This window comes from Oryza brachyantha, chromosome 11, assembly GCF_000231095.2.
Source record: "Oryza brachyantha chromosome 11, ObraRS2, whole genome shotgun sequence".
Taxonomy (NCBI): domain Eukaryota; kingdom Viridiplantae; phylum Streptophyta; class Magnoliopsida; order Poales; family Poaceae; genus Oryza; species Oryza brachyantha.
The window spans coordinates 12,481,345-12,535,046 of NC_023173.2; the positions used below are offsets into that span (position 1 = coordinate 12,481,345).

Below are 53,702 nucleotides of genomic sequence, written 5' to 3' on the forward strand. Positions count from 1 at the left end.
AAGATTGCTTCCCCGTGAGCTAGATTTGGTGCACATTACTTAATTTTCTCACCATTGAACTAAACTCTATTAGTTGATCAATGGAGTAGTATTCAGTAAATTTGGTGATCTTTTAATTTGGGTAGCGGCAATTTCTAAAACTGTTGTGTCAGACAACTAAGCGTCCTAGAATGTAGGCGACTAATCACTCTTGTTCAGTTCAGGAATCTATCGGGTTAGCAACATGTTCAGTTGGCCCGAACACCGAACATACCAAACCGATTTAGTTCGGTTTAATTAGATCAGTTTGTCAATTTATGTAACCATGTCCATTTGTTATTTTCAAGAAACCGTTCATTTTCAAAACTGAAAAAACCGAGCCAAAAAAACCAAATAAACCGAGCGCCCACCCCTACCTGTCACCACCTTGTTTGGATGGCAGGTGGGCCCCCACTGTCAACCTGCTAGAAACTCCCTCTCCTCTGGCCACGGGTTTCTGGTGTACGGATTGAGTCCGTCCCCTCCAAGAACATAGACCATGCACGCTGTACGTATTCGTACATACGCATGTCGTCACTCGACTCGCTCCGTACAGACAGTGGTGATGTACAAGGTCAGCGATTGCTTCTTTGCCTTAAGCACGCTTTAGCAACTAAACGTCAGTCATAAGCAATAAGGTAAAAGGTCCAGTCCTCGTCATTAGCCGCTAACCACCATTAAATATTAGTCCCAGAGCTTATCCCACCACTACATTCCCTCACATTCTATACGCATGTTGCTCGCTTTGATTGTCCCATTCTATACGCATGTTGCTCACTTTGAACGATGCAGCTCGTTTACGTATCTTTTTATCAAACACTTCTTTCGTTTCCAAAAAAAGGGTTAGCAGATCAGCTTTCTTGTCAGTTTCGTAAATAGTTAGTTTCCGATTTTTTTTTACCATCCTCCAAAAAAAAAGAAACAAATAAAAGCATTCCTCACCACCCCCAATTGTTCACCGATGCAGGTTAGTTTCCAACACGAGCTCCCTGTGAAACCCTCCATCGTACAGTTCAGCTTCAACCTAACCAACCACATCTTCCACGTTATTCTCTTCTGCCATCCATCGACTCAAGTTGGTAGCTGGCACACAAGAAAAACAGCAAGCAGGTGGCCCAACCAAACCAAGGAATTTCTCCCACTCCTGAAACACCATAAATCGAGCGCAGTAAACATTCCTTCTTCCCCCTTGCCATTCTCCTCTCACATCTCCTTTCTCATGTGTCCTTTTCCATGCATGTGGCTTTCAGATGGCACAAGAGGGAGGAATCAGCAGCTGCAGTCAGTTACAGCCACATGAATACACACAGAGAGACACTTTGAATGCGCCGTTCCAGTCCCAAGTAGAAGCTGCCTGCTGCTCTGCTCTTGCCAGTTGACAGTTTGCCACCCTCATCACCAGAATTGATATGTGGGGTGACTGCTACTACTGTGTGGCCAGTAGCAGGGTTGCAGCAAAGAGACGAGACCTAGGACTGTGACCAAAAAATGTAGTACCAGATTTTACATGTTACACAATGGGAGGTTGGTGAGCATTTGCCAATTTTGCTGCTGGCATGTTTCTTTGACGGTTCTCACCTGGAACCCTAATCAGGCAACTGCTCAGCACCTCAAGAAACAGTATGCCCTCTCTCTTTCAGGCTTTGAATGGGCGTTTCCATTACCTGCTTTGGCCTGCGATTCTTTTAGGGGGCTGGGCGTTTTCTTAGTATGGTCCGTTTTTTTTCACTTAAGTTGTTTTGTTTTTGTTGTCATATTAGGTTTTCCTTGACCGGATCTTGTCCCGGGAAGTTACGATTTTGGATGTCCCCAGATACTCACGACTTTGGATGGCAAACAGGGATTCATTGTTGTGTTATTTAACTGCAAAGTCGAGCTCACTGGCACGCCGGTATAATAGAGCTGAAGCTTCTACCCTGTTGATGGCAAATATGATGAGTAGTTGTGGTTAAGTGAAGGGTCATAACAGGGAGTAAGGATTTAGGGTCATGTGATGAAAAAGCATTCAATTAAATGAATTATCAATATTCCTCACCATCCTGGATGAACGACGAATCTGCCTGTTGATAGCGCCCAATTCACCTTGTCAGTCCCAAGGGAGTTGGCCACGACATGGGTGACCCGATCATCAATCTGGTTTGTGCAAACTGCACCAAATTGCTCAGCAGTCTGCCACAAAGGATGCATATGGGGATTGGCCTCTCCAACAGGGAAAATCCGGCTAAAGACAATACGGCAACCACCAAGTATCCTCTGCTGCTCCGATGCTAGTATGCTCCGCACATCAGCATCATTGAGGTTAGGATGGGTAAAGAAGTTTTGGTGAATACGCTCAATAACCTATTGCAAGAATTGGACATGTATCATAATCAAGTTTACAATACTAAAAGTACAGATGTACAAAACGAACCATCATACCGCCAGTGAAGAAGCAAGAGTGCCATCCTCTGGCCTTTCATCTCGATCAATTTCAAGAAGTGATGGCCCAGGAAGACCAAACTGGCGCCTGCTGCAGGGGAAATATGTGTATCTACAGAAAATAGGCACCCGGTAAGATGAACTTCATGTAGTACTGTTACCTCCTGTAGCAAGAAATATTAGACAGATTCATACCTCTCTACAACAATTAAATTGTGTTTGTTGTGGGGCCAGACTCTCACAGAGTCATCAATGATAACCACCGCAGATTCCATCCCTAATACCCCATCAAGATCTTTACTTTTTGGCACTCGCTCATCACTGTCAAGAGTATCACCATCATCACCTCTTGAGATGACACGCCCAGCAAACAAGGTTCCAGTAGGATCAAGAACCCTAGCCATTTCAGTAGCATAAATCTTATTCCCCATTGTGTACAGATGCAACTCATAAAGCTTGCTTGCCTACAGCATAAGTACCAAACAGGACAATATTCAACACAACAGTGGAAACATGCTTATGGTCATTTGAGAGATCCAAAGTAGCAAACCTTCTCAAGAAAGTTCCATATTCCCGGTCTCAGTTTAGTCCACATTCCCATATGATGAAAACAGAATAGATGACGATCTGCCCTCTCCCGATCCTGTTCCTCTTTCTTTCGTAAAATTTCCTCGTGAATAGGTTCCACTTCAGCGAACTGAATAGGAAGCATGTACTGTGTTAACAAAGTTCTCAAAAAGTTAAATTATAGGATATAAAACCAAATACCTTTGCAGAATTGAGAAGAGTGTGGTCCAAATCAAGCACCAAGCAAAGTTTTTGTGCCGCAAACATCTTTTGTTGTTCCATGATCCGCCTTGCCCTTTCCTTCTGAATGAGAGCCTTCTGCTGATCATCATAACCATCAAGGAGATGATCAACATCTCCCCATGGGCTAGCTGGCAGCACAGCATCAGGTGCTGTTAGAGGGCCAGTACTTGTTACAGCATCATCATTAGTTTCATTCTGCCCAGCAGTTAATCTTGGATCTGCCTTATTTACACTACTTGAAGTTTGTTGTGTGCTGCCATGAGGCATAAGTGCTGTAGCAGCTAACTGTGAATTGGAGACAGGATTTGCATTCATGGTGACTTGCCGTGCTGAAGGTGTAACAGGTTGAGAAGGCAATGCACTAGTCTGAAGTTGCTCTGCCTGTTGTTCATGGTTGAGCAAATGGTCCTTGCTACCCTGAGAGTCTGGCAGAGCAGTTCCATTGATTTTGGCTTGCTCCACTCCAACTGGAGGAACTGTATCATTCTTCTGTGCTATGTTACTATGGAGGATGCGACGAGGATCACGTGGTTTCATACGTATAACTCCAGCATCATTTTGTGAGTGCTACACATAAAGCAAAACACAATATTAGTACGAGATCCTAAATATTTTAACAAAACATGGGATTGGCAGCAATAAAATGATGATTAAACCAATTAACAATGGTGTATAAAAGACAGGCTAATTTGAGATAATAAAACCTCAGTTCTAAATCATTTCTCTCATTGATATGCATATATTTGTAGTTTTATAAAACAAGTTACTAGTATAATGCAATATGATTGCTGTCTCCAATCCCCACATGAAAAGTTCTGTTGATGGATTTTTGCATGTACACGTAGCTATCTCAAAAATTCTCCATGACCCATTGATGAGATGAAAACTGTGTATGATCTTTTTGCCCTAAATTTTGTGAAATATTTGTGGATGTAGATTGTCTAACCTTATGGCATTATTATTTGAGATCTGTTACAATCTTGCAAAATACATGCTATTAGCTTATTATGGTACAACAAATGGCATTGAAGCCATTATCAAGCAACTTGTAAATTGTCAATTATAAACAGAGAACACAGGTTCAACAGCAAGAGATTTACCACAGCAGCTGTCTGCATTGGAACTTGCGATCTAACAGAAGGAACTGGTGCAGCTTCTGTGGTCTTTGAAGCACAGCTAAGCGGTAAAACCATGCCAGCTGTTTCATTACTAGTCATGCCAACAGAAGCAGTTACCTTCTGTAGAGGTTCTGTTGCAGACATCTTCTGCTGTTCCATTTGAATCCACTGCATTAGCATTGTCGGATTCACAGCAATGTCTTTTAACATAGCAGGCAATGAAACAGAAGGAGCAGAACTGGTCTGTGGAGATGAATTAGTTTGGGGTGCTTGTACAACTCCAGTATTAATGCCACTACTATTTGTCATATTATTTGTGTTACTAACAAGTGTACTATCTGTCCTGACATTATGACTTCCAGTTGTACTGTTTCCAAGTCTTGTATTTTGATTTGGCTGAAACCCATCACTAGAATAAGAGCTAACATTAACTCCATCTTTAGCCCATCCACCTCGACCTGCAGGTGTCAGCACATCTCTTGGATTCCCATTGCCACCCCTAGACCTTTTTAACATGTTTTCATCCACCAGAGGTTCATCAACTGTTTTGTGCTTACGGCTATTGATTGGTACACCAACACCCATGGTCCTATCCTTAGAAGGATTTGGTTCGGCAAAATTCAAACGTCGATTTGCATCCGCAACAACACCAGCATCACGATTCAAAAACCTAAGCCTTGGATCTCTACTTTTAGCTGTAGCTTTTAGCATATGGTTGGATCCAGAAACAGGATTTTCAATCTGTTTAGCATAACCTGGTGGACCACCTGCAAAACTGTCACTACTGCTGCTAACTGTACTAGGTCGAGAGGGAGGCATCTGATTCACAACTGGCAACACAATCTTGTTTGAAGCAGGAAAGCTCGAGACTTCACCAAATATATCACCTCCTTTGTCTCCAGATTTATCCCCATCACCAGAAGGAGTTGGACTAGGTAGATCATCACTTGCAAAGGTAGACTTCTGCCCATACTTCTGCTGGTAAGAGGAAACAGCCTTCAGTGCATCATTTAAGGATGGATATGAAGAATTCTTCACAGGCTCAACTCTTTCCATAATCGATGGTCTGTCAGGTGCCATTAGAAATGTTCCAAATCCAATAGGCTTTGGCACAGGAAAAGGTGGTGTACTATCTCGAGTTGGTGAGGGCAAGCTGTTTTCATCATAATCTGCGTGAAGATCCAACAAGGGGCTAATCATTCTATTCTTTGATGGAATTTCAACCTTGAGCATACTGGTGCCACTAAATGTATTTCCTGCTCCTGATTCAAATGGTAGTCTCTCTGACAAAACCTGACCAGATGTAGCCGCAACATTACTTGTATTGGTGCCACAGGTGGCATTTGGACAATTTGCAGTGTCTTTGCCATCCTCAAACACTAGCTGCCTCACACGGCTATCCAGCTGACGCAAAAAAAAAAAGGAAAGAAAGAAAACTGAGTTTGCTACCACAGGCAAAATTGATAACATGGATGTTTAAAACCACAAACTACAAGAGCTACAAACCTCATTTCGCTGGTCAGGTGTCAGCATGTATGAATATCTGTTCTTTATGTGGAATAACAACCTACACATTCACACATTCAGATGAGTATTTAGTTTATGCTACAAAGAAAGCATGGCAGTTTAGTTCTGTGTGTGATTAGCAAAGGATGAACTTGTATACTTTAAAAGCATGTTCTTGGTCTGCTCCCTCTTTGGCATGTCATATGAATTTGCCACCTACAACAATGCAACAGCTGTGAGCCCACAGTTCATTTCCAGAACCAAGTCAGTAAATCGGTCTTACAGTGGTAATGGTATCGATTGCAATAAACGCCTGTTGCACAAGGGTATCAAGCATGGGCATCGGACTCCCAGTCTCTGGGAACAAGGGCTTCAGGTTCTCAAAGCTCGTGCGCAAACGAGTACATGCACCCTCAAATGACCTACAGCACAACAAAATCGACCCCTCAGCAACTAAACAAACACCAAGCAACATGGAACTCATGATCTTTGCCATGGAAACATCAGTCCATACTTCTCAGCTTCCTCAATGGAGATCGTCTCAAGCTCCTCAAGTATACTCCCCACACGCTGGTCAAAGTCCATGTCCTCCTCCTCAGCACCCGCCGGAATTGTGACCCCGTCCATGGCCGCCGACTCGGGCTTCTCCGGCACGTCAGAGTCCAGGACGATGGTCTCAGGCTGCGCACGTGGTGGGGACTCGGAGCTCTGCACTGCCTCCCCCTCCTCAATCTCGCCCTCCTCCTTCTCCTCGTCCGAGGTGTCCACGACGTGCTCCACCTCGTCCTCGTCAGCGGCGGCGCGGGGCACGAGCGGTTTGTTCTGCACGGCCTGCGCCCACGCGAAGCTGTGGAACGCCGGCGCGTAGCTCCGCGGCATGCTGTACCCCATCCAAACCCTAGATCTCTGCGCCGCCGCCACACCCCCACCCGTACCCGCACCCGCGCCCGCGCCGCCGCCTCCACCGGACGACTCCTTCTTAAAGTCATCCGCGCTGATCTCCTCCAGCGACCCCGACGAGTCCCCGTCGGACCCCTCCCCTCCGCCCCCGCCCCCGCCGCCGGCACTAACCAGGTCCCCGCCGGGAGCCACGACCGCCGACCGCGGCCGCTCCCGCGCCATGAGCACAACCAGCCTCTCCTCGTCCTTGGGCGTGACCGTCACACGCATATGCCACCCCCCTCCCTCTCCCTCTCCCTCCCTCTCACCTCCGGCAAACCGCACCGCCTCAAAACCGCACCCCCGAACTCTCCCGTTCCGCGCGGCCGAATCCGTCAACCCCGGAGCTCGATCCGCAGCTCCCCCCGCGCCGATGGCCGATCCCTCCCTCCCGACCAAATCGCCGGCCAACGCACCGCAACCCCCCGCCGGATTCCGCGGCCGGATCGGAGGCGCACGGGAGGAGAGATTTGGGGAAAAAAAAAACTGAGAAGAGGGGGAGGGGGGGAGGGCGTGTGCGGGTACTTATAGGGAGGCGGCAGGTCCGATCCGACCGTTGGTGTTTGATTTGAACGGCGGATGACGCGGCCACGTCGTGCGGGTTTTGTGGCGGAGCACGGGTGGGGTTAGTTAATGCGGTACACGGTGGTGTTCGTTTGTTTTTTGTTTTTTTTTTTTTTGCTTCTGTCGTGTGTCGCAGTACCTTCATTCCTTTTCTCTGACGTATGTTTTTTTGTGTGTGTGTGTCGTGGGTGTGGTTTTTACCCATGCTATCCATGTGTTGGATGCGGTATTCATGCTGGTTTTCGAGGAGTTTAATGTTTTTTTATATAGGTTGGGTTACCGTCGTTCTAAAAAAGATTTTAGCTGATACAATAATTTCTGATTGTATATATATAAATATGGAATTAACTACACCTCCTCCACTTGAGGTTACGAGATCTTTTGGTTTTTCTATATTTATCTATAAACTAATATATATATTGTACGAAGTATATATATAACATCTCATATATATATATATATGTCTAAATTTATAATTTCCCTATAAATTTATGAAAAGCTTAAACATATTATAATATAGAAAGAGAGGTAATACAAAGTTAAAAACCTATTTTAAAAATATGATATGGAAGCTTCTATATATAAACCATTTGCACAAAAAATACAATGTTTAATATTTTAGAATGTGTGGATGCAAAAAACCGAGGAAAACCTAAGGAAAAATTGAGAAAAGACCACAGCCTTTATTTTTGACTCAATAATTTGTCCCATGAAGATTTCAGTTTCTATCAATTATTTAATTCAAGTTTAGTAAACCATAGTACAAATATATCGGGATTTGAAAATTAAGGGAACAAATGTATTGGTATTTTAAAAAGTAAAATATATTTTAGTCTTTGTAGCTTACTTAGATATATACGAGTTAGACTAAGGACTTATTCGGCTGCGAGGAAAAACAAAGGATTTAGATTCCTAAGAGCATTCCAAGCAGCGTATTTAAATTTGATCATCTATATTAATATTTAGAAAATGATCTAAAATATATTCTTTCTTTATATCAGTTATCTAACAGAATATATATTATATCATCTATATATATTTCATTAATATTTTACTAACATCTTCTCTTATGTTGTTTTTGCTTTTTACTCTTGAGATTAAATGTTGAGATATGGAGTGAGAAGGGAGAAACTCCAAATATAGATTTTTTTCTTTTCAATATTCAGGATGCTCTATTTTTTTTAGGATGGATGGAATATCTGTTAGAGTAACTTTTTCGACATAATTTATTTTCATAATAGAGTATGAAATGAAGTATCTGTTGGAAATACTCTAAGAATTAATTCAACGAAAGTCATTTGTTTTATAAGGAGGAAATATTGAAAAACCAAATATTTTTTTCCTTTCCTGCCAATTGCAGAAAAACCATAGTAAACTCTTATCCAGTCAAACCTCTCAAAAAAACTTCATATAAACTAATGGGCATATATATCTATTTCTATGTATTAAAATTCTTTCCAAACCAAATAGTCCCTAAAAATGAAGTCATTTGAGGACGTTGGGATTATGATTTTGTTTTCCTTGCATTTTGTGAATGGATTTGTGCCTTTGCAAAATAAATGTGCTGTAAGTATTGTGTTAATAGATTTGAACTTCGTCCCAAAAAAATGGCTTTGAACCTCCTAGCGAATCGTCGGTAGAAGCAATTTGGCATGTCTTGCTCAGTATACTCTCTATCGTCAATATTGTTTGATGTTTCTAACAACAAAATCATAGTAAACTCACTAATTTTATGCTCTAAACGCCATATAAAAGTTACTGGAGGGACTAATAAGGATGAATCTTGATAGGAACTAATCAATTTGTGTAAAATTCGTATACAAAACCTATACAATAGTAGCCCGCTTGTTTTGATTGCTCTGGTGGGTGGGCCCGTCCATCCAGAATTTATTGAACAAACTATGGTCTGTTTAAAATAAAAAATAAGATGGTGTAGCCTGTAAATTCGGTGATTATTCTACGCATGTGACAATGTCAAGTGAGGATTTCAAATTGGTATTTTGTTTACATGTCAAAGCTGACCTAAACCACCCTGGTCAAAGAAACTTGTCCTAAAATCATCAAACCTCATTCCAGTTGCCCTTGCTAGGAAGATGCGGATAAATATCATGAAAGTTTGTGCGACATTCATAAAACGAGGGTTATATTTATATGTGGGGCTAATAAATTCCAATGTTGATACATAATTATTCATCAAACAGTTTAGTGCAAGAGCTGGTATCTGGCCTTCAGACCGATGACCAATTAATTATTGCGCATATGATTGGGTGATCGTTTGGCTTTTTGATGGAAAATACGAAACAACATATTTACAAACAAAAAATAATTGTGAATAAAATTTGTATATACTTATTCTTAACGATCTACTGAAAAATAAACTAGAATGAAAAACCACATATCAAGTTTAAATTAAAGATTGAATACTCAAATTTTAGCTTACAAGTATAAACGGAAGTGAAAGGATAAGGGCATATACATTTTATGGTACTCTGCTATTATATAGTAGATCTGAGAAGAGAAAATTTTCATTTTTTTTCTGTCTTTATTTCGTACCGTAGGATTTCCTAGTCCTATTTAGATTTATCTATTCAGCTTTGTTATACATACGATAATTTTTATATGATATTTATACAATGAAACATTTCTCTCGTAGTTGAGCTTTAGGTCCCATGAACCCCGTTATATTTCTCTCTTGCTCTTCGCACCATTGTGTTTGATCATACCAAGATCAGAAGATCAGAAGAAAAGATCATATGCGTAGCATTTTGTTTTATCTATTGTATATGGTTCGTATATGTGCTTAAATTTTTTAGTATCTATATAAAAATTTAGATATGGGTAAAACAGTCTTACGTCATATAACGAAGCAAATACTATATTACAACAATCCAGAATAGAATCTTAGCTCTTCCCACCACGAATAAATGAGGAACTATGAAGTACAAACCTTGTACTTACCATAATAAGAAAGCAGCCCAAAAATTGAACCAACCAATCACAAGTAGAAAAACAAGTAGAAAAAAGGCAGCAATTTTAGAGGTGATCCAAACAATAAGAGCAAGTTTAATAGTAAAGCTAGCTTACTAGTTATAAGTTTATATTATAGTCGACACATATAGATTAGCTACAAGGTTAGCTATAATTTTTATCTCTTATCTCTTTCTCTTACATTTGTATTTAATGTATTTTTCTTAGAGTGGGTGAATAGCTGTCTTTTGCATGAGAGCCAACCCCACCCTTTTTACATTATCCCTTTCCTCCACGTCAGGTTATAGCTAACTTATAGTCTACTGTTATACTTGCTCTAACCAAATTATAATCTGGGCAAGTAAGTACACATTTCTTAACGAAAAAATTAAACTACTACTAGTAATTAAACTAGTAATCTAATAATTAAAATTTTACAAAATCCGGCAGCAAAAGTACACAAATAAACAACTAGTAGTATCAATCAAGCAAGCAAAAAACCAAGTGACAAAACTGTTCGAAAAGCTACAGGCAGAGAGATACACAGGGATCGATCGATGCTAGCAAGGAGAAGAACTGAAGATGCAGCGTCTCAGGCGGCGGGGGGAGGAGTGGTGCCGGCGGCGACGAGCTTGTCGATGAGGTCGGCGGCGTCCTGGATGGTGGCGATGCTCTGGGCGTTGTCCTCCTCGACGGTGATGCCGAACTCCTCCTCCAGCGCCATGACGATCTCCACCGTGTCCAGCGAGTCGGCGCCCAGCTCCGTGAACTGCGACTCCGGCGCCAGCTTCGCCTCCTCCCCGAGCGCCAGCTGCTGCTTCACGATCTGCATCACCTTCCCCACCGTCTCCGCCTTCGCCTGCATCAGCTTCCTCAGTCAATCGCCAGGTTCAGGAACAGTAGACTTAGAGAAAGGAAAGGCCATTGCATTGCATTGCGTGGCGAGCTATCCGCTTATGCTTATATGCTAAAATTCATATTTTAAAACTTAAATTTAAATTTGAAGTTAATTTTAGTTTTAACACAAGGATTACAAATTTAACAATAAATTATTTTTAATTATTAATAAGTTATTTTGCTTATGTTTAATTTCGGTGAAACAAGTAGCTAGAGTTTACTTGGTTTGGAGAAAAAACCGAAGATCTGAGTTCTCAAAAGTGCCATTCAGTTCGTATGAAAGTGAAATATAGAAAAACTTTTAAAAAAAATGCCGATCTTGAGAAGTACCAAGAGATAACAAAGTTTCAGTGTAAAATTTTGGTACCTCTTGATATCTAGTCTAAGTAACTCCTCTCTTTTTTCACGCGTATGTTTCTCGAACTGCTAAACGGTGTATTTTTGCGAAACTTTCTATAGAAAAATTGTTTTAAAAAATCAGATTAATCTATTTTATATTTTTTTAATAATTAATAATTAATTAATCATGTACTAATCTATTACTACGTTTTCCGCGCCGGATAGCTAACCCACCTCCCCCAACTAACGAACACGGCGTAGGAGGTGCTAAATTTTATACTAAAATTTTAATACTCCTCCGTATCCAGTACTACTCAAGTACTGTAAAATTGCTTAAATTTTTTTACAAGTAATAAATAGAAAATATATGAAATTTTTATACAAAATTATATGGATTAATAAACGTATACATTTCTATTTTTATACGATGAAATTTCTCCAAATCAAATGAACCCTTACTGCTGCGAAGACGCGGAAGCGAGGGGATCTCAGGGAGACGAGGCCTCTTCTCGCCGTCGTCGTCCTCATGGAGATCAGGTTCCTACCCGAAATTCTGCTTCCCTGAAAAGTTTCAGACAGAGTGACACAAAATCAAAATGCAATGCTAGCTAACAACGAGGTTGCACTGACGGGTTAAGCAGCACTGAAGTTCAGGAGACGAGAGGTGTCCACTTGTTGATATATAAGTTAATTCCGTTAAAAATCTTCATATCGACACAAACTGTTTCGAACAAAACAAACTTGGAGTGAACTGTTGGTTGTGCTCGTCATTGGTCACATAAAAATGGGCACATGTTATAACGAAGGAACTGAAACTCACGGTTCTATTTTATAGTTCTACACTGAAAAGAACAAGAGGTAGCCTAAGAATGCTACTGCAAGATTATTTTCCATTAGCGCTACTGAAAGGTGTGTTCTTAAAAAACATTATACATAGAGTTCTTTTTAAAACTATTTTAAAATTTATAATAGTTAATAATTAATTAATCTATGGTAATGTCTCATCATGTTTTCCATGGTAGAATAAACTCACCCACATTTGATCGGAACACTGTCTTATGAGTTAACAGCTAATCTTTCCGCTTATGCTTATAAAAAAGGAATTTTAAACCTTAAATTTGGAGTTTTGGAGTTGATTTTGAGATTTTTTTTCACCAAAGTTATTTTGCAGCTTTAGCTTTTATATAGTTAGAAATACGTATATAAATTTTTTATCCATTTTTTTTTGCAAATGTATCATTTACTTTTTTCCATAAAACACTCAAACAATAACCGCTTAGACGAAGACATTTGTTTCATTTTCTATGAATAAAATCTTTTACGCCCACATTACAATAAACTTGCCCACACTCGATCCGAACACTGTCTTAAGAGTAAAACGAAAGACATCTGTTTCATTTTGTATGAATAAATTATTTTGCGCCCCTCCCCTCCCCCCAAAAAAACATGATTTTAGTGGACCTGATTTCTTATAAAATGGTTTTAGGCAACATGAGTAGCTAGGAATTTTCAAATAGCCATTGCTGGGGCATGGAAATGGAGTAGATCTACAAAGGTATACTCTTGTTTTTTTTAACATGAACAAAAGTTTATGTATGCATGGCTAAGTCCGTAGCCATCAACATTATTCGTCTGCTTAACGAGAACAATAAAGCATTAAGCCCTAACCAATATATCAATCCATGCCCTTTTCTGCCCACTTTATGCTAGGTTTAGGTTACTAACAACACCAGACATTCCCCTTAACTCCCCGGCCCTGCAACACTATCTCTACCGAAACACTATGATTGAGGAAAAAAATATGCCAAAAAAACTCAGGGAGGTGGTCACCTAAAAAGCATTTAAAGCAAAAAAAATTATAAATAAATATTTTTATACATGTGTTTCTAAGCAAACAAATACCAAAAATAAATTATAGAGAAAATATTATAGAAAAGAACTCTGACATAAAATTAAAATTTTCAATTTTGACTTCACACGGCAGAAGGGAAAAGACGCGGCACTAGTATACGAAACAACACGGCAGCAAAAGCAAGTCATCACCTTCCAGCTGAGTGCAGACGACGCTGCTGCTGTCGCGGCGGCGCAGCCGAGCTTGGCGGAGACGACGACGGAAAGGGCGGCGGCCATGGCCATTGCCGTAGTAGCGCAGCTCAGCTGAGCTCTCTCGCAGCGCCGCCCAGCTCAGGAGGAACTAAGACGAGGATGATGGTGCAGCGCAGAGGCGGTGGCAAAAGCAAGGAGGGGGGATTTAGATGACGAGGGGATTAGGGCAACAAGGGGGAGCTGACGTGGCGTGCCCATGGCCGCCCGCTCCACCTCATCCCCTATCTGCGCTGTGGGGCCCGCCCGGTCCAGCGAGGCGGTGACATGTGCGTGCTGCCCTGCTGCTGTTTGTGTTCTGAGATTGTTGCGACGGTTTACCGTTGGAGCTTTGCGCGAAATTTTTTAATTTTTTAAACTTTTTAATACATAATTTTATTACTAAAACTTCGGTCAAAATATTTTCATCATATGAATCTTTTGGGCACGTCATCAACATTGGCTTGCTGAAATGGCTTGCCACGGCATGCCATGCCGATCAGGCGGCGTGGCAGCGTTGTCTTGCCATGCCACCAACACTGGCATGGTCAATAGTTCAGTTTTAAAGAAAAGTTGCCACGTGGTTTAGTAATAAAATTACTTGCTAAAAAGATTTATTTAATAAAAAATTCCGCTTTACGCATGGTCATCTTTTGGTTGTTTGGAGGGAAAAAATGAAATGATATATTTATAAATATAAATAATTTATGAATAAAATTTTTATAAATATTTTTAGCAATCTAAAAATAAAAACTAAAAAATAAACTACGATAAAAAATATTTAAATTAACTCTAAATTTAAAATTTAAAATTTATTTTGGCTTAAAGTATAAGCAAAAGTTAAAAGATAGGGCTGCAAAACTTGCCCGGATTGAGCGTTCTGTTTATCGGAGTGGATCCTCCAACGAAAATGCTCGCAATGCACGTGTGATATAGTCATTGACATATGAGCCTATTGACAATAACCACGTCTCTCTAACTTTCTAAACTTTCTGCTAAACATTGGATCTCAAATTTTTTTAGAAATAATATTATTTTAATAGAAAATCACAAAATTAGAGACCATCCATAGAAAATTACAAAATTAGGATCCTGTTGCCGTAGTTTGATAGACCCCCTATCGAACGACCATCAATTGATTGGAATGAGACAGAGGGCTGCAAGTTTAACAGGGCCTGTCAAACACGGGCAGTTCGACATGCCCTCAACAGGAGCCTGTCGAACATGAGCCCTCATTGACAGGGTCACGGGAGAGACCTGTTGAACAACCAATGTTTGACAGGGGTCCCTATCGTCTGGTAGCAGTTTGACAGGCTACGGGGCGCCAGGTGGTGGGTCCTGTCTAACGGTGGGTGTTCGATAGGGGCCCTATTGAACAACAGAAGTTCGGCCGGTCCCAATCGAATACCCATCGTTCGACAGGCACTAAATTTGTGTTTTTCCAAGGATGGGCTCTACTTTTGCAATTTTCTATTAAAATAATATTATTTCTTAGAAAAATTCCTGGATCTCAATCCTATGTTTATCTACTGCCGGGCATTATGATGTGTCTCCCTGTTTTGTCTCCATTAACACAAAGACTTTAAAAAATATTATAATCACCACCGTTTAAATTAACTTGGTGCATATATGTATATAATGTGATTGGACGTTTTAGTGGTGAAGAATTTAAAATAAATTAAATTTAATGGAGAGAGATGCATATCTTACATTACGAGAGATAGGAAAAAAATTAGTTACGCATTATACTTTGGAACGGAGCAAGTTCAGTTCAATAGTTTTGAAAACATACTTCATAGAAAACGAGAGAATATAGGTTGGGAACATGGGCCAAGAACGTGACCTAATTGAGTTAAAATATGTACACACTCAGTTTGCATTGGTTTGTTTGCATCGTAAACCAAGAGTAGTGATAATCTATCATCCCTATCTTGAATATTCAGATTTTTCACCATATTTGGAATTAAAAAATTTTGTCCGAAATCAGGAGAACCCAGTTGATAACAATATATTGACATATTTTTTTTAAAAAAACATCAAATCAAATCCAATAGTACCTATATAGGACTCCAGAATAATCTTGCTAGCAATACAACAACATCACGCTTAGCTGTAACAAACCATAAGCAACCGGCAAACCGTGGTGGCAAACACCCACCAATATCTTACACGTTTTTCATTTATCCGCGCGGGGGGTGTTGCGGGGGGGGGGGGGGGGGGGGGGGGGGGGTAATCGCGTAAAAACTATGCAAATCTGAATTTGATTTTTCTACCAAAATCTTCACAATTTTGGAGGGATACCATACTATTTGGCACAATAATCGCACGGATCGTGGTGGTTTACAATTCTGACTCATGGAGAAAAGCATGATAATTGCGCGATATGATGACGAAACCGCATCTGTAGGAGTGATCCACGATAATTGCTATAATCACCCCTTATCGTGCGGCATGTTATCTAATTATTTTTTTAGAATTTATCTCACCTCGAATCACTTTGGGGCCTTTATTTTGGTTGATTCATGTTCTTTTTAAAAAAAATTCTTCACTCCTAGGTTTAGGAATTAAATAACTGTCACAACAATTTTTTTTATTTTTCTACCAAATTTTATCATTCTTTTAAATTTGCACGATATTTATTGAACCATATCGCCAAATACCAAAGCCGTCCCCTCACAATACTCGTGATTATCTCAGTTTCCCTATCTCTGATCCTAACCGCCAATTCTGTGCATGGAGACTCCTGCAGTATAAAAGCATAATACAGGAAATGTGTTTCCCAACCTTTACGCACTAAAGAAAAGAGCAATTTTCCCATCTTTAAAGGTACCTAAAAACCTCTAAAAACACTAGAGACGAATCGATCTAGTTTAGACAATTAAGATAGTGTTTCGGATAAGAAACTTATTTTTAGTCTTTTTTCCCATCGAATGTTTGAACAATTATTATAAAATAGTAAACGTAGAGTATTAATAAAACTCATCCACAATTTTGGACTAATTCGCGAGACGAATCTATTGAGTCTAATTAATTCATGATTAGCCTATGTGATAATACAGTAAACATGTTCATAGATTAATTAGTCTTAAAAAATTTGTCTCGTGGATTACCACTCATTTATGAAATTAGTTTTTATTAGTCTATGTTTAATACTTCAAATTAGTGTCAAACATCTGATGTGATATGATGCTAAAAAGTTTAGCCTTGTTATTTTTAATTTTTTAGAGCGGAGGAAGTACTGTGTACTCCTAAATGTCTCCCTTAAGTCATGGTTAGTTTGTTAGGTTGACCAAATGTTCACCAACAAGCTTGGTCATGATCCTCATGTCATCTCCGTCAACTCAAATTATGGAAGCAATTAAGTTGTCCATCTGACCAATCTAAACTTCTGAACCTGCAGCATACAAAAAGCATCTTTATTTTCACTTGTTTTGGAGTTTTAATTAATTATTACCTCCATTAGACTTTTTAAGCATATAAATAGATGCTAACAATCTAACATGCATATATAAAACATATATATCGATAATCTATATATGACTAAAATACAACACAATATATTTTAAATAAATGAATTACAAAACCTGCAAAAATTTCCAACCAAACTGAAACCATCTCAATCACACTAATATAGTTTATAAGTTATAGCTAAGCCAAGCCGCTTTAACAACTTAGGAAGCTTAGCTAGTAGTAGTGGGTGATCGGCCATGGCGGCGGCGGCGGCGAAGGCGGCGGCAGCGGAGCTCTCCTCTCGCTGGGCAACGGCGTTGGCCGTCCTGCTGTTGGCTCTCGCGGTGGACTGGCCGACGGCGGAGGCGGCGTGCTCGGTGAGCGCGATCTACAGCTTCGGCGACTCTATCGCCGACACCGGCAACCTCCTCCGGGAGGGCCCCGTCGGCACCTTCGCCTCCATCGGCACCTACCCCTACGGCCAGACGCTCCGCCGCCCCACGGGACGCTGCTCCGACGGCCTCCTCATCATCGACTACTTCGGTACGTACGTACGTGCGTAGCTCTCGATCGACGGACGCCGCCGGCCGCCGCTCGCCGGCGAAGTGTTGAACTGAGCTAGTTTTTTTTTTTTTTGTTTGGTTCTTGGCGCGGCGGGCAGCCATGGCGCTGAACCTGTCGCTGGTGAGCCCCTACCTGGACAAGGGGGCGAGCTTCGAGAGCGGCGTCAACTTCGCGGTGGCCGGCGCGACGGCGCTCGACCGGACCTACCTGCTGCAGAGCGGCATCATGATGCCGCCGGCGAGCGTGCCGCTCAGCTCGCAGCTCGACTGGTTCAGGTCGCACCTCAACACAACCTGCTCTTCACAACAAGGTAATTAATAAATCAATTGTTACTGCCGCGCTGTTAAATTGGATAATTACCAGCCTGAAACAACTGACTATATGCGTTTTTAATCGATCATTTTCAATACAGTTACCTCAGCTCAACATGATCTTTTACAGTTGCATTGATTGATTGAGAAATGGTATCTTTTTAAATTCAAAATTTGTCCTAAAATAGTTGTTAGTATATAAGTACTACCCCGTTCGTATTTTAATAAACGAAACATTGACTTTTTTAACATACACTTTATCATTAGTTTTATTCAAAAAATTTATGTAAATATATAAAAATGTCAGGTATAGTTAAAAATATATTTAGCAATAAATCTTTTTTAAAAAGATTGAATGGTTAACATGTGAACAAAAATCAATGTGTTATCTATTGAAATACGAAGATAATATTTATCATATTCTCCCTATATTTTAGGTTATAAGATATTTTAGTCATATCTAGATTTATCCATGAAGCATGGAGCATGAAACAATATATATATAACTTTAACCCAATTATTTGACTGTTTAAAAGTATAAGCAAAGCCACTTATTAACGATTAAAAAGTAATTTATGGGTAAAACTTTTACATATGTATTCTTATCGATCCAAAAGCGAATACTGGAAAATAGACTATAGTGAATAAAACTCCAAAATCAAATTCAAATTTAAGTTTTACAATTCAATTTTTTGCTTATACTAGCATATTGCCCACACGTTGCAACGTGATTTTATTAAAAGAATATCATTAGCATGTTATTAAAGTAGAGTTAATAAAAATAATTTAATATATAAGTCTCAGTTTGATATATTAGCAGCTTCATCACCACCCATCATCACTGCTACTTTTTATAGGAGTATAGACATCTGAAATGGAGTTATTACTTCACATTTATCTTTGTCCTTAGGATACTCACAGTGCAGACTCAAGGGTTTCTGTCTGTATTTATTGCTATTTCACGTAAGCAATTTGCTAATATGATAGGTTATTTATTAAAGAAAGAGACAAAAATAAAAACACTGGTTTTAGATTAAGATCTAGGGTCTTCACGTAAAAAAAGACTGTCTGTAAGAGATATGGATGTGTCATGTGATAACAAGATATAAAAGTTATATTGTGAAAGATAGTTTTTTAATATGTTGTCCTAGAGTATAGAAACCACGATAGTTCTTGCATCATGAGTGCGCTTGGTATATCAATAACCGTCCTAACACTCTCTCCCTCTCGACCATACATTATTTAATAAGAGTATAATTGTTTTTTCTCATCAAACCTTAATTAGTGCTAACAACCTAGAACATCAACTATATATTTGGAACCGACGAAGTAATTATCATCACAAATATTTTACAGTCTTACGTTTGAAGTATGAAATATGATCAGAGTGCGAGAGGAAGCTGGGCGGAGCTCTGTTCTTGGTCGGGGAGATAGGAGGGAACGACTACAACTACGCCTTCTTCCAGGGGAGATCCATCGACGCCATGAAGGCCTACGTGCCACAAGTCGTCAGGAGCATAATGGACGTTGCAAAGGCAAGTAAAGTTGGTCATCAATCAGGCTCTTGCTTCCTTTGGAACGGCGTTTGGTTAACCATTCGACTAGTTTGTTGAGCTACTTGGTTCACTCATCTGATTTCTAGTTTGTTGAGCTACTTGGTTCACTCATCTGATTTCTCCGTACAATTAATCACGAATGAATTTCCTAAAAAAATATCATCATGAAAGAAATAGCTAATTACTCTTTTTTTTATTTGACGCCATGACTTTTAGACCTACGTCGTTTTGACTATTCATCTTATTTAAAATTTTTGTATAAATATGCAAAACTATAAATCATTCTTAAAGCTTCTTTAGTCATAAATTAAATCATAAAAAAATTAATAATTATATATTTTTTAAATAAAACAGATGGTCAAACATAGACTCAAAAATCAACTGCGTTAAATAAAAAAAATGGGGAGAGTAATTATTTAGTTTGTTTTGTTAATTAGGAGGTGATTGGGCTAGGAGCGACCAAGATCATCATCCCCGGCAACTTCCCGATCGGGTGCTCGCCGAGCTACCTCTCCCTCTTCTCCACGGCGATCTCCGGCGACTACGACAACAGAGGCTGCCTCAAGAGCTACAATTCCTTTGCCATGTACCACAACGACCAGCTCCGGGCCGCCATTGATGACCTCCGGAAAGTCAACTCCGACATCGTCATTATCTACGCAGACTACTATGGCGCCTTCATGCATCTTCTCCAAAAGGCTTTCCTCTTAGGTACGAACATGTATTGCACCCCTCAAAAAAGAAAATAGGGCTAACACACCGTACGTCGACCATAAATTATACTAGCAAGGATGATGTGAGTATGGCAAGATCAAGATGGAATTGAAATCGTTAGCGATTTTTCGCTCATAAAGTTGACATGTGTCATCATTGCAGGGTTCGAGGAGGGCTCATTGTTCAATGCATGCTGCGGTGCGGGCGGGAAGTACAACTTTGACATGAACCTAATGTGCGGCGCGGTGGGCACAAGCGCTTGCACGGACCCAATGCGCCACATCAGCTGGGACGGCATCCACCTCACGCAGCAGGCATATAGGGCCATGGCTTTGTCCCTTCTCATGGAGGGGTTTGCCCAACCGGCCGACGCTGTGCAAAAGATCTGGAGCTGCTAAGATGTTGTGTATCTATATGTATGCAAATACCATTTTGAAGTGTTACTATAAGGTTTTTCTCTTTTGAATTTTGAAAGAAAAAAAATCGAAATTGATTAAGTGGATGCAGATCCCCTAGCTAGGCTCAAGGTGAATTGTGTTGTATGTGAAGTTATATACAATATTCCTTTTCATTAGTACATCCGTCCCTAAATATTTGACGTTATTGACTTTTTTATACATGTTTGATCATTCGTCTTATTTAAATTTTTTTAAATATGTAAAGCTATATATATATGCATAAAAGTATACTTAACAATAAATAAAATGATATAAAATAATTAATAATATGTAAACTTTTTAAATAAGACGAATGGTCAAACGTGCATAAAAAAGTCAACGGCATCAAACATTTAGGACGAAATGGAGTATTTTGTCACGTGAAACACTACGCACATTTGGTCTTTTGACTGAGACATAGTGCAATATTTGTCGTCTTAAGTTTGAGGAATAGATGGATTTTTTTTCTTAAAAGAAGAGGTTGAAAGAACTGGTGGCTAGGTAGGCTGTATGTTTGGTTATGTTGGGGCCTTTTTTTAATGTTGTTGTTTAGTCTCCTCACCCAAAACATTAAAAAAACTGAATACTTCTACGGACCAAACATAAAAAATCACCTATAACACTAAAAAAAGGGAGCAATATACCAATTTAGTATTTCTACCTCATACAAAGGGAGCAATATAACATGGAGTCACATGTTTGAGAGAGGTCATGTCGAGGTAAGTTGGAGGATGAACAAATGGTGAAGAGGGGACATGAATGCGTGCAAAGGAAAATGATTTACTCCCTCCATCTTGATCTCATCGTACCAAATCTCAAACTAAACAAAGAAGTGTGGCAAATTACGTTGTCACCTTCATAAATACTTCCTAATCAATATTTCTAAAGCAAGCATTAAACTTATTTGTGAAGAGTACTAGTATGGCTACATTAAAGGTAGAAAAGGAAATACATCTCTAAAAGTGACTTGGAACATGATGAGAACGGCAGGCAATTAGACAAAAAAATCTAAATGCTGGAATGACAAGTATTTTGAAACGGAGGAGTAGATTGTTTTGGGCATGTTTGGTTGCTCGAAGCACCTCACTGTGGCTTGTGTGCAAACGGTACATTCGAAGTGAGGATACAGTAAGGGTTTTTAGATATCCGATGGATATGGATTCAGATATGGATAGGAGTATGCAGGTACGGATATGTATGTCATATGAGAATTGTCATGTCGCGGATCACCCATGAGAAGTTTTTCGCGGGCCATTCATCTCTTTCATCTATGACAACTTTTGGGCCGTCATATCCATCGTCTCCACCCAATATCATGCTAACCCGACTTCAACTTTAGGGCGTCTCCTCACTCGTTTTACCCTTCGCCCACTCTGCCCACTTGCCCACTGCTGGATCACTGAGCTTATGGTCGGCGACGCCCTGCCCGCCAACCATGGCCACCATGGGTCTTCCTGAGTCACACAGAGGCCCTGATCCTAGCGACCCTAAAGCCTTAACCCTAGTTGTAGTGGGAGGAGGAGGCTTCTGTGGTGGTGTGACTCCTAATCAACTGGGCTGATAGTATCTTTGAGTGGGCGATCGAAAGGTATAATACACGTACGAATGACCACGTGGGACCCACAGATAGTAATTTTACTAGTGGGAGAGTGAGTTGCTAGATTTGGTCATTGAGAAGCCATATTTAGTTATTCAAATAGCATGACAAGTTAAATAGATACTCTCTTGGAGGACAATTTTTATATATAATTGCCAAATTTAATTATGACAAATAAGATAAGTATTTTCTTGGAAATGCTCTTATATGTCAAAATTGGCCTATTTGAATCACATGAATGAAAAAACGAATGAATAGAAAAAACATAAGATTCTGACAGGATTAATGTAAGTGTAAAGCAGAGGATGTAAAACATAGAAAAAACGTAGGAATAACCGTTTGATTGGACCATAAGAAAAACATAGATATTTGAGGAGAGGTAAAGACTCAAAAGGATTTTTCCAATGAGGTTCTACCTCTGGTTAAATTTCCTCAAAAATTTGTATGAGAAGAGGCATTCCATAGGAATTTCACAAGATTTAAGGGGTGTTTGGTTCTCACTGACTTTTTTTAAGTCCCTGTCACATCGAATGTTTGGACCATAATAAGAAGTATTAAATATAGACTATTAATAAAATTCACCTCATACTCTGGACTATTTCGCGAGACGAATCTACTGAGTCTAGTTAGTCCATGATTAGCGAATGTGATGCTACAGTAAACATTTGCTAATCGTGGATTAATTAGGCTTAAAAATTTTATCTAATGAAATAACCTTTATTTATGCAATTAGTTTTGTTATCAGTCTATATTTAATACTCCTAATTAACGTCCAAACATCGATGTGACAAGGGACTAGAAAAAGTCCCTAAATCAAAACAACCACTTAATAGAGTTTATTCCTTTGATTCAGAGGGCTTTGTAGAAAAAAAATTCTTATAGGAACCATAGCATTCAAGGATTTTGTGAAATTTACTTTATTTACAACTTTGGTTTTAGAGTAAATTTCATAGAATCACGGAGGATAGACACAATGCTACCAAAGGCTAGGGCAGTCAAAAAACTCGAAGCTCGTGAGCTGCTTGAGCTCCTAAAGATCAGAGCCCGAGTCTGATCTGAAGCTCGCGAGCTTTCTCGAGCCAAGTTCAAGCTTCTCACCAGCTTACATATGTATGTTATTATATTTTTTTATTTGATGAAATAGTATATTATGAATAAATTATTATACATTTAAATGATAAATTAATTTTTATTGATATTATATATTAATTTTAGTTCTTATTTACAATTTGTTTTAATATGTTTGATTTAAAATTGTTGCTTTTATAAAAAAATATTGATCACAATAACTATATCATATATTTAAAACCGAGCTCAAGTTAAGACTAACTAAGAACTCAAAGGTTTGCTAGACTTGAGCTCAAGTCATAGACCGGTTTGCTCGAGCTCGGCTCGTTGACAGTCTGCCAAAATCCCATTCTTAATCAACTAATTTAGGATACGTTATTAATACCAAATTACCAGCGCGGCCTCTGGCTCTCAACTCGAGTGTAGTATTACTTCCTACCCCCCCCCCCCCCCCCGCCCCCTCCCATCTCAGTCTCAAAAACACTTGGACTGCACACAAAACGCGGCCCTGATCGATGATGGACTGGCGGCGGGCCGGCAGCCCGACGTACAGCCGCCGCCGCTCGCCGGCGGCGGGGATCTACTCGGCGCCGGCGTCCCCGGCCCACCCGGCCCTCCTCGGCCCCACGGCGTCGCCCGTCCACCCGCTCGCGGCCAGGAACAACAACAAGGCCCGAGCCGCCGCCGCCCTGGCGCAGGCCATGGCGCGCCCGGCTGTCCGCGAGGACGGCCGCGGCGACGACGACGACGACGAAGACGTCGGCGTCGGCGTGGGCCCCGGCGCCACCAACGGCGGGAGGTACGATGGCGGACGGAGCCCGCTCCACAACGGCGGCGCCGCGTACGGCTACGGCGGCCGGAGCCCCATGAACGGCGGCGGCGTGAAGGACAAGTACTTCGGCTTCGCTTTGCCTAAGGTATATTCTTCACAGCCACTCCGATCCCCCTCTGCTAATGCTACTACCATCTATGAATTACTGTTAATTTCTTCCCTTACTTTGATTAGTAATTAAGTTTCGCAATATTCACTTAGCCAGTGAAAACTTCTTTTAATCTTGGTAATTTTTCATTTCGCTTAGCTGTCGAAAATAACCACGTTTTCGATCTTCACTTGATTTGGCTCTACAATCTGGTGTGTTTAAGCTGCATGTAGCCGATAATTACTATACTTTTTCGCTTGCCATCTCATACCCATACTCCTCAATTAAAACCAGACTTTCTTAATTTACAACCCCATTAACTGGAGCACTAACCACCTGCTGCTAGATTTGTTTCATATATATTATATATAGTATATCTATATCTAACTTACCTGGAAACAGCTTTGAGTAAACCAGTTATACAAATCTTAGCTGTATCATATCCCAAATAACGTCTGTTAGGCCTCTTCAATTTGGTGGATTTTTAAATGAAAATTGACGAAATTAAACCGTCCCCTACGAAAATTATGTAAAATTCTCCTAATGTTTATAAGCCATGATTCCTCTTGGTAATGTCAGTACTGAAAAATATTCAAAAATCAAGGTTTGAAACCCAGGTTCCTCTTCCTAATCTCAGTAGGAAAAAAAACTCAAATCAAATTCATCAAGATGGCTTACTTAATTAATTAATTAATTAGAGCGGCCAAGACGAAGAAGGGCAAGGCACGGTACGTGGAACCGGGAGTAGCTCGCGGAAACTAAGAGTGTGAATCCCGAGGCAGCCCCGGTTGGTGGGCCCCACGTGCATGGGTGCATGCATCGTCAACGCGGCCCATAAATGCGCTTTCCTCTCTTCGATGCGTCGCACGTGCGCCGGCCACCCCGGCGATCCCGGCCCTCCGATCGGGATCCGGCGGCCGATCCAGCTCGGCCAATCTTATATTGGCTCGGTTGGCCTTTGTGGTTATGTTTATATTAACCACTTAAATTTTTAACTTTTAAATTTATATTTAATTTTAGAGTTATTCATCGTAGTTTATTTTTTTTATAAGAACATTAAATACGCGTATAAAAGTTTTATTCACAAATTATTTTTCATTTATAAATACTAGGTTTTACTTTTATTTTTTCTCTACAAAGCGAGAAGATGACATTAAAGTTTAAGTTTAGGAGTAGTATTTTCTTTGATTTGAGGTAGGTTGCAACTTGCAATTTGCAGCTTTACTCCTAATCAAGGCTCTTGAGCTGTCAAAGAGAGTTTAACGTTGGCCGGCATGTAAGTCGGCCGATTGGCGAGTCGGCCAAAATATTTATGTTTGCAGGAGCTTTCGGTAGTTGCAGGGTATTATATAAGAATGTTCAATTTCTTTAAACGGTCAAATTATCACACATATTTAGCTATAGATTCCATAAAATTTACTTGAAGCTAGAGTGGCTAACCTGGCAGTGTCCATCATTTTCTAATTATGTTTATAAGCTAAAATTTAAATTTTTAACTTTAGGTTTGAAGTTGATTTTAGTTAATTTATTTGTAGTCTTTGCTTTCAAACACTATGAACATGTATATAAATTTTTTATTTTCAAATTATTTTTTATTCTTAGATATGCCAACTGAAAAAAAAAATCAAAGAATCATCCCCTTGAAATTCAACTTCTTCGTATTCTCGCGAGCTAGCTATTCACGACGGTCTCTCAGAATTTTAATTTAAACTGCTTAAGTAGGACCATAGTATATAGATTCACTAGCTTGTTGTTGTGTCGCTAGGTCAACATATTTAGGGTCGATTTGTCTTATGAGATAAATCAGCCGTGGCAAAAGAAACCCAACAAAATTAGTGATCTACCTTGTTTGGTGGCAAAAAAACATCAGTGCAAAATGTTCTATCTACAGCAAATAAAACAAACACAACACGAAAAAAATTTTATCCACGTAAGCTTGGTAATTCTAACAAAACAAAACCTATGCCGACAAATTAAAGTTGGCATTTGCAAAAGATCCAAACACAATTCATCCTTCATTACATGTAGTGAGCAGTGACACGTTATGTAGTACGACATCCGTTTTATAACGTAAGATATTTGATTTTTTTTTAACGTTTGATCACTCGTACAAATATAAAAAATAGAAAGTAATGCTTAAAGTTTTTTTTGATAATAAAGTAAGTCACAAGCAAAATAGATGATATTTCTATAATTTTTTTAATAAGACGAATGATCGTACAAAAATCAAACATCTTATATTATAAAACGGAGACGGAGGCTGTACTTTTTTTTGACAGGTTATATAGTTATATACTACCTCCGTCCCATAATAATTTTATTTTTCGTTTTTCCGTGTCCAATGTTTGACCATTCGTCTTATTTAAAAAATTTATGTAAAAACCTAAAAAAATTAGTCACGTATAAAGTACTATTCATATTTCATCTAGTAATAATAAAAATATTAATCGTAAAAAATTTCAAATAAGATGAATGGTCAAACGTTAGACACGGAAAAACGAAAAATAAGGTTACGAGTAGGTATCTCTTAATTAATGTGGTTGCGTTTTTGCGTCGTGTACAAGCCACCTACTCACGCGAGAATGTTCCAGTTGATTGTGTAGTTACTCTCTCCATTCTCTTCGTATTTTAATGGCTACGCTTTTAACCCATCTAAGCATTCATTTTATTTAAAAAAATTGCTACAAATATTCAAAGATACATGCGTAAAGTGATCTAGGGATAGAAGTCACAATAAAATAAATGATGCTTCTAAAAATGTTTAAGTAAAATAGATGGTTAAATTTCATGTCCAAAAGTAAAAACATAGTACTTTTGTTTACTCAATGTGCTACAGTATCATCTACGTCCAAAACGATTTCACCCCTTACTATCTCATGCGTACTAATACAAAGCTAAAATTATAGTGAAAATTTTAATTTAGCAAACTCCAATATAATTGACTTACTTTAGAAAACTTCAATTTTTTTATTTTATTACTTTTAATATAAAATCTTCGTGAGATAAATTAAAAGAGAAAATAATGACCTCTTAATCTGGGCCCTCGTGGCCGTGTTGCTATTCCCTACGGTGCGGTACGGCCCAATATTAGTTCATTCATAACTCGAGAGCCCACATAGAAACAAAATCTGAACGGTCAGCAGGCAGAGGCTCCTGTAGCATTTTTTTTTTGAAAGAAAGTTCCTCTGATTTATATTGATAATAATAATGTAAGATTTAAGGAAGTTTGTATCTTGAGTGCTATGGTTGTTGAATATCGGATCAAATCTATCGATACAGTATACTCCTAACCATATGGTATGCTCTCTCATAACCGTTGACTTTTGAGATTATGTTTAACTATTTATCTTACTTAAAGCTTTTGTGTAAATATATGAAAATCATGCTTAAATTAGCTTTAAAGGTAAATCAAAACACAATAAAATAATGATAATTATATTACTTTTTAATGAGATGAATGGTCACACATTTGTTGAAATTCAACTACGTCATCTATTAAAAATGAAATAGAATTTCATTTTTAGTCTGACCATCCATTTGAATCGACGGAGCTGTCATGATTATTGGTCTTCATGAAATTCGCTAATCCTGATTTCTAATACTTCATATCGTCTTTGTCGCATAGCTTTTTACCACAATTTGTAGTTCAAAGTCCAAAGAAAGAGTATGAAAACTACATCCGAATAGTAAGAAAAGACAGAGAAGACTCAGAATTAGGGGGTGGGGGGCTGGGGCCTGGGGGCTCGTGGGAGTTGTTTGGAAAGAAAGTATTCATCTGTTCACTTATATTTATGTTTATATACTAAAATTTGAAATCTAAATTGGAGATGATTTTGTAATTGTTTTGTATTTTATTTTTTTCCTTACTTTTGAGATTGCCAAGAATTTTATGTATGAAAGTTTTAGTCTTAAATTATTTTTTAATTATTAATAAACTATTTACTTATGCTTAAAATAAGAAAAAAAAGATTGGGCTGCGAGTCATTTGCGTGTCCATGGAGATATTTTACAAGTTGCTTTCCACGTCGAAGCCAAGTCTCCTCCTTGACGTGTCAAACCAAATAAAGCGTACAGAAAAAACTGAGATGTGGGCTCCAGTCTCTTGCATAACCAAACTACCGAACCAGCCTTAACGCCCACTGACATGTGGGCCAGCCCCCGCGTGACCATCTATCGTGTCAGCAGCAGCACGAGCGTTTCCACGTGTTATAATTAGGCCGGCCCGTTTAGAGCATTTTAACAGCTCATCTAAATTTGGTCATCTATATCTTTATTTGGATTATCATCTAAAATAGTTTCATCCTTCATATATCTTTGTACTTCAACAAATCATTCATATATGACATCCTCTCTATCTCTTTCAATGATGGAGAGAATATTTAAATATAAAGTTTCTCTCTCCTGATTTAGATGACATCTAAAAATAAAGGATGTAATAGATGTTCTGTTAGAGCTTTACTTTTACTCTTCATCCTCTAATTTTAGGATAAAGGATAAGATAAAAGAGTTGTTGGGATGCTCTTAGATGCCAAAATTTTTTACCAAAAACATCTTATCGAATCTTTGGATATCTACATGGAGCATTAAACATAGATGAAACAAAAAAAACTAATTGCATGGTTATGGGACGTGAGACGAATCTTTTGAGCCTAATTAGTGCATGATGAGCTAAGTGCTACGGTAACCCACATGTGTTAATGATGGGTTAATTAGGCTCAAAAGATTCGTCTCGCGGTTTCTAGGCGAACCGTGAAATTTGTTTTTTTATTTGTGTCCGAAAACCCCTTCCAACATCTGGTCAAACGTGTGATGTGGCTGCAAAAATTTTTGTTTTTGCAAACTAAACGCCCCGTTTAAACCCTCTATTTCGTGCTACAGTGCCTAGCCTTTTACCTATTTGTTCTTTTTGGTATTTGAAAGTACCACTATTGACATCTAGGCCCCTAGAAGGTAAAAACTCTGGGGATTCAATGCAACAAAAGCTGGGTCATGTGAATTCAGCCTACTGTATCGTCTCGGTATTTTAATAGATAACATTGTTGGTATTTTGATATATATTTAACCATTCGTCTGGTTAAACAGACTTATATGACTACTATTTATTTTGTTATGGTTGAATTTTATTATCAAATATATTTTAATTATAACTTAATTTTTTTATATATTTGCCTATTTTTAATAAGACGAAGAGTTAGACACGTGTGTAAAAAATTGACGTTATTATCTATTAAAATACAAGTGACTATATATAAGTTGTGATTTTGCCCTTTTTATTTTGTCTTTTCTTTCTATGTACTCGTTCCTTTGAAAAATTATCAAGTTTAAAGAGCTCAAAAAATGATATACGCGACCAATATCAGAACCATGACCAGACCAACACGGACAATTTGATTTAGGCTAGTTTGTCTGGTATATACTAGAATTTTTTAATCATCCGTAACCAAAACCACTTTAATCAAGGATAAATCCCTCTCTATAGATCTTGTATTTCAGTCTGAATCTTCTCGATTGTCTCGCACCCCTCTCTAAAGTTCGATTGTGTTCCAAATGGTGTGGGAGAGGATTTTCCGGACCTAAACCATTTGGCTAATCATTTTAAACCAAAATAGGCTGCATTCTTTTCATATTTTTTCTTGAATTTTACATGAATTCTCCTCGAACTGCTAAATTATGTGTTTTTTGCAAAAAATAAGTTTCTATATACAACATCTTACGTTTCCACAGTAATACCTTCATTTTACGTGAGACTTTCTGATATTGATTAAATTCGAATGTATCTAGCACACATCCAAACTTAAATATTTAACTTTCTATTTAGCCCACATTCTTTTCCCATGTTAACTAAACCATATTCCCTTGATCTTCACAAGCATGTTCCCAAACTGCTAAATAACGTGTTTTTAATGTTAACTGGCGTGTTTTTAATGAAAATTTATTGAAAAGCTAATTTCAAAAATCATATCAATCTACTTTCCAATGCTTTTATAGTTAATAATTAATTAATTATATATTAATATGTTCCTATATTTTCCGTGCTAATTACTTATCCTACTAAAGAATAGGACGTACTCACTCTGTTTCGCAACGTAAGAATTTCTAGCATTGTCTAGATTTATATGGATACTAATGAATCTATACACATATATAAATTATATAGAGTGAAGTGCACCAGCGGTCATTAAACTTGTGTGCATGTGTCATCTAGGCCCCTGAACTCTCAAAATGTATTTTTGGTCCCCGAACTTGTCCGGGGGTGTCATATAGGTCCAAACGAGCTCCGATCATCTCTATCCGCTGACGTGGCTGCCACGGTGGCGCCTACGAGAAGGGAGAGAAAAGAATAAGGAGAAGAGAGATACTGACATGTGGGACCCACATGGCCCCACCAACACCTAGGCGCCAGTGGCATGCCACGTCAGCGGATGGAGTGAGTTAGAGCCGGTTTGGACCTATATGACACCCCGGACAAGTTCGGGACCTAAAAAGGTATTTTGAGAGTTCGGGGACCTAGATGACACATGCACACAAGTTTAGGGACCGCTGGTGCACTTCACTCAATTATATACATTTATCAATGAATGGATTTAGACCAGACTAGAAAGTCTTATGATATGAAACAAACAAGATATTTGACTTTTTTTTCAACATTTGATTATTCGTAAAATTTAAAAATTTAGTATAAATATAAAATATAACAATTCGTGCTTAAAGTTTTTTTTGATAATAAAGTAAGTCACAAGCAAAATAAATGATATTTTTATAATTTTTTAAATAAGACAAATGGTCAAATATTATCAGAAAAAAATTAAATATCTTAAATTATAAAATTATAAAACGGAGAGAGCAGTTGTTATAATTTTATTATCCATACCAGCACAGCCTTAGGAGACGGACATATAGAGAAATTACAGCACCCGCCAACTACAAGAGCAAAAATTTAATTTAAAATCCACGAAGGAAAACAAAAGCTGGAAATGGTCGCCCACCATCCTCTTCCGTCATTTTCTCACCGCAGCCTTCCTCGAAACGCCGAAACTCCTTCCTTCCTTCTTTCCTTCCAACCCAACACGAGACGAGACGAGACAAGGTCAAACCCAAGGTCAAAGCGGCAGCCACCACCACCGCCGCCGGCGAAAATGGACGCCGCCGCCGCCGCTCCACGCGGCGGCCACGGGCGGCGCCCGGGCTCCTCCGGCGCCTCCGCCGCAGCCGCCGCGGCGCGCGCGGCCGCCGCGCGCGAGGCGATGGCGCGCATGGAGGAGATGATGCTCGCCCACGCGGGGGCCGCGGGCGAGTTCAGCATCATCCTCGACGCCCCGCTCCCGTCGCTCCAGCAGTACCGCCGCAACCCCACCCCGCCGGCGGGCCCCGGCGCGGGGTCGTCGACGCCGGCGCGGCGTGGTGGCGTGGTGGGCGGTGGGGGGAGGAGGGACGAGGTCCCCGCGCGGCTGCGGCGCGAGGGGAGCGGCCACGACGCCGACGACGACCTCGGCGCGGCGCGCCGCTCCAGCCGTGGGGCGCCCGCGGGAGCCGACAGGTACCGGGACGGAGCGGAGAGGGTACTGCGACCTGATAGGTACCGGGAGGCGGAGGAGGTGGCGGTGGAGGCGCCGGTGCGGTTGGTGGGTCCGCGGGGCGCGCCGAGGGAGGGGGGCCGTGGCGACGCTGCTCCGCCCGTGAGGCCCGCGGAGAGGAAACCGGCGGCGGGAACGGTGGTAGCAGAGGAGGAAACGGCGCTGCAGCTGCTGGCGCGTGGCCGTGGCGGCCGGAGCTCGAGCGCCACGACCCGCGCGGAGGAGGAGCGACGAGTGGTGGAAGCCGTGGCAGCGAGGCCATCGAGCCGGCGATCGGGACGGGAGCGCGCTGGGGACGCCGGTGCAAGGACCATCGAGCCTGAGAAGCCGGCGGTGGCGGCGGAGCCGGAGAACGTTGGGCGATGGAACAGGCGAGACCGCGAGGACGGCGGTGAGGAGGCGGTGGCTCTACAAAACCCGTTGGCAGCAGCGCCGGTCGTGGAGGAGGAGACAGCCCTGCAGCTGCTGGCGCGTGGCGCGCGGAGTTCGAGCGCGACGAGGCGTGTGGAAGAGCCCCAGGTGGTGGAGGCTGTGGCGTCGGGGCCGTCGAGCCGGCGATCGAGACGGGAAGGCACTGGGGACGCCGGTGTGAATTCCGTTATGCCTGAGGAGGTGGAGCCGGTGACCGTTGGGCGGTGGAGTAGCCGAGGAAGCGAGGATGGCAGCGAGGAGGCAGCGGTTTTGCCAAAGCCATTGGCGGCCATTGTCACCGGAGCAAGGAGCAGGAGCAACTCACCGGCGATAAGTAATGTCAATGATGATAGCTTTCTTCCGTTGGTTCAAGCAATTGGTTTGAAATAATTCGAATCCATTTTTAAGAATGTTCATTGATTGCGGTAATTTTAGTCTCTGTTCAATCGATACTCTAGGGAGTCTGAAGCTACAAGGTTACAGAATATCTTTAGTTTTGAAATGAAACTGATAATAAGTGCATTTGGTATTGGGATCATCTAGTTGTTGAAGCATCTCGATTTTTTTTTTCGGTTCCAGGCTGTCTGTCAGTAATTGGACAAACTACATGGGAAGTTAATTGGTGGGGGATAATGGATTGGATTGTAGGCTACGCCATTGTTGATGCATTGTTTTGCTTACTTATAACATGACTTAGGTTCAGTAAGTTGTTTTCATGCTGGTGCTTCTTGCTGATGCAATTTAACCTTGTGGTGCTTCTGCTTCATGATAAAAGATGAAAACGAAAAATTAATAGAAGAATTGGTCTGACTTTCAGTTGTCTGACAGATTGTATTGCTGCATCTGCAAGATAAGATGGTTGGCTCATGACTTTCAGTTGTCTTGAAATAAAAAAACAAAGATTCACTTTGACAATTGAGGCTACCATAGTGTTTTTGAATATAATATATTTTCAGCCTCCATTTCTTGAAGGTGGGGCTTATTTTGTTTTTGCTTGTTTACCTAGTTAGGTCGGAATGGTGTGGACACTGGTGCAGCGAATCGTGCACCATCAACAGGAAGGTCAACTTTTGCACCACCGGTTGGGGCTAATATCAGACCTCTACAAGCTGTGGAAATGCCAAATGGGACACCTCGGGAAAGAAGGTGAATTAATATGTTTTATGAGATAAATTTGGTTTCTTAGCCAAGAGTGTTATACTGCCAACACCACTTCTCACTTCTCAAAACATCGGTGTCATTGTCATTTTATTAACCTTTGCTGCCTAATGCTTAGCTAAGAGTGTTGTACTGCCAACTCTTTGGTGTGTAACCCACTTAATAGTTGGCACTCTTTTAGTTACATGTTGAAATTTACAAGCATGAACTTCATGTGACCTTTTATGAAAATTGAATGCAAGGCATGACATACAACTTTACATTGTAGTGGCACTGTGGAGTGCAATTCTAGAATGATGTAGTAATAAGAATAATTTAATGTTGGAATGAACTTTCCGTTGGCTTTCCATAATATCTCAAATGTTGCATGACATTCCAGAACATCTAACGAATTGAACATTTTACTCTTTAGTGTATAAAACTTAAACTAGGTAGTATTCCTGTCAGTATAACCATGATTTTGACTTTTGATGCATTAAGGAAAGTCCAACTATTTCTTTTTTTTTAAAAGCAGTGACTTGTGGTACCAAAATGTTTGGCATATAATAAAACAATATGAACTACATATGATTTGTTCTTTACTGGGGTTTACTTTCTTATTTATTGTGTCATGTAGTTAATTGTCGATTTCTCATACATTGTACAACAAGGTAAAATGTTGTAATCTGCGAAAATACTGCCTGATTACTTGTTGGAATCAGTTTCTAGCACATGCATACTTTGAGCATTGCTCTAATCATCAGCAGTTCAGCATAGTGTCTCAGTCTTGACAATAGGCCTCACCCACATTACTCTATTTTCTGTCTCCATATAATTAAATATTTTTTATTTACATTTATTGAGAAATTACTATTCATTTGATGTGTTTATGTTAGAGCAACTATTACTACAATTGATATCCATCAGAGAATTTCTTTGATTTCTCTTCATACAAGAAACTTACTTCCATCACCCATCAAGACTTACAAAATCTAATCCTGTAATTCTGTAAAGCTTTACGTGCAAAGGAACCACGTGATTCTTGTGTAGGAGTTCTTACATTCATTAATTTTGATTTTTAGGGCGATCTATCCAGACCCCACTTTCGCGCAGTCGACACGATCACGAGACTCGCATGACAGTTCGACAATAACAGAAGAGGTCTGTCCTCAACTTTATTGATTTTCCCAGTATATTATGAGGTTGCACAGGGTTTTTCTGCAGAGTTGGTGAAATCCTATATAGTGTTCATCAATAATATTCTGATTACAGCTGCATTTAATTTTCAGCTTGAGATGCTAAAAGATGAAAATGTAAACCTTTTGGAGAAGGTGTGTTGCAATTTCTTTCATATATTGTATATTTGTGTTTAATTCCATGAAAATAGTAAAGGGGTAGCATCTTCTTTTCTTATGGAGCTAGTGATAATGTATATCTGTTTTCCAAATTTAGCTTGGACTAGCTGAAGAGAGATTTAGACAATCTGAAGCCCGGACGAGGGAGCTCGAGAAACAGGTATGTTTCTGTTTTTTGTATTTCATTTATTGATTTTGACAATAGTATTTGATATATTTTCTACTCTGTACATTATATATTGTTAATACCAATAAGAGTAGTGTTTCTCATCTTGAAGTGATGTATTCCAGCATCAAACGTCATCCAGTTTGGGTTTACTTTTATCTGGTTTGAGCTTACTATGAACTTCACACTTACATTGAAAAGGGTTCTTTTGGTTGTATAATTAGTTATTCCTATGACTTTAAGGTTGAATAGGAAGTCATATGACCAATGCAATAGGATAATATCTTTGAAAGAAGAAATATAATTATATATTTGATAGAAGAAATTTATCTGTAGTTGCTTTTATTTATAATCTTGAGATGCTATTATTTATGAGTTTGTGAAGTGTTATCATGAAGAGAACATGTCATGTCCACTTCAGATATTCTCTGCCTTCATTACTTTCAGGTTGCTAATCTTGGTGATGGATTATCTATGGAAGTTAAGCTTATGAAAAGGTAAAATTAAGCACTTTTTTGGGTCCTCTTGAATGTTATTTGAGTATCACATCATTAATGATTTTCTGACATAAATGCAGGAGAGAAGAGATGCTCGTAAGAAAGGAGGTATAATTTTGTGATGGTGGATACTATATTCCATCAATATAATTTTACTGTATAAAAACATAAAAGTGGTTAAATAATATTGGCATAAATAATGCAACTTGGGTGAATAATGTGGTGTTTTGCATTTTATCAATATTGTTGTGTTCTTCCCCTGCCGGATGTAACGGATGAGCATGATACTGATAAATATGTTTTCTTGGAAAAAAACAGCAAGAAATAAGAAAAGCACTTATATCCAAGAATGATAAAAGCGAGGAAATTGCCACTCTCCAGAAACAGCTACAGGTAATACACCAAGCTATGATGATATTCACTACCAGAACCATCGCTGTGCATAATTGTTATTTTCTTCTCTAGTCTGCAAAAGAAAAGGAGACTGCTGCTGTTCAGAAACTCAAAGAAGCAGAGTCTGAAACAAAATCTTTACGCACGATGACCCACAGGATGATCTTGAGCAAGGAAGAAATGGTAACATAGTTTTTTTCCTTTTCTTCCAAAGATGGAATCACGGAAACCAAACAGAGAGGTCCATTTACCCATCAAACCTGATGTTGTACAGGAGGAAGTTGTTATGAAGAGGTGTTGGCTTGCTCGTTATTGGGGCTTGGCTGTTCAATATGGTAATTTATTTCGTCTGCATTGCTAACCTTTCTTTGTAACGTTCATGTCAAAGACAAAGAAGCTTTTTTTATATTTAAAATGCTTAAAACTGAATTCTTTGTGGGGGAACTCGTAAAATCATACTTTTTGCAGCACAAGTCTTTACCCTTATGCTCTGTGTTCTGCTCAAAAGCTGATTCTTTCAATTCTCCAGGGGTCTATCCTGATATCTCCATGTCGAAACATGAATACTGGTCTTCATTTGCTCCTCTTCCCTTTGAGTATGTAACAGCTGCTGGACAGAGAGCTAAGGATGGATCACTTCGTAGTGGTGTGTCATCAACCATTTTACTGTTAAACGTAGCAGATTTAAATACTAAGTTAATTGACTCCTATTCTATACTGAAACAGGGAGTGATAGTTTGGAAGACTCACAAAGGTTCGTTCATGAGTTGACAGTTACAGCTGGAGAAGGCAACATAGAAACCATGCTTTCGGTTGATAAAGGACTCCAAGAACTTGCTTTCTTGAAGGTTTTAATATTTTTGTTTTGGCTTCATCTACTCCTATATGTTTATATAATAAATTTTCAACAGTTACTAGTTCAGCAATCCTGATACTGTACAATATTTTCTAGATCAAAAGTTACACTTTAATGTTGGTCTAACACCACACCTAATTATTTTGAAGGTTGAGGATGCTGTTCTTATTGCTCTTGCCCAAAATCATCGTCCTAATGTTGCTGAACTAGCAGACCCAGGTGCCTTGCCATATTTTTTACTGGTTGATTTGACAAGTAAAACTATTAATATTAGGATTATTGCCGATACATCCTTAAGTTTGTGTTCATCAATCATAATTTCTTCCCTGTACATCAGAGAGGCTTATGTGTGTTTATGTTTCTGTGTTTGATATTTACAGATATTAAATCATCTGGTGATGAAAAATTCACTGAAGCATTTGGTACAGTCTCAACTTCTTTATTATCTGGAATATTAACATAATTAACTATGCTTGATAGCTATTATTTTTGGCACTAAGTAGCACTGCCACAATAGGCAGGCACTATGACATTCTATCAATTTCTGTGGGGGAAGTCCTGCATATTCTGAGCAATACTTCAATATTGTTCTGCAGATCTCAGCAAGGAGGAAGAAGAAGATGTATTGTTCAAGCAGGTACCCCGAGTCCTCAACCTATATTCTTTTTTCTTTATTCTTGACTTTAGACGTGCATAGTAATTTAGTGATGTACTGGCAGATTTAATGTTGCTCTATTAGTATCATCCGTTGAACATTTGGTTCCCATTACTTTCTATGCCTCTATTCATCTGCTCCTATATTGTTTTGCATATCTAGCAAAATTCTTTCAGTAGTTATTAGTTCTTGATCATTTTATGTAAGTTTATATGAACATTGTAAGGGGAAACATAAACCCTTGCAGTCATTCGATTCTGCATAAATCTCAACTGCAATTATATCTTTAGGAGAGAATTACCAACTACAGCACTCGTATAGTGTTGCTTCCCCTTCCCCCAGACAGCTAGTTCAGTCCTCCTTTTGTTGTTTTTCGTTTTCTTGCCTAGCTGGTTTCTAACGGCTGTTTGGCTTTGTTTTCTCTGGCTGTGATCTTGTATACCTGTTTATTCTCTGTATTCGCGTATACCTGTTTATTCTGATCTTAATGAAATCTGGATGGCTTGCCTTGGGTCATCCCAACCAACCAAAAAAAAAAAAAAGAATCACCTGTGGGTGACGTGTTTTGGGATGTGTTGTTGTTGTTGTTGTTGTTGTGTGTGTGTGTGTGTGGGGGGGGGGGGGGCTCCCTTAACCCCTTCTTTCTAAGCCTTTCTCTCTTCTTAATGAAAGAAGGCAGTTATCCTGCCTTTTCGAGAAAGAAACAGCACTTGTATAGTGATGATAGTGATGACAGAGATGTGGAGGAGTTTGTACATATCAGTTATTGAACATAACTTTATTATCCCTTATGCAGTACTTCAGTTGTTATTTGCCAATGTAACTATGCATGACCATTTATTTTGGTGTTGCGCACAGGCTTGGCTCATCTATTTCTGGAGAAGGGCTAAAATCCATAACGTGGAAGACGATATTGCTGAGGAGCGACTGCAGATGTGGATTGATCGACATGGGCAGCAGCCCACCTCACATGATGCTGTGGATGGTGTGTGCTTGGGACTTATGCACTGCTTACTCATATAATATTTCTGCTTTACTTCATTTGCTTAAGAAAATATTCAATCTGGAATAATTAATTCTGCTCCAAAAGCTCAATACCTGAAATCAAATAGCATTTGATAATGAAGCCATAATATTTAGTACATAAAATTTAGTGCATCTTTCAAGTCAGATACAATTATCAATAGCAACTCAAACTTGCCTTATAACAAGTTAAAAGGCATGCACACACCTTTAGAGTAGCTTATTTAAAATAACCTTCCTTGATGTAATAAGTTAATATTATTAGTTGAAAACGTTATATTGAAATTATAATTTTGCGTCCTGTCAAATTTAATATATAGTGCTGTTCAGTCTTATTCATCTACACTTATTTTTCTACAAATGGAGGTACACACATTTTTTTCTCATGTCCTAAAATCTCAGCATGTTTTGTCCTTTCTAGACGTTTGCTGCCAAAACTTAAGGCATTTAACGATGATTTTTCTATTCAAGATCTTGTTTGGAACTTTGCATTTATGTCTTTGCTTCTTCAGTTATCAGTAGGGCATATTTTGGAAATTTGATAACTATCTCATTTTTCACATTTTCCATAAAAATTAATCTAGAAACAGTCTTTTTTGCATCTATTCTCTGCCTTGCCCATTCTCGATTCTTGACACACTTTATCACAGTTGATCAAGGTATACGCGAGCTGAGGAGGCTGGGAATCGAACAACTACTATGGGAACTCTCCCGTCGAGAGGTGAACACTACCAAAGAGGAGCTGGACAGTACCGAAGAAGAGCTGAAAAACACCACCGAAGAGGAGGAGGAGGTGAACGCCACCAGAGAGGAGTCGTCCGATGTCGACGATCTGACCTAAGCAGCCTCAAAGCAAAGCTTGCAGTGGGTTCAGTTACCCCCCTCTGTGATGTACATCAACTGTAAGAACATTACAAAAGATGGTTTCCTGTTTATGCTTTTGAGTTTTGTTACAACATACTTCTAGATGATTGATTTTTTTGTGTACATAACTTGCATCCGGCATCCCCATCCCAACAGTGTTGTTACAGCATCTTGAAATGATGCAATATTAAATCAATTGTGTGTAATTTCCATAGGCCTCAACCTAGCTGTGTACTTGCTGTGTGTTGTGTCTGGCAATCAAGGGGGGAGCCCTCTTGCTGTCCTGTTTCAATCTAGCCGAATTAGCAGTAACCTAAGTGTCCAATCCCATCACCAGGCTCACTTTTGGCTGGAAAATTTTAATCTGATTAGTCCCATCCATGCCGTGCATGTTACTAACATGTTATGGAAATGTGCTGCTCTCTGTTTGATACTTGTTCATTTGCTTGTAAAATTTGGTCCAGCATTTTCTCGAGATCAGCGGTGCTGCATATTTTTATTATGTTTTTCATGATGATTGGTTATGTGTTTTGGTTGCATCATGGATCCATAGTGACTGTACAGTATCAATATGCTGTTGCTGCATGGATGAGTGATGATTAGCGTGGATCGGGTCCACACGATCCACATGCACTAACTCACATGACCAATCAGAGCTAAAAACGTTTTGAAATTCATATGTAGTTTCAAATTGCAGGAGATCTTGTGAAATATCTTACATCTAGTTGGATCTCTACTTCTCTTCCCAATGACAAGGTGACGGTTACATAAGCCAATTAGCTACATAAAAAACGATAAACGTGATCAGTATATAATTAATTAACTATTATTTCTTAAAAAATTAAAAAATAGATTTGATTTTTTAAATTTTCTATATAAATTTTTTTATACGAAATAAATTATTTAGTAGTTTGAAAAATGAGCCAAGCAAAAACGAGAATTAGCTCAACCTGACACGTTGAAATGAACGCAGCCAACGTCACGAGGGGTTCCTTCTGGCCATGTCACTGACCGTGGGCCCTTATGAGAGGCTGGGCCCACGTGCCAGTGGCACGCCTGTGACGTGCATGGCTGATGAACAATGTGCTAATGTAATGTGCGTGCATGCATGACATGATGACGTGGCGCGTAGGTGATGATGACTCACGCGCGACAGGGACCACGGGATCTTGATCCAATGGCCACGAGTGCTCCCCTCGAGCCCGCAGCCACTGGCTTTGACATGATGAATTTTGACGTGTGAGAAAAAAACTAAAATATATTTGGCATTTTTGTAGATTTCTACAGAAAGAAATAGCGATCACTACGAAATCCATGTGTTTCAAGATCCTACAATACGTGAATTTTGAGCGGCTGGTTTCGTGCCACTGCCGCCCTAGTTTTCTCCATCTTGTCGCAGAACATTCACGCTAAGGTAAGAAAGCTTATGAAAAAAAAATCATAAATTTTGGTAAGGTAAACTTTGATGCTATAAGCCGCTACATGAACATGCAAATATAAATTCAATCTACACAAAAAGGCAAAAATAATGAATTTATTTACATTTTGCAGGCACTATGTACTACTCCCCACGTTCATAATATAAGATTTTTGACTTTTTTCTTACAATGTTTGACCATTTGTCTTATTAAAAAAAATTATGAAAATATCGTTTATTTTTCTTGTGACTTACTTTATTATCAAAAGAACTTTAAGCACGACTTGTCATTTTTTATATTTGTATCAAATTTTTGAATAAGACGAATGGACAAACGTTACAACAAAAAAGTTAAACATCTTACATTATAAAAACGGACGTAGTATTTGATATCTAGTTTTATTATTTTTGTTTATCTAGCTATATAGTCTGTACTTAAATCATCCCAATCAACGCTATCGATTTTTTTTCCAAATTTTTATAACTAGCCAAAAATTACATTTTAACCTTAAATTTGAAGTTGATTTTAGGGTTTTTTTTGTCGTAGTTGATTTTTTGGTCTTTGCTTTTAAATGCTAAAAACACACGTATAAAAATTTTATTTATAAATATGTTGTTTATTTTTTTCTTGAAAAGTCAAACGATGATCCTCAACGTGTGCTAATGTACATGGATGAATAAAAAAGATCCTTATCCTATTGAACGTGGCTAGACTTAATGGCTGATGAAGTGCATGCATTCTTTGGTTGCATGCTGGAAATATGATTATATACATTCTCAGCAGCTCACATGCAGCTATACGCACTGCAGGAGGCAGCAGCGCCAGAAACTCTCTGAAAAAAAAATACACTATTTATAAACTGAGAAAAAAATTGAGAAAACTCTGCCCTAGAAAACGCAACTAGGTGTTCGATCGTTTCCTCGAAGGGCGGAACTAAGTGATTACTAAATTTGATGCTCAACAACAAAGTATAGTTTTTTAACAAATTTTAACAAAAGCATAATAATTTTCTAGTATCATTTGTCGTCTAGGCGTGATACTCAAGCTGCTTCACGTCTGGTTCCGTCCGAGTTAGAGCGGCCGGCCGGACGTGCGGGGACGCAAAGCACACGGTACCTGGCCCGCGTGCCGCCTCTCCCGGGACAAGCCCGGCAAGGCACATCGCCGGCGTGCTTGTGGACGCCGTCGCCGCCGTCCAACTGCTCCGCCACAGCCAAATCCCCGGCCGCCGCGCGCTCCTCGATCGGCTGGTTTGGATGCTAAGCAAACCGGCCCGGCCCATTTGTGTAGTGTAGCCCAATTGCGTTGGAAAGCGAAATCTCTTACGGCCCATCTAACACTGGTGGCCTGGGAAATTAGTTCAAACTCCAGGCCTACACCTACACTTGACCTACATTAGTCCTTCTCATACATAACAGGATGGATTTAAACCTTGTCAAATTAGTGTGTTGTCTTTATGCTCCACGTAAAAATATTCCCAAAATTTTTATGCTAAAATTTTTAGATTGTGTTTTATCTTTTTTTTTTAAAAAAATATTTCTCAATTTTCTTATGCCGAAAACTTTATAAATTTTGACAACACCTAGCGGTATGATTTATAGTTGTGAAAATACATGAATTTTATAGCATTATAGGATTATTAAATCAATTGTGTACTCCCTCCGTCCCTACAAAACAATAATTGTAGTTAGTCAAAACAAACTAGACTATTTTCCTTCATTAATACGGAGAGGAAATGACAAGAAGGATCATGAGCAGTGAGTACTAGTTGGAACGGCTAAAAGCAATAATGTATTAAAGTATTTTTAAGACTAATCTATGCTGTTGTCCGAGTGTCTCTAAACTAAAAAAAATAGAAATTATTAATAGCCAAAATTTTAAAAGTTAATCTTAATCTAATCCAAAACAATGGTAAATTATGAAACTGGCGAAAAGTGGTATTAAAGCGGTTTAGCAGATCCAACTCTAAAAATACAATTTCTATGGAAGACATTCTTGTACTAAAATTGTATTTTAGGGACAGAGGGAATGCTTTCCATATGCCTAAACATAGGTGTGTACTTGACAATAGTTGTGTCTGGGAATCAAGGGTGCCCTTTTCATGTCCCATTTCAATCCAGCCGCTTAGCAGTAAACCTAAGTGCCCAATCCTGTCACACTAGCCTCACTTTCGGCTGGAAATTCTAACTTGGTTTGCCATGCATGCATGTTGTTGCCAACATGCTATCCAAATGTGTCACTAATTGCTTAATTTCTGCTTGATATCTGCATCTACGATTTGGATCAGCATTGTCTCGAGATCTGTACCACTGCATGCATGTGTTTCCTTCTGGGGATTTGCCAATATTTTTTTAACCGTGTTTTTTCATGAATGAATTTATAATTATATCAATCTGATGTTGCTGTTGCTGTTGCAGGATAGATGGTGATGATTACCATGGATCGGGACCAGGGTTCGCGAAACCGCGAAAACCGCGACGGTTACCGCGGTAACCGCGCTCTTCGCCGGGGCATGGTTTCGGTATACCACGGTAACCGTCCGTAAATTTGATCCAAATTTTAAAAAATTAAGAAAATTTGTAGAAAAAATATATGATGTAGAGATTGATTTGTAATGATGTTTGGTGAAAAAATTGATGAAAAAACTAAATTTACAAATGAATAAAACTTCAATACCAAAAAATGGTTAGGTAAAATAAAAAACGGTATTGTTCACACTTCATAGAACCTAGTTAAGTATATATTTGATACATGAGACACATATTTGAATGTTTGTAGCACTTAGTTGACTATGTAGTTGATACTTGATACATGAGGCATATTTTTTATTGTGTTAGCTATTTATGATGTAGATAGTTAGTAATATTTTGATGTAGGCTTTTTGTTAATTTCCAGTACCCAAGCTAAGGTAAATTATATATGTACTAATGTAGTCACATGTTTGTAAACATGTATTAGTTTTATATGTAATATTTGATTGTAAGTATACTTGTGATGCCAAAATTTGTTAAGAATTTAGAAAAAAATATGTTAAAAATTTCTTTTTTCCCATATAACATGTCATAAATGTCATAAATATAGCTACATACTAGTTTTCTATTTTTCTTGTATTTTTACAGTTTTTTTCAAAATTAATTTGCACCTAATTGTCGGATTACACTAGCCGCGGTTTTCGGCCGAAACCGCGTGGTTTTAACCCGAAACCGTGCAGTTTTGACCAAAAACCGCACGGTAACCGTGGATTTTAAATTCAAAATTTTTAGATTTAAATTTACCGTGGTTTTGGTGATATCCGCGGGTGCGGTACCGCGGTTTTCGTGAGTTACACGGTTTCGCGAACCCTGATCGGGACCACACGATCCCCATCCGATGGCCTCGAGTGCTCTCTGCGGTGGTGGCACTGACTCATATGACAAACTAAAGCAAATCGTTTTGAATACTATTTTATCCTTTCTTTATTTTCGCATTCTTTAAATTTAAACACAGTATGCGCGTGTGTTTATAGCATGCGTAGGGGCGATCAGAAACCAAACGATATATTTATAAACAAAAATAATATCTAAATTAAATTTTTACATATGTATTCTTAGTGATCTAAAAGTCAAGCATAAAAAATAAACTATGATGAGAAAACATCAAAATCAACTTTAAATTTAAGATTAAAAATTTAAATTTTAGCTTAAAAGTATAGTTAAAAGCGAAAAGATTGCACCCGTCTCTTTGGATGCATATCCGACCCCTACCGTTGAAAATATAATTAGCCGTAAACACAATCACTTGTGTTAAATCTAGGAGAGTGGTCTGGATCCATCCCATGAAATCTAACCACTTGGGCTAAGCACACTTTGCATTCTTAATAAAAAATGACTTCATTTTAGTTCCTTTTGTTTGTTCTGCTTTATATTTTTTAAGCAATTATTTTCTTAAAATTTGATAAAGTTCTCCATAAAATTTATTTTTTATATTTGTAAATATGTCATTAGGTTTGTTCGTTTAAAAAGCCAAACAGTGTTCCCAAAGTCACTGGAAGATGGACTGAGTATTCCTTAAGGTTGGATCAGTGCAGGTACAATAGCATACTATAAGTCAGCTATAAGTATATTTTAAATAGATAAAAGAAGAAAGAGAAGAGCAACAAACTATATATTTATAGCCAGTTACAGCATTAACTCCAATATATATATGTACACCATGTGGAATCGGATATTAATTATATAATATATGCTTATAGATAGGTATTGTATGAATTAGCTATAGATGATTTGTAACCAGCAGATAGCTATACTATTATCATACTATTGAACTTGCTGTACGTTGATCTGCCGCAGTGGCATCATGATGTGCCTTTTCGGTCGTGTTACTGACAGGTAGGCCCACCGTTGAGATAGTGGGGCCCACCGACCAGTGGCGGGCACGCCTGGCCGCGCCGTTGGATTGGGCTCCTTGTCGTATAGGGGTCACGTGCATGTGTGTTTGCATGGATCAGTCCCGGTTGGTGACGTGGCGGGTCGGTGATGATGAGTCGCATGAGATATGGACCACTAGATCTTGATCCAATGGCCATGAGTGCGCCCATCTCGAGGCTGCAGCCATGGCCTTTCACATGATGAAATGGACCGGCGTCATTTGTCCACTGCGAGGAAAAGCGGAATATTATCTTTTTTCTTATAAATCCAATACCAACGCAAACATTCATAATATACACGCTACTAACATATCATCTAAAAATACATATTGATACATCATCATTAAAAAATAATTAATCATAAACACGTATGCGTGTGTTAAGTCGACAACTTGAACTACGTACCCTAGGTGATAGGTTCCATGTAATAAGCTTGGCCAGTTTAGCTGCACCTAATTCGAGAGAGAAAAGATGAAACTAAAAATAATTTGATGCGAGGAAGCAACAATATTGCTAGGCTTGCACATAAAAGTTTGAATCGATTCCTGAAAAATGCATCGACTTTTAGCAGATCTATCCGGTGCGCCCATCTTCTTCCCATCTTGGCATCCTGTTTGTCGCTGCTGGAGAAATTCAGATTGGAGGCAGCACGACAGCCTATAGCATCCCAGCATCTTATCTAAAGTTGATAATCTAAATCTTTATTTGGATGATCATCTAACACAGTTTCATAATTCATATTTCTTTGTATTCGAGCAGATCATTCATATATGACACCATCCATATCTCTTTGGAGGATGAAGAAAACATCCAAATATGAAGTTTCTCTCCTAATATAGATGACATCCAAAAATAGAGAATGAGATAAATATTCTGCTAAAGCTTAAGTTTTATATTTTATCCGCTATTTTCAAGATGTAGGATGAGATAGACGGACTGTTAGGGATGCTCTTTGGTTGGCTGATGGCTGATGCAATGCAACGCCTTTGGTTGCATGCAGGAAACAGAATCATGGCCTTCCTACCACTCAATCACATGCATCCAGCAGCTAGCAATATGCACTGCAGCTGCAGCAGGAGGCAGCACTACAGCTGGATAATTTTGGTCCAAATCCTACGGCAAAGTGACCAACCACAGTGCATGCACTGCTCTCTCCCTCCCAAAATATATAACTATTCACCCCATTTCATATTATAAGATTTTTTAATTTTATTTAGATTTATATATACGCTAATACATATATATATATGTGCGCGTGTATATATATATATATATATATATATATATACACACACACATATACATATATAAGATAAACCCAGAAAGTCTTGTAATATGAAATGGATGGAATATACATTACCAAATTTGATGAATTTGACACTTCTTGGCACAAAGAATCTAGACATACATTTGTCTAAATTTAGTGTAATAGAAAGTATTAAACCAGATACTAGCTTACTAAATTTTTGAGAAATAAGGAGTAATATTACAGTGGCTGGCTTGTGCATGGTGGAGTGTTGCCAAGAGGGCCCACTGGGCAGTGGCTGGTGGGACCCACCCTGCATTGCAAACCAAACAAGAAGAAGATGGAAGTGGGTGGGGCCGGGGGTGTGGGAGCTCTTTGGCTGGTCTGCAACCAAATCATTACATCCACCCAAGGTGTGCGGCTGGGAGGCTATATGTGGTCACCACACCACCACCTTGGTTTGTTTCTTTTTGTGTCAAAGGTTCGGCTACTTCCTCTGTTTAGGATCTAGCTCTCCTTTTCTTTTGGATTAGTTTATGTTTTTTAGATGAATATTTGTGGAACCAAGTTATGTTATCTTTCTTCAAATAATAAAAATACATGAGCATTAGGAATGCAACAACCCTATGACTCAAACAAAAAGGATAGTAGGCGTTGAAACTATGGATACACATTGTCGTCCAAATGGCTATGGCGTTTTCTTTCAGATCAATAGAAAGATTGCCGGTTGATTTTTATTAAGACTAGCAAGAGTATTACCAAGGCTTAAACTTAACACGACAAGGTTAGGGTCAAGATTACAATGTATATCATAACTCGTAAATATTTTATTACAACATACGTAAAACTGAATAAAATTAAACTCAGGTACCCTACTTAATAAATAAAGTCGGTCGTCCATACAAAACAAACAATCAACCATAGTTGTAAAAGTAGCCCATAAAAGATACACATGAAGCTCAACATAAACATACAACGGCATGTGACATGTACAACCAAGCATCCCTTATTGCTCGAAGCAAGAAAAAACACATTGGCCCCCCCAAGGCTGAAAGCCCCATGCTAAGCCACATTGGCACCAAGCTAGGCAGGTTCGATCGATGGCCAACGGGCCACAAGCCAAGTAAGCAAGCATGCAGTCATGGATGCAGCACGCCAATGCGTGCAAAGGCTGCCCCTTTTTTGCGTTCTGCTGATCGATCCTGATGACGCAGGATTGAATCATATCGTAGCATTGCCGGCCGGCCTGACAAAAATAAATTTTACACTTACAAAAAGGTACTGGTTTCTTTCGTTAGGTGGAGATAAAATATTATCTGATATTTATGATAGTTATTAATGGTATAAATAATAAAATTAACTAATACAAAGTAAAAAGTCTAGTTTATAAATATAAAATAACCAACTTTTATGTAGAAATATTTTATAAAAATAAGTATTTTAGTAGTTCAAAAAACATGCGCAAAAAAACCGAACCTAATCTGTCCAAAATAACGCAGACCAAGTAGTAAAAGCTTATAGCTGAATGGATGAGAGAAAAGCTAATGGCTGAATGGATGGATGGACAGGATAAAATGAGTCACCTTTGGCCCAATTGCGCCAGAAGTCTGCAACCGAGCCCACCACGGTTTAAATTACTGGTTTATTGTGTGGTTTATCAGGGATTCGTCAGAGTAGTGCCACTTTCTTTTTGGCATTCTTTGCTCCGTGGAAACTTTTTGTATCTGAGTGGGAAACTGAGTTCTTCTTAATTAGGGTTTTATTTGTGTGAAATGCCTACTATCAAAAAATAAAAAAATATTATGGAATCGAAATATGTAAAAGTTTAAGTTATAATTAAAATACATTTGGTAATAATCCAACAGCAACAAAATAAATAATAAATACATAATTTTTAAGTAAGACGAATAGTCAAATGTGAGCTAAAAATTCAACGACGTCATCTATTAGTGGTATTTGAGAAGTCTAAAAATAAAAGAAGGAATAACCTAAAGGAATGAAATAGCACGATCGGTGTACATTAAAATTTAACCGACAAAACCATTTGCCGGTTGAAGGACATATCTTTGTTGAAGGGTTTATGTGCCAATTGGTATTTTTACGTTGAACTATGTGCAAAGTATGAAAATACCTTCTTATATACCAAGACTATATTATATTTCTTTGTTTGACGTAATGGATTGTTTGACGTACGGTAAATAATAAAATGGAGGGAGTAGTTAATAAATGAAGACATACCTTATTTCTCGGCAAATAAAATGCATTCTTATTTGTCTAAAAATAAATTTATCTTTGAACAATCGTTGCATTAGAGTTTATTTTGTATGGAACAAATACGTTGAGACTAAACAAAATAGAACATAATTGTATTAGTATTTGATAAAGTGAAAAATATTGTAGTATTTTTATGTCAGATAGGTAAAAAATGAAGTTATATTGGGGACCATGGGAGTACTTTCATATTTCCATCTTCTTTTGACATTCCACATCAGTGCATTGCCTCACGTGCCACTTGTATATTTGTTATCTCACTGTCAGGGCAAGGGAAATTTACAAACTGAATCGATGACCATGCATAGTACAGATAGTAAAGACATTTTTTATTTCTTACTTACACCTTTTTAATATTCATTGTTAAAAATAAACTCTCATAAAACTTATTTTCAAAATTTGCACCATCTTACCATGCCACAATAATGGCATGACAATGTTATATTATCATGCCAGGCAGAATAGAGTGGCCAAATGGTGGAGACGTTGGAAATACGTTTTGGGAAGGATTATTTTCAAATAAAAATATTAAAAATTTATTTATAAAAAATTCACAGTACAAGCCAGCTTTTTTTCATGGAAAAAACTGACGACGGAAAAAATGCAAATTTTCATTGATTAAATGTACTTTGGGACGGTGCAAAAAGGAAGACGAATTGATGCGTGGATTAACCTGTAGTGCTTAAATAAAGCTTACAAACACATGGCAAAACATATCATATTGGATAAACGGCGAATTGATAACAAACTATATACCTGTACGTTACTACTCAAACAGGAACATACTCCCTCGATTGTACTCCCTCCGTTGTATATAGGAAGTCCATGTTTTCAAGTAATAATCAACATTAAATTTAATGCTATAGATGTCATTATATTAATATTTGGAAGTATTTCATATTATACTAATTCCATACTTATTTGATGGCATATTAAGAACATATAATGGTGAACATATAATGGTTAAAGTATAATGTTGAAAACTATGTAAAATAGTTATAATATTATGTCTTGTATCTTTTGGACGGATCTAGTAAGTACACATGATACACTATAGATTCATTATTATTAAGGAAAAAGTACGAATTACCCCCTTAAGTATCGCGGTCGGTCGAATTACCTCCTTAAACCCGAAAAACAGACATCCTTTACCCTAAACTTTCAACACCGGGCAAATTACCCCCCTGACACAATCCAAAGCGGTTTTGTCCAACGTGGCGTACACGTGGCAATCTAGTCAGCATTTTTTTTAAACGGTGGGGCCCACCTATCATAGCCTTCCTCTCTCCCTTTCTTTTGGCTAGAGCACAGGCAGAGGCGAGGGAGGCGGGCGGCGACAGCGCGGCGGCAAATAGCGGAGGCGGCGGCACGACGCGCGGAAGACGGCGGCGACGGCGGGTTTCATCCCCACGCGCTGCCCCCGAGCCGTCCGCACGCCGCCTCCGCGCCGCGCCGCCCCCGTCGGCATGCCCCCGCGCGGCGTCGGCCATCCGCACGCCATCCTCGTGCGGCGCCGCCCCCGAGCCATCCGCACACCACCCCTGCGCCCGTCGGCATGCCACCCCTGCGCACGCGCCCGTCCGCACGCCGTCCCCGTGCCCATTGGCCCACCCCAGCACGGCGTCGTCCCCACGCCTGTCGGCCTGCCCCAGTGCGACGCCGGCCATCTGCACTCCGTCCCCACGCGGCGCCGCCCCCGCGCCGTCCGCACACCGCGCCCGTCGGCCCACCACCCCCGCACGATGCCGGCCACCCGCACGCCGCCCCCGTGCCCGTCGGCCCGCCACCCCAGCGCGGCCTCACCATCCCACCCACCGTCCACACACCGTTTGCACGCCCTCGCCCTCCCGCTTACTGCCCACACGGCCTCCACCTTCACTCGGCTGCCCACCATGCTCGCCGACCGCCAACCGTCGACGCCTCGCCCTGTTTCTCCGAGAGAGAGGGAGAGAGTGGGAGAGAGGGGGAGGAAGGCTATGACATGTGGGCCTCACCGGTAAAAAAAAGAAAATGCTGACCGGATCGCCACGTGTATGCCACGTAGGACAAAACCGTTTTGGATTGTGTCGAGGGGGGTAATTTGCCCGTGTTGAAAGTTTAGGATAAAGAATGTCTGGTTTTCGGGTTTAGGGAGGTAATTCGGCCGACCGCGATATTCATGGGGTAGTTCGTACTTTTTCCTATTATCAATGCCTTGCATTGTATATGTCGGATTTGACGTTAATTACATTAGTCTCAGTTCTGATCTAATAAGGTGGCAGTGTAGTAGGTCTGATTGTTCCATATAAGAACTCAATAGTATCATTCATGCTACCGTGATTGTTTTCGTAGACATGACTGCTAGTTAGAGATAACCACTCTTTAATTTTGGGAAGAGTATGTACATCAGTCAGCTAATTAATTGCCTGATCCATGGATGTAAAAACGCTAGCTTTTGTGGCCTTAGATTTATTTAAGTAGTCCTTTTTAGATCCTAAAATGTAGAATTTGTAGATCGATTAATTTGACTCAGATATGTGTCGAGGCCCCCAATGTATCATTTGTCCAAAGTGTAATCGCCTTTCTCTAAAGTAGATTAAGATGTACTCGATGGGAGGATTTGCCACATGATTGAGTATGAATCAACTATGTCCATACCTGCAACAGTTAGCTAGGATCACAATCCAGAATTTTTTACCTGTTTTAAGCCCTGATAATTAACTGTATTTGTTGACAAGATGGACACATTTAATTATATGTCTCTCTCAATTATTTGTGCAACTCCTTGCAAAAAAAAGTTATTTGTGCAAGTGATTTATTTTTTTGTGCAAAGAAAAATCCAAGACCTGGTTAGTTCTTGGTTAATTGGACGAACACAACATTAATTTTCAGGTGATTTTATTTTAAGATAAAACTTGGTATATCATATATTTCGTTGTAATATATATTAGATCATACTAACAGATATAGTTACTGTATTTACGTGATGCGAAAATATACATGTTCATGCTCTCGTCCAAAAAAATCTTGGATCTTTTGGAGCATCAAACATTATGAATCTGTCTGCACAAAGCTATGTAGAAGAAAGCCAATGCACCTTTTACCATCTGAAGAAAGTAAAACACAGAGGGACAGTACACATGCATCTTTTTACCCCCTCTCATGAAAGTGAAAGTGAAGCACTGAAGCTAGCTAGCTAGCACATTGTGCTATGTAGGTGAGGTGAAAAATGGGAGAGGAGAAAGTGGGGACAAAGAGAACAAAGAGGGGTAGCAGGACAGGGAAAAGCCCACCGTTTCCACGGAAAAGGAGACAATTTTTGGGTGAGGGTGAACAGCTCACGGGAGGGAAAAGACTTCACAACCACAAAGACACCGGCCAAAAAAAAAAAAAAAACCAAAGTTCATTTTAGCTTTGTTGCAATAATTGTAATATTTGTTTATGAACTTTTATGTAAAATGGTAGGAAAAAATCTACGTACGCAACCCTCCATTAAAAATATTAATTCTATTTAAAATGCATGTACATATTTAGTTTTTATTAATTATTCGTCAGTTGACATGTTATACGGTGACATCGTTATGAAAGGAAGAAAGAAAGAGGATTCTATATCATGGATGAACTTAGTAGCATTTTTGGTATCAATTGAACATAGAAATATTATACATCGTGAATGAATGTATTTCATACAGAGAACAACCAAGCTAAGAATGATCGAGGCGTGGATACCCTACATGTACTGATGTACAGGGAGAACTTGTAACCTCTAAAACCTGCCTAGTGCCTTGCATACTTGTATTTTTTTTAAAAAAAATAATCTCCATTAGCTCTTGTGCTCTTCCCCTAGTGCTTGTAGTATAGTCATATTTTCTTGATAGAGCCTCATCATTTTGCTTCTGTTTATATTTATAAACCAAAATTTAAATTTGTATTCTTAAAATTAGATTTGATTTTAATATTTTCATCGTAATTTATTTTCCAGTCTTTCTTTTCTAGATCACTAAGACCATTGTACGTACATAAAAGTTTTATCTATATTTTTTTGTTTGTAAATATATCATTGGGATTTTTTTTCCTTTTATCCCTAAAAAGCTAAGACGATGACAAGAACAACAGTGTGCCTATATTTCAGTGCAAATACATATGCTGTAGTGTTGGGCTCCATGATGCATGCATGCATGTTGTATCCACTCAGTCCACAGTAGTAATCATATGCAGCTGCGTACGCGAGACAGATGTATACAAGACGAAGAGAAGAGTAGTAGAGATTGGACATGATATCTTTTGGAAAGCTAGATCGATCGATCGAGCTCATTTGCAAGAACCCATTCGATCGATCGACAGAAAGAGGTGAAAAAAAAGGGGGATAAAAGTGTTTCCTCGCATGAACGAATGATAGATCGAATGTACTGAGATAGATTTTGTTCGATTGCGTGTGTTTTGTTGTGTTTGATATCATTTGGTTCGAAGAAAAATAAGCAGTGGTGAAGCTATAGCCCTCTGGTAGTGAAGAAATAAAGCTCCTATTGATAGTCTCCAGTGCTTGCAATTTTGGTACAAAATTTCTGAACCCCTTCCCCAAAGGGTGGAAACTATTCTTCCGAAATTTCTGCTTCCTTCGTTTCACCTTGCCTAGATTTATATGTATGCTAATAAATCTAGACATATATATAAATTATATATATTCATCAATTGATGAATTTAGGCAAAGCTAGAAAGTCTTATAATATAAAACAAAAGTATTATTTTATTTAGTGAACTAATTAAAAAATTAATTGTTCAATTTTTTTTTGAGATTCTCCCCTTTATCATAAATATTCAAACGATTTTCATAGCTTTTTTTTTTGGCAATGGACAATGATGCTCCACCCCTTATTTTTTGCTTATGTTTATGCTTATAAGCCAAAATTTAAATTTTTAGCCTTAAATTTAGAGTTGATATTGGAGTTTTTTTACCGAAGTTTGGTTTTCAGCGTTGACTTTTAGATCGCTAATAATACATATATAATTTTTTTATTAATAAATTATTTTTCATTTATAAATTATTTTTTATTTATAAATATGTCGTTTGGCTTTTTCCATTAAAATCCAACAATCACCCCCGTTCGATCTGACCCCGGAGATGGCTCTATCACTTGCATTAATATCTTATAGTTAAACAAATTAATTAACGAGTG

General features: G+C 39.0%; 4 protein-coding genes across 4 annotated transcripts; 2 read left to right on the forward strand and 2 right to left on the reverse strand.

The window, feature by feature from the left end:
• Nucleotides 1–814: 814 nt before the first annotated feature.
• On the reverse strand, nucleotides 815–7,277 carry LOC102722903 (RNA polymerase II C-terminal domain phosphatase-like 3). Its single transcript, XM_006662899.3, has 11 exons — nucleotides 6,385–7,277; nucleotides 6,154–6,292; nucleotides 6,031–6,086; nucleotides 5,871–5,931; nucleotides 4,347–5,768; nucleotides 3,205–3,813; nucleotides 2,987–3,133; nucleotides 2,632–2,900; nucleotides 2,437–2,548; nucleotides 2,054–2,358; nucleotides 815–1,934 (listed from the first exon to the last, which is right to left on the reverse strand). Exons 1-11 carry the CDS (start codon nucleotides 7,038–7,040, stop codon nucleotides 1,874–1,876), a joined length of 3,837 nt encoding a protein of 1,278 aa, XP_006662962.2. The 5' UTR covers nucleotides 7,041–7,277; the 3' UTR covers nucleotides 815–1,873.
• Nucleotides 7,278–10,719: 3,442 nt separating this feature from the next.
• LOC102722620 (acyl carrier protein 1, chloroplastic-like) lies at nucleotides 10,720–13,799 on the reverse strand. Its single transcript, XM_006662898.3, has 3 exons — nucleotides 13,620–13,799; nucleotides 12,036–12,137; nucleotides 10,720–11,199 (listed from the first exon to the last, which is right to left on the reverse strand). The coding sequence occupies exons 1-3, from the start codon at nucleotides 13,710–13,712 to the stop codon at nucleotides 10,933–10,935; spliced, it is 462 nt and encodes a 153-aa protein (XP_006662961.1). The 5' UTR covers nucleotides 13,713–13,799; the 3' UTR covers nucleotides 10,720–10,932.
• A 3,566-nt stretch (nucleotides 13,800–17,365) lies between these two features.
• Nucleotides 17,366–20,835, forward strand: LOC102702054 (acetylajmalan esterase-like). Its single transcript, XM_006663416.2, has 5 exons — nucleotides 17,366–17,651; nucleotides 17,770–17,982; nucleotides 19,370–19,518; nucleotides 19,977–20,250; nucleotides 20,416–20,835. Exons 1-5 carry the CDS (start codon nucleotides 17,366–17,368, stop codon nucleotides 20,649–20,651), a joined length of 1,158 nt encoding a protein of 385 aa, XP_006663479.1. The 3' UTR covers nucleotides 20,652–20,835.
• Nucleotides 20,836–31,411: 10,576 nt separating this feature from the next.
• On the forward strand, nucleotides 31,412–39,553 carry LOC102702333 (coiled-coil domain-containing protein SCD2-like). Its single transcript, XM_006663417.3, has 17 exons — nucleotides 31,412–32,594; nucleotides 33,271–33,406; nucleotides 34,480–34,558; nucleotides 34,687–34,728; nucleotides 34,850–34,912; nucleotides 35,366–35,415; nucleotides 35,496–35,523; nucleotides 35,734–35,808; nucleotides 35,881–35,991; nucleotides 36,083–36,143; nucleotides 36,338–36,454; nucleotides 36,535–36,656; nucleotides 36,814–36,883; nucleotides 37,045–37,086; nucleotides 37,261–37,301; nucleotides 38,178–38,304; nucleotides 38,993–39,553. The coding sequence occupies exons 1-17, from the start codon at nucleotides 31,412–31,414 to the stop codon at nucleotides 39,181–39,183; spliced, it is 2,538 nt and encodes an 845-aa protein (XP_006663480.2). The 3' UTR covers nucleotides 39,184–39,553.
• Nucleotides 39,554–53,702: the final 14,149 nt, after the last annotated feature.

Coding starts and splice junctions, on each gene's coding strand:
- LOC102722903 (XM_006662899.3), bottom strand. CDS start 7,040: ATGCGTGTGACGGTCACGCCCAAGGACGAGGAGAGGCTGGTTGTGCTC. Junction 2,549..2,631: donor AATTTAATTGTTGTAGAGAG/GTATGAATCTGT, acceptor TATTTTCTGTAG/ATACACATATTTCCCCTGCA. Junction 2,359..2,436: donor CTCTTGCTTCTTCACTGGCG/GTATGATGGTTC, acceptor TTCTTGCAATAG/GTTATTGAGCGTATTCACCA.
- LOC102702054 (XM_006663416.2), top strand. CDS start 17,366: ATGGCGGCGGCGGCGGCGAAGGCGGCGGCAGCGGAGCTCTCCTCTCGC. Junction 17,652..17,769: donor CCTCATCATCGACTACTTCG/GTACGTACGTAC, acceptor CGCGGCGGGCAG/CCATGGCGCTGAACCTGTCG. Junction 17,983..19,369: donor AACCTGCTCTTCACAACAAG/GTAATTAATAAA, acceptor AAATATGATCAG/AGTGCGAGAGGAAGCTGGGC.
- LOC102722620 (XM_006662898.3), bottom strand. CDS start 13,712: ATGGCCATGGCCGCCGCCCTTTCCGTCGTCGTCTCCGCCAAGCTCGGC. Junction 12,138..13,619: donor CGTCTGCACTCAGCTGGAAG/GTGATGACTTGC, acceptor GAAACTTTTCAG/GGAAGCAGAATTTCGGGTAG. Junction 11,200..12,035: donor GCTTCCGCGTCTTCGCAGCA/GTAAGGGTTCAT, acceptor AAGCTGATGCAG/GCGAAGGCGGAGACGGTGGG.
- LOC102702333 (XM_006663417.3), top strand. CDS start 31,412: ATGGACGCCGCCGCCGCCGCTCCACGCGGCGGCCACGGGCGGCGCCCG. Junction 34,559..34,686: donor GTTCGACAATAACAGAAGAG/GTCTGTCCTCAA, acceptor TTTAATTTTCAG/CTTGAGATGCTAAAAGATGA. Junction 34,913..35,365: donor CGAGGGAGCTCGAGAAACAG/GTATGTTTCTGT, acceptor CATTACTTTCAG/GTTGCTAATCTTGGTGATGG.